At 37.7% G+C, this 62,741-nt stretch overlaps 2 protein-coding genes and 1 long non-coding RNA gene across 3 annotated transcripts; 2 read left to right on the forward strand and 1 right to left on the reverse strand.

Moving 5' to 3' along the window:
• Window positions 1–7,244: 7,244 nt before the first annotated feature.
• LOC130049358 (uncharacterized) lies at window positions 7,245–8,514 on the forward strand. The gene is made up of 2 exons (XM_056146810.1): window positions 7,245–7,254; window positions 7,399–8,514. The coding sequence occupies exons 1-2, from the start codon at window positions 7,245–7,247 to the stop codon at window positions 8,475–8,477; spliced, it is 1,089 nt and encodes a 362-aa protein (XP_056002785.1). The 3' UTR covers window positions 8,478–8,514.
• A 10,027-nt stretch (window positions 8,515–18,541) lies between these two features.
• On the reverse strand, window positions 18,542–54,476 carry LOC125667654 (uncharacterized). The gene is made up of 9 exons (XM_056147854.1): window positions 54,418–54,476; window positions 42,079–42,138; window positions 40,925–40,993; window positions 40,509–40,566; window positions 39,429–39,478; window positions 37,008–37,068; window positions 30,363–30,471; window positions 26,977–28,675; window positions 18,542–18,813 (listed from the first exon to the last, which is right to left on the reverse strand). Exons 8-9 carry the CDS (start codon window positions 28,640–28,642, stop codon window positions 18,557–18,559), a joined length of 1,923 nt encoding a protein of 640 aa, XP_056003829.1. The 5' UTR covers window positions 28,643–28,675; window positions 30,363–30,471; window positions 37,008–37,068; window positions 39,429–39,478; window positions 40,509–40,566; window positions 40,925–40,993; window positions 42,079–42,138; window positions 54,418–54,476; the 3' UTR covers window positions 18,542–18,556.
• On the forward strand, window positions 52,448–53,365 carry LOC130049823 (uncharacterized). Its single transcript, XR_008798167.1, has 3 exons — window positions 52,448–52,663; window positions 52,986–53,073; window positions 53,288–53,365. It is a non-coding gene; the product is annotated as an uncharacterized LOC130049823 (long non-coding RNA).
• Window positions 54,477–62,741: the final 8,265 nt, after the last annotated feature.

A 62,741-nucleotide genomic window follows, 5' to 3' on the forward strand; every position in this document is an offset into this window, starting at 1 on the left:
GGGAAGTTGACGATGGAGAAGCTGAAATCATCCCGTTTGTCATACAGTTGAGTTGTCAGTTTGCCGTTAATGTCTACTTTCAATAAAATATCTAAGTATGAAGCAGAAGTGGACGACTCTGTGGTGTCCTTTATTTCGAGCTCACAGGGATATATCAAATCGACATATGAATGAAAGCTATCATTGTTAATAGACAAAACGTCATCGATATAATTATATAAAAGTCGATTTGAAGGTCACAGCGAGAGATTGTTTCTTCTCACGTAGAAGTTTTTGAATAAATTCTGCTTCATACGAATATAAAAACAGGTCAGCTAACAAGGGAGCACAATTCGTGCCCATGGGAATTCCAACAGACTGTTGGAAGACCTGATCACCAAAGACCACGAAGATATTGTCAATGAGGAACTCTAGCATATTTTTTATTTCAACTTCAGAGTACTTGTGCGTGGAATCAGAGTGGTGTTCAACAAAGTAAGTTTTTGAATGACTGATCGCTAGATATGAGTATTTCCGTTTTCCGTTTTTTGTTGAAGAAGCAACTGTCTATGATGTCAAAAAGTCTAGTCTTTAATTTATCGTGAGGAATGGTCGTGTTTAGTGTTGAAAAGTCATAGGTTTTAATGCTATAGATTTGGGAAAAATTCTGTGATTTCAAGTTTACTAAAAGTTCTTTAGAATTTTTTAGAATCCACATTTGATTAACACCACTTCTGGCATATGTAGTCGCACAGTAAGTTTGAAGTTTCTCCTTCACAGCTGTTAACATTTTCGTGAGGAGCAAAGTTAGGGGCTTGGTAGAGCACTTACTGGATCCAGCAATGTATCTTTGTTTGTAAGGGTTTTTATGTAGTTTAGGAATCCAGTATAGGTACGGTAACTCATATTCATTCGACCCATTGACTGGAATATTAAATGTGTCTAAAACTGAAGCATGATTTTGAAGAATTTCATCTTTTGAAAGGGCAGTTGGAGTATAAGTAGGATTACCAAAAGTGGAATTAATGCCAAGTTCGTTTAAAATACAGTTGTAATAATGAGCCTTACAAACAAAAACAATATTGTTACTAGCTTTGTCAGCTGGAACCAAAACATATTCCTCATGTAACCTATCTAATTCTTTTATCACTTCTAGTTTACTAAACACAGAAGGATAGGTGGTGCATACTTTTGTTTTCATGTGTCTAATGCGGGATTCTAATATCCCTCTTATGCTTTTGACCCATTCTGAAATGTATCAAGTTCTTCTTTTTCATATTTAGCCCATCGTCTGGCATAATCTTCGACAGAACTCATAATAGAGATGAAGTTCTGTCGCCAATTAAAAGACTGAGGTTCTCTGTATTTGGGACCTTTAAGAATAATTGAGGTTCTCACCTCTTTCACATATGCAAGGTGAAGATAACGAACAGTGATCAATATGATAACTCCTACAAGCAATACAAAATAGATAGTTGAGCAAACACGGACCCCTGGACACACCAGAGGTGGGATCAGGTGCCTAGGAGGAGTAAGCATCCCCTGTATAATAGATGCACATTTACAGGTACACATATATAACGAAGGTAATTGAACAGAATGTACATGTGTATATATACATGTATAGAGATAAATATTGAGACACCGTCGTATCGAGGAGGGGTTGCCCCTCCATTTTGGGGGACGGGGATGGGGGGAGGTGATGTCGACCATTTCCTTGCTATTGGAACGTCTTGACCAGCCTGACGACACTTCAACTTTTATCAATCTTATAAAATATATAATATATATGTTGTGATGATGGTTACTAAAAGTTTATATATGTATTGACGTACGCCCCCTCCATGATTAGGAAAACTGGAGTATAACCGTAAAGGGATATAGACACTTCTCTCTCTCTCTCTTTCTCTCTCTCTCTCTCTCTCTCTCTCTCTCTCTCTCTCTCTCTCTCTCTCGTCAAGGTGTTCTGGATAGGCCTGGCCCGCACATTGTAAAACGAAAATATATGCATTATATTTATTAAATTCATTTCTTTAAAAAGGTCTGTTGTAGTTGCATATACTGTCTCTTGAAAGCAGACACGTAGCATCATTTATCGGCGGTGGGGGTGGGGGATGGGGGCGAAGGATAAGTTAGAAGTTAATTAGCAAATGTAAACAAACCTTTCTGCCTGATCTTCCAATTCTTAAATCGTCGGGGAGGGGGGGGGGGGTATCCTTCGCTACATGGGTTCAATTCATAATTTCAAGCCTATTTTTTTCTCATTCAATACCATTATCAAGAATAGGGAGGGGTTCAATTAATATATCCTTATTTGCATATGAAAATAAGTGCCAGGGAAAAGCAGCTAAATATACCACATTGTCTATACATGTACTTAAACAACTTCCCAGAGTCCGTTCTAGATTTAGACTGAATGTCGGTTCATACAATGACATGCCCACCGACTGAAGTATTTTTCATTTATAAAAGATGAACACTATATGGAGAGAGAGAGAGAGAGAGAGAGAGAGAGAGAGAGAGAGAGAGAGAGAGAGAGAGAGAACTACTCTTTGTTGATTATTTAGGGGAATGTAAAGACACAAACACGGACGCATTTTTGTGAGGTTTTTAAATACATTTGCTATATGGAATATACCATCTGAAGTTACATGTATAGTGCTTGACGTGTTTTGCGGTACCAAGAAAATGATATCCCATTCATGCAACATAAATTTGTATCGTTTAGTACATGTACATTTACCACACTTTATTCAATATATTTTGTAAATACCCACAGCAGGCAGACATATTTTATTCGTATGTACTGTAACATGTATATTGCATACACATGTAAGCAGACCTGTTAGATAGTCCTTGGTGTACATGTCATAACACGTAATTTTATCCGACTCAATCGACGTTTTTAATCGAAATGTTTATATTTATGACCCACCCACCCCCAAAAAAGGAAAAAAAAAGAAAGAAAAAAAAGAAAATTCAAGAGCCATTTTATTTTCCCTATTTCATTTGAATAGGAGGACATGGAACAGCACTTTCGAAAATATGATTGCGTTTTACTCAACAATTTTTGACAAATACACGCATTATTTTCCTCACTCTAATTAACACAAGATTCTTCCGTAAAATGTCTATGACCACGATAAAGTTACATGTAAATGAAAAATGTATTTTCCATAGCATGCCAGTTTTCAATAGTCATTGATCTCAATGAGTATTTTTATATAAAAAGTTAAAATTGTAACTTTTAGAAAAATATTCTAGAAGAATCAGGGTACGGTAAATCCTATAAGGTCGATGACGTCGTTCCGAAAAAGTGACCGTCGGAAGATAGCGTCAGAGTTAACAATGCAATATTCTAACGTTATTTTCTCAATATCAGCAACAAGTAAATGGTACATGTTATATATGAATGAAACGAGAAATGTATCACCTTTCTACCTGCAAAATATGATCGGTTTTTGAAGGGCGGCCAATTTTGGCCAATAACGTCCCTTGTTCTTTATTTCAATTTAATAATCATTTTATTGCTGTTATAAAATTTAGAAATTCATTTCAAAATTAAGGATTATCTCCCCCATGTATAATTTTTATCCTTAGAGGAATTTGACTCCACTTTTTTTTGGCACGCTGTTTTTGGCTATAATAGCTCTAAAACTTCATTGTTATTTCGGATTTCAAACATTTTGGTTGAGCATCACTGACGAGACATTATTTGTCGAAATGCGCATATGGTGCATCAAAATTGGTACCGTATAAGTTTTACTTTATTCCATTCGCTGGGTAACCATGGAAATGAGTGACTCTTGGTTTAACCCTTTTCTAATTCTAGAGACATTGCAAAAATCAGAAAATGTAATGTGTTTTGGCTCACTGCAAATCCAATGCATCGCAATTAAATAATTCTCATTTCATGATATTACAGAGATAAAGCGGAATTCATAACACATAAACAATCAGATTTTTAAGACATAGTATACAAATATGAAGATGTTAATCTGACGAATCTGCTATCTATGCACGGACATTTGTATAGTTGTACACGAAATGCTTCAATTGATAAAGCATTTGGTAGATGTGTAGGGAGATTTGCAGGGGATGTTACTGCTCCTAAGCACCTGATACCACTTCTGGTGTGTCCAGGGATCCATGTTTGTCTTATTCTACCTCTGGTATATCCAGGAGTCCGTGTTTGTTTTATCCCACCTCTGATATATCCAGGGGTCCGTATCTGTCTGATCCCACCTCTGGTATATCCAGGAGTAAGTGTTTGTCTGATCCCATATCTGGTATATTCAAGAATCTGTGTTTGTCTGATCCCACCTCTGGTATATTCAAGGATCTGTGTTTGTCTGATCCCACCTCTGGTATGTCCAGGGGTCCATGTTTATCTGATCCCACCTCTGGTGTATCCAGGGATCCGTATTTGTCTGATCCCGCCTTTGGTATATCCAGGGTCCGTGGTTGTCCAACTTCCTATTTTGTATTGCCTAAATGAGTCTTATAGGAGTTGTGGGATTGATCACTGTTCGTTACCTTCACCTTTGATATGAGTAGAACCTATATGGTTCTGATATATGTTTCTAATTTATGTTAAAAGGAAGTTTAGCTGCAAATGAAGACCAGTGGGATACAGGAAGTGTCGCCAATGTAAAACCTATACGGATTTGACTGCGGATAACTCCGTTTACCTGATCAGGATATGGGGCTCACAACAGGGGATGCTTACTCCTCCTAGGCACCTGATCCCACCTCTGGTGTGTCCAGGGGTCCGTGCTTGCCCAACTATCTATTTTGTATTGCTTGTAGGAGTTATGAGATTGATCACTGTTCGTTATCTTCACCTTGTACGGTACCAATTTTGATGCACCAGATGCGCATTTCGACAAATAATGTATCTTCAGTGATGCTCAACCGAAATGTTTGAAATCCGAAATAACAACGAAGTTTTAGAGCCAAAAACAGCGTGCCAAAAAAGTGGAGTCAAATTCGTCTAAGGATAAGAGCTATGTATGAGGGAGATAATCCTTAATTTTGAAATGAATTTCTAAATTTTATAACACCAATTATATATACATCCGTAATTTCAAGCTAATAACGAAGTACTTAGCAACTGGGCTGTAGAGACCCTTGGGGACTAACAGTCCACCAGCAGAAGCCTCGACCCAGGGGTTATAATGTAAAACTTGTACGGTGTCTCTTCAGTGATGTTTAACCGAAATGTTTGAAATCTGAAATAACAATGAAGTTTTATAGCTAGTATAGCCAAAAACAACGTGCCAAAAAGTTTAGTCAAATTCGTCTAAGGATAAGAGCTATGCACGAGGGAGATAATCCTTAATTTTGAAATGAATTTCTAAATTTTATAACACCAATTATATATACATCCGTAATTTCAAGCTAATAACGAAGTACTTAGCAACTGGGCTGTAGAGACCCTTGGGGACTAACAGTCCACCAGCAGAAGCCTCGACCCAGGGGTTATAATGTAAAACTTGTACGGTGTCTCTTCAGTGATGTTTAACCGAAATGTTTGAAATCTGAAATAACAATGAAGTTTTATAGCTAGTATAGCCAAAAACAACGTGCCAAAAAGTTTAGTCAAATTCGTCTAAGGATAAGAGCTATGCACGAGGGAGATAATCCTTAATTTTGAAATGAATTTCTAAATTTTATAACAGCAATTAAATATGCATCCGTATTTTCAAGCTAGTAACGAAGTACTTAGCTACTGGGCTGTAGATACCCTCGGGGACTAACAGTCCACCAGCAATGTGCTGTTAAAAATTCCAGATAACATAATACTGAACACATCTTATACTAGGATGGCATAACCCCATATAGGGTCACGTCCGCATGACCTTTTGTTAGGCCATTCAAATTCACCCTGTCAATGTTTAACAACGATGTTTTCCCGTGGACTCTTACGTCAATATTTACGTTATATACACGTTACAGATGGCTGAGCGTATAACAGAAGGTTGCATACCTGTCAAAACATGCGATTTAAACAACATATGCATTGTCTGCGGGTTTTATTTTATTCAAACGCTAAACAATCTGATGGAGCGGAAACAATCTAAAAATTCTTCGACAGGAAATGAAAGTTGACCAAAGAAAGAAAATAGCTGATCAGTTGTGGTTTAAACCTCGACATCGATGAAAGTATCGACAAATGGGGTGTGCCAGAAGTGTTTCGGGCTGGTGCAGAGAATTAAGGATTCATAAGAGTTGAATGACAGAGTGAAACAGTCAGCGAAAAAAGTAATAGAAAATTCCCTTTCTTGTGAACACCCTTAGTGATTTCTAAGAGAGTGATCCACAGTTCCTCTATGTCTCAGCCGGCTCAATAGGGACTACATTTTCTGCTACCCATAAATTGTGTACATCCTGTCAAAATATTATCATTTAATGACATTACTAATCTACAACTCAAACAACCTGTTACCAAAGCTGTAAGATCACTAGGAATAGCATTTGCAGAAAGCAGTAGCATGGATACCTCTGTAGTGTTAAATGGAGAAGGGGAGTTGGTATATGATTTTTCATTTGACCATGTTCACAATTTCCAGTTCAGTTTTACTATGTAGGTATTAATTATTGTGCCAACATCACATTTACTCCTTGATAATTGGATACAAAACAAAATCGTAGCAAAAAGAGCTTTAACATGTATCTTGTGTTTGAGAAAGTATGTATCCGAGTTGAAAAACTAACAACTCAACGTTATGCCTAGGAGGAATAAGCATCCTCTGTCTACCGGTCACACCCGCGTGATCCCTATACCCTGATCAGATATAATCGTAGCTTTCCTTATTTGTTTTCTTCTCAGTAAAATGGAAATTTTCTTCTGAATAGGACAAGATATCCTCTCGTTACTTTTTTCCTCTGAAATCTAAGAAATAGATCAGGATCAGTGTGGTAAATACTAGTTATCAGATAAAATGTGAATTCTGAGGAAAGGTATAACAGATCAGATAAAAGTAATCTTTGTTGCTTGTATGGGATTGATCACTGTTCGTTATCCTCACCTTGATAACTTATTCATAAGCAACATCAATGTATGTTGATAAATTACTGGTAAACAACATCAATGTATGTTGATAACTTACTGGTAAAACAACATCAATATGTGTCGATAACTTACTGGTAAACAACATCAACGTATGTTGATAACTTACTGGTAAAACAACATCAATATGTGTCGATAATTTATTGGTAAACAACATCAATATGTGTCGATAACTTATAGCTAAACAACATCAATGAGTGTCGGTAACTTACTGGTTAAACAACACCAATGTGTGCTGATAACTTACTGGTAAATAACATAGATATATGTCGATAACTTACTGGTAAAACAACATGAATCTATATCGATAACGTTAAATCAAATATAAGTTTGTTTCCCTCTTCCAGATAATCCTGGTATTTCATTTCACCAGAATGCCGATAGAAAAATAACTTTCCCTGACAAAAAGCGAAGATCAGCCAAGCTAGAGGTAGAATATCCAGCGGTCACGTATTGTCTTTGGTGGAAGCTGCGCATGAACGAGTACGTGACCTTCAGTGTTCTTCCACTCAAGTACAAAGAAGATGATCTGTCAACATATCACGTGGTACTTGGTGTCAGCCAATTAGGGCCAGCACAACTCCGAGGACGGGACCCGGAAAGTTTCAAGGCGGATTTCCGGGCACCTCTACCGTATCGTTGGAAAGTAATAAATCGATTTGACAAAGACGTGTGCTGTGGAGAACTCCGTGTTGAGGTGTACCCAAAGGGCCGGATTCATGCATTCCATTCAGGTGGATTTGAAACAGAAATGGATTTGGATCAGGAAATGAGATCTTCGCAATATCTAATTGTTCTTCGCTTGCTTCGAACAGAGGTTAGAATAAAAGACTTGGTGGTGGAGGAGACGCATTATGACTACGCGGTACAGTCCTTTCGGAAGGCCTCTAAGAGGTACAACACTGATGCACTTTGTGTAGACGTGATTGGCAATGATGCCCCTAGTAACGGTGATCAACAGAACAAACAGGATTTAAGGCGAATGAAGAGCAGAAGTTTTCCAATGGCGCTTCCAACGCAAATGGAGAGGGATGATAGAAGTTCTTTGACTCTTAATCAACCAGCCGAAAATTACTATGATGACATCGCATTAGGCAGTCCTCTGCACTCAAAGGACATCGACTTCCCAAACGTTACACCGCATATTAACGCAGTGTACTGTGACGTCATAGGAGATGGCGTTGCAGAGAGTAGCGAACTTAATGGAGAGACGACGTCAGGAAAAGCTGACTGTCATTACCACGAAGGAGATTTTGAGAAAAATGCAAATTCAAAGCAAACGAAAAAGAATAACAAATCACCTCACATGATTAAAAAACCTGTCTCAACGCTTTTGGGTAAAGTGCAAGGAATTAAGAATGTATTTGTGAAGAGAGCAGAACATCCGTATGATGAGATCGATGATGACGAAATAAAACAATCGTAAAACTAAGAACATTTTTGGAAATACGCTCATATCAGCTCTCTCCAATGACGAGGACGTCGTTGAAAACACGTATTGGGAAGTGAAAGAGATACCAAGAAGCGAGAAAGAAAACCAAGCGGAAGTAACATCATCCTCTGAAAAAAATGATATTGGATCTGTAAAATCAACCTCAAATTCTAGTGAAAGTGCTGTACCGTTCATAAAAGTATCTGGCATGGAGCAAATAACCGCCTCAGGAATTACTAGAATACGCGAGCAACTGGGGACATACCAAAAACAGGGAACTCAACAATTCACTGGTAAAAGTGAAAGTGAAACCAAACATAATAGTCATGATTCATCCATGGAAGAAGAGCATTCGGGAAACAAAGTAAATGTTAAGCTATTGATTCAAAAAATTGCGGGAAACGAAAATGAGGCTGCAAAAATCCACAGCTGTGCAATACGTGAGAAAAAGACAAGAGCCCCATTACTTCACACCAGTCCGTCAGCACCACTTCTCGTCATGAGATCAAAATCTGACGAGATTCTCGGACTTTCACGCTCTATCTCGGATAATCCTACTGTACTTCAAAACCAAATTGACGCTCAGTTACCAAAAAAAAAAAAAAAAAAAAAAAACACAGTGAGAGTACTTCAGATATACCGCATGCCAAGAAGGAATCGGGAGTGCTGAACGAAACTTTTGACTCAATAAATCTGTTGTAGGGAAGGAAAAAAAACAGAGAAGGAAAATAAAACAAAGGAAAATAAAAAGTGATCGAGCTCGAAGTTCAATTAATTCATTATACTTTGATGTCAGTGCCATATGAATGCAATATTACAAGTAACGTCTTTACTCCATGCTGTCAATGGATCTAGTTCCTGATTGAGATGATATGATGACATTATATTTACGATTCGATTGTTTGTTAATTCTCATCACAATTCTCATCACTATTATCTTTTCCTACTGTTGGTGTTTTATCAATAAATAGGTCTACTCTACAATTCTTCTTCCTTTAACAATCTCAACGTTCCATAGATATAAGAGGGGTTTCTAATGTGTCTTTCCTGCAGTGACACATAGCGGGTACATAGAATGGTTTCCTACCCCAGCACTGAAATTGGAACTCACGATTTACCTTCATCAAATCCCACCAAGTCTCAAATTCGAAACCCATTTCTTAAGAAGTGACAAGGATCAGAGATCATTATCAACTTCTTTCTGCTAAGTTAGCGCTGTTCTCAGAAATCAAGATCCCTGTGTCCTGACGCTCACCTGAATCCATTATACCATTCACTGTAGGAAAATGAATTCTTAACCCTAAGAGCCGTGTTTGGGATGTTCAGACATAGTCGGGTACACTTGTAGAATTACATATCCCACTGCACCGCCCGCTTGTAGAATCAGACTCAAGATAAGGGTATGGTCACATGCCTCAGTAAGTGTCTCAAATTTGTAGATACATTTATGTGCCATCAATGACGACTCAGGTGAACGTTCGGTATACCTCAAGATCATCAATTAAAATAGACTGACGTCAAAATTTCGATTACATATATCTTTTAAAGATTAATCTATCACATATTTTTTTAATGATAAAAAAAGTCAATTACAAACATATGCTGAAAATTTTAGCTATTGAAACGCATTTACCTCATGCATAGCTTTTATCCTTAGACGAATTTGACTCCACATTTGGGCACTCTGTTTTCCCCTAAAACAGCTCTTAGAAGTTTATTGTTTTACCTAAAATAGCTCTTAAAAGTTTATTGTTTTACCTAAAGTAGCTCTTAGGGGTCATCCATAATTGTCAACCATTTTCCAAAGTGTGCAAAAAGCACGCTGGGGGAGGGGGGTAAAAAAAATCGACAATTTTACCGTACTCTCTTTTTTCTCTTCCGGATTTATTTCGTATCCGCGGAGTTCGGTTTTATTTTATCGTAAAAAAACGACTAGATACAACAGAGACATCTTTATTTTTTCTTTAAAACAAAAATCTATTACGTACACAAGATTTGCGCATTTATAAAACATTATATCATTCATATATAACAAGAAATAGGGGTACCAATATTAAAAAACTCATTGTTTGAACTAAATTGCTCATAAACTTGATTGTCGATCTTCTTGTTGGGAATTTGAAAATGGTTGATGTACACTTTTTGAGAGGGGTGGGGGTCTCAAAAAGTGTGCTTTTTGCACACTTTGGAAAATGGTTGACAATTATGGATGACCCCTTACAAGTTTATTGTTAATTCGGATTTCAAACATGTCGGTTGAGCATCACTGAAGAGACATTATTTGTCGAAATGCGCATCTGGTGCATCAAAATTGGTACTGTATAAGTATTACATTTCATAGGTTAGCTGGATTCGAAATATAAGTTTAAGACTATTTTCAGTTTATGGTCTGACGGCCGGGTCTCTCTATTCATGGTCTGAATGTATCTTATACTAAATTGAGAGTATGTGGTAAAAAAGAAAGACCCTTGAAAGATCAGAGGACAAGGTACCAGGGAGGAATAAGCATCCCTTGATACCCGGTTACATCTGCTGTGATTCCTATCTTGATCAGGTAAACGGAGTAACCCTAGTCAAATTCAGTGTCTAAAGAACGCCTTAACAAAGTAAAACACATCAGACAACATTCGACTCAATGACTCCAGGTTGTATATGTAAATAAGATCATAAAATTGGTATGTCCAGAGGTCCGTGTTTGCTCAACTATCTATTTTGTATTGTTTGTAGGAGTTATGAGATTGATCACTCTTCGTTATCTTCACCGTTCACCTACCAAAGGATTTGCAAATAGAAGATTTCAAATGAGACTTGTAAGAATTGCAACATCCTTATACTTTTGATAGCCTTTTTCGGATTAAAAATTGATCATAGGCAGACCATGCCCGTGGCTATCAAGTTTTTATTGAAATGACTCTTGATTTACACTTCTAATACCGATCGTTGTGCGAAGAAAAAATCACTAGGTACGAATAAGCGTAGATTGAGTGCAGGGATCAAGAATTTTCTAGCAATGAATAAGCTTAGACTCGGTGCAGGGATCTAGTATGCGCTAGCTACATATGTATGAATAAGGTTAGAGTCAGTGCAGAGATCTAGCATCCAATACTGAATCAATCGATCACATTTAAAGAAGGCACGGGGGAGGGGGAAGCAGGCAATATAATATCGTGAAAGAAGTGAAATTCATTGCAGTCGTTGTCAAAACATTGTAAGTATATCTTAATGAAAAATACCCAGTGAATTAGTCAATGATTAAATGAAAAATCAATTTCGAGCAATTAAAAGTAATATTCGTATGAAAGGGTGATAATGAACAATGATCAATCTCATAACTCTTATAACGAGTACATTATTAAAAGTTGTGCAAACCCAGACCCCTAGATGTACCAGAAGTGAGGTCGGGTAACTAGCTAGGTGGTGTAAGCATCCTGTAGATCAGTCACTCCTTCTTTGAGTCCTATATAGCGATCAGGTAAAATGAGTAATCCGTGGTCAAATCGGTGTGTAAAGAATGGTCTAATAATTGGTATGATCTACCTTAGACAGCACTTGACCCAAGGATAGGTTGTATTGGCAAACTAGACCATCATAACAACCGTAGAATTTGAAAATGCTGACTTTAAACGAGACTGTTGTAACCTTTGTAACATCCACTTGTTTGTCAGTAGTCTGTGTCTAAGTCAGAAGAGTACCACAAATGGTACAACGTACGCACGTTAGACCTTGTGTGCAATATCTGTATCCATGCTGAGAAAAAATTCAGAAGGCTATTTGACCTATTTAAAGTAGGTGATGGTGCACCAATCAATTTGAATATGAACTGATTATTCATTTCTCCATGAGGGATGTTTTGACAAAATTTCAAGGCAATACTTGTATTTATAACGGAGAATGGGAGACAAATTCCACGAAAACATGGTTTTTCTACTTAGTGATATTACGACCATGACCTTGAGAAACAATAGGCATCCTCCGCCTGGCATAGGAATTATGTGTACCAAGTTTGATAGTCCTAGCCCAGTGCTTCAGTCTGTATCCTGCTTAAAAGGTTGTCCTACTAAGTGATACTATAACCTCGACCTTTGAACTTGAAGAATAAAAGTCATCCTCCACTTGCCAAGAGTAGGCTTCCCAAGTCTGACAGTCCTGGCTCCAAGAGTTCGATTTGCATTATGTCTAGAATATTGTCCTATCAACTGCTTTGATCTCTGATCTTGAAAAAAAAATAGACATCTTCCTCTGATCATGGTAAATGAATGGACGAGGTTGTAAGACCCTAGCTCCAATTGTTCGGTTTGTATTCTGCCTGAAATGTTTTCCTATTAGGTCATGTCCCCATCAAAGGGGAGAAAATCACAAAAAAATGCAAAAATAAGGTGGTGTTATTTACAAATCTTCTGATGACCCCTCATTTGAAAAAAACTTAAGAGCCCTTAACCGAAGAATGCTTTTTGCCAAATTTGGTTAAATTTGCTCAATGGTTCTGGAGAAGAAGTTGAAAATGTAAAAAGTTTACAGACAAACAAATGGTGAACAGGTGATTAGAACAAGAGACCCACGGGCCACATCGCTCATCTGAGTCACCTTGGCTCATATCTAAAGATGTTCCCTATATATTTGCATGTGAATCTTTGATCCCTATTCAGTATTGTGGTCCCAACCTACTCCTGGGGGCCAAGATTTTTTTTTCAAAATTGAATCTGGACTATGTCAGGAAGCTTTCATATGAATGTAAACGTTTCTGGCCCAATGATTTTTCAGAAGATTCGTAATGATTTTCCCTATATACTTGTATGTAAAAATTGATCCCCTATTGTCGCTCCATCCTACCCTCGGCGGCCATGACTTTTACAAACTTGAATCTGCACTATGTCATGAATATTTCATTGTAAATTTCGACTTTCCTGGCCCAGTAGTTTTTGAGAAGAATATTCTAAAATATTTTCGCAAAAGTTTGATCCCCCTTGTCGCCCCATCCTATCCCTGGGAGTCATGATTTGAACAAACATAAATCTGAAATATGTTAGAAAGCTTTCATGTAAATCTCAGCTTTTCTGGCTCAGTGGTTCTTGAGAAGATTTTTCCTATATATTTGTATGCAAAGCTTTGATCCCCTATTGTGGTCCCATTGAACCTCCGGGGGCCATGATTTGAACAAACGTGAATCTGCACTTTGTCAGGAAGCTTTCATGTAAATGTCAGCTTTTTTGGCCCAGTGTTTCTTGAGAAGAAGCTTTTTAAATGACCCCACCCTTTTTTTGCATTTTTGTGATTATCTCCCCTTTGAAAGAGACATGGCCCTTCATTTGAACGAACTTGAAAACCACCTAAGGATGCTTTTGGCCAAGTTTGGTTTAAATTGACCCAGTAGTTCTGGAGAAGAAGTAAAAAATGTAAAAAGTTTACAGACAGACGATGGACAACAGGCGATTAGAAAAGCTTACTTGAGCTTTCAGCTCAGGTGAGCTAAAAACTCACTTAAGCTTTAAGCATAAAATATAAAATACCTGTCTGCCTTTTCAAAATTGGAAATTTTTGGTATGATAAACAAGTTATCAATTTCTTTTGGCCTTTTGTAAAATAAACATTTGGCTTTATTACCCCAAACTCTATCACTGTAAATCTGTTGTAGAACTATATAAATGTAAATCTCAGATTTTCTGGCCCAGTGGTTCTTGAGAAGCTTTTTGAATGACTCCACCCCTTTTTTGCATTTTTGTGATTGTCTCCCCTTTGAGACATGGCCCTTCATTTCAACAAATTTGAAAACCCTTCACCCAAGGATACTTTTGGCCAAGTTTGGTTGAAATTCACCCAGTAGTTCTGGAGAAGAAGTCGAAAATGTAAAAAGTTTACAGACAGACGACGGACAACAGACGATCAGAATAGCTCTTTTGAGCTTTCAGCTTACATGAGCTAAGAACTTGCTTGAGCTTTAAGCTCAGATGGGCTCATGAAATATAAAATACTAGTCTGCTTTATCAAAATTGAAAATTTTTGGCATGAGAAACTAGTTATTAATTTGTTTTTCCGTAAAATAAACATGTGGCTTCATTACCCCAAACGCTATCATTGTAAATCTGTTGTAGAACTATATAAAGAGCATAGAACAATATCTTTACTTGAAAGATTTTATGGTCATTATTATAAAGTATTCTTAACGGAAAAGTATGGTTGGGTTTATGATACTTTCCGGTCAAGATGTCTTTACAAAATAACAACCACATCTAACACTTAAAGCATTTGTTAAAGACTCTTTACAATGATATATACCGGGTTTGATAGCAGAGACGCATTATGTTTCTGCCAACAGTGACAAAATAACTTCAAACAAGACTGATTTTTTACGTGAAAATATTATATTCTGGTGTAACATTCTTTAAACAATGCAATGTCAATAACAGATATACATGAAACTGGAGATCTAAGTTTATCAAACCTTCTGATGTAAACATTGAACTAAATCTAGTAATATACAAAATTCCTGATACAATCATCAAACTAAATCTAGTAATATTCAAAACTCCTGATGCAATCTTCAAACTAAATGTAGTAATATTCAAAACATCGGTTTACAAACATCAAACTACACATAAAACTTAATAAACAAAATTTCAGATACAATCATTAAACCAAATGAAGTAATATACAAAATTCCGATACAAATATATATTTTTTTCATGATAAGCATGTTACATGCATAAAACTGTCTATACAAATTCTGTTTTCACAACACGTGTATTGCACACTGGGGTCAATGTTTTCCTTGTTCTCATCAACAGACACCAAAGACATTACGCCGGTTTCGAGATACGTCCGAGTTATTTCCCTTTGGAGAACTCTCGTACTTACTAAGGTGCAAAACAACTTGTTTACACGCAGGAGTGGGACAAATAAGTGAATCTGCTCAGTAAGTTTATCATACGCAGTTTCATCACCCAATTTCGACTGATACACAAACTAAGTAAATGATAAGTATTCAAGAAGTAATTAAATACTTAGAATTCTTATTATATCACGTTATTGTGTTGCTCCTAGCTATCATATCCAGGACAATGCTTGGAAATATAACATTGTATCTATGTTTCCACTTTTAGTAAAACATTTCTTTTGACAGTATTTTACATTTCCAACATCAAGTATCTAATAAGAACTCGGTTTTTATACATTTTATCGTCTTTCTCACTGACTGTGGTACCACTCTGTCCCACCTAAGGATTCAAAGTTCCACTAAATACACCTCCTACACAGGAGAGCTCTAATCTCGAAACTGGCGTATTACGTTTGTGAAATCTGATTCATGTCCTCAAGAGGATTCACTCAACTTAAAATTAAATTCCAAACAGAAAGCTGCTGCCTGCCTGAACTATATTGCAATGTCAAAGTCCAAAGCTTTTGTCTTTTCAGTTACTGATAGATTGCTTTATTTTAAGGTTTATCAGGGATTCTATTTGGGAACACAAGTGAAGAGTGGAAGATGATGTGGTGATGAGATATCAGTGGCCTGTTAACGTCAATGTATCATGTGGAGAGTGGAAGATGATGGGACGAGGTGTTGGTGGCCTGTTAACATCAATGTCTCAGGTGGAGCGTGGAAGATGATGTGGTGACGAGGTGTTGGTGGCCTGTTAACATAAATGTCTCAGGTGGAGGGTGGAAGATGATGTGGTGACGAGGTGTTGGTGGCCTGTTAACATAAATGTCTCAGGTGGAGGGTGGAAGATGATGTGGTGACGAGGTGTTGGTGGCCTGTTAACATCAATGTCTCAGGTGGAGGGTGGAAGATGATGTGATGACGAAGTGTTGATGGCCTGTTAACATCAATGTCTCAGGTGGAGGGTGGAATATGATGTGGTGATGAGGTGTTGGTGCCCTGTTTAGTCACAGTAATCCCCCCTTCGTGATGACATCTACAAAACATGGACAAATTACCATATATCTGTTTTGATTAAAGAAAAAACATCCTCTCCAAAACAAGATGCCCATGGCCCACATTGCTAATCTGAGTCATCTTTGCCCCTATCTAAAGATTTTTCCAATATTTATCATGAAAAATGTTGGTCCCAAGTGTGGCTAAACATAGCCGGGGGGAGGGGGGGGGGCATGATTACAAATCTAATATCTGCACTAGGTCAGGAAGCGTTCATGTAAATTTCAGGTCTTCTAGCCCAGTGGTTCTTAATATTTTCAGATATTTTCCCTACATATTTGTATGTTAAACTTTAACCCCCTATTGTGGTCCCATCCTACCCCCGGGGGCCATGATTTTAACAAACTTTAATCTGGATTATGTCAGAAAGTTTCGATTTAAATGTAAAGTTCTTTGGATCACTGGTTTTTGAGAAGATTGATTGATTGAATATTGTTTAACGACCCTCTCGAGAATATTTCAGTCATATGGAGACGTCACCACTGCCGGTGAAGGGCCGCAAAATTTAAGCCTATGCTCTGCGCTTATGGCCATGATTTCAACAAACTTGAATCTGCACAATGTCAGGATGCTTTCATGTAAATCCCTTCTTCCTACTTCCCTGGGCCAATGGGTCTTGAGAAGAAAATTTTGAAAGATTTTCCCTATACATTTGTAGGTAAAACTTTGATCCCCTATTGTGGCTCTATCCTACTCCTGGGGGCCATGATTTTTATAAACGTGGTTCTGCACTATGTCAGGATGATTTCATGAAAATTTCAGATCACCTGACCCAGTAGTTCAATACTTTTTTCCATGGTCCATCCTATTTTTGCATTTTTGTAATTATCTCCTCTTTGAAGGGGACATGGACTCTTATTTAAAGAAACTTGAAAGACTTTCATCCAAGGATGCTTTATCCCAAGTTTGGTTGAAATTGGCCCAGTGGTTCTGGAGAGGTTGAAAATGTAAATAGAGTATGCTGACACCTACACCATTGACAGACAGCGGACAAATTTTGATCAGGAAAGCTCACGAGCCTTCGGCTAAGGTGAGCTAAATGAACATGTTAAGGAAAAGTTAATTATGAAAAATTTTAAATGAGATAGGCAATTCTAGTTTTAGGTTCTGACTATTTCAATTTGAAAATTACTAGATCTCAGTGAAAGCAAATTATGCTTGAATTTCAGGGCCAGAAATGGCACTTATTGGACCTAGTCCTTTCCTTCAGACAGATCTGTATTATCTTAACGTAGTTCCACACTCCTGTGACGTCATACGATTTTGCAAAGTCAATAATTTAATGACTGGAACATAAATTTTGTTGGAGTCTTTTTCAATAGTTATTTTAAAAAATCTTGTTAGCCATAAAATATTTCAAAAGTCTTAGTTATATTTGAATAGTCAATTATGCGTTTCAAAATATTGAATCCAAGGACAATAACTCTGTTTTCATTAAATTATTTATCAAGTCCATTATGCAATAGATTTCCTATATTTTTCACAAACATTTTACCAAGGTGATAAGGAATTATTATCTGTGTCTTTTCATGAAATTACATAAAATTTTAATCCATGAGTGGTTTTGAATAGCTCAGTTGTATGGTGCCAGACTTAGGGTTTTTATGGGGATATACATACTCTGGAAGCTATAGATTTGAAATTATTAAGGAAAGGTATGGATTTTTTTTCATAAATAACTATAACAGATGTACATTTACTAATATAACCAGAAAAAATGATATGTAAACCATGCTATAAGGAAATTGTGTCCATATTTGTTTGTTTTTTAACATTTTGGAGAGTAAGGCTAATTCAATAATTTTACACTTATTATACTAAAACTTGATGAACATAGTGAAAATGACATGTGTTTTAGTTCTTGACATGTTTCCTGATAAATAAATGCAATTAAAAAATGTTGTTGTTGTTTTTATTTTAAAATAACAACAGATAACTGTTTCCAATGAATTTCATAAAAATCTACATAGGGTACATTACTTCAGTAGTGTCTGTAATGAAAATAAATCTGGAAATCATTAACTAATTTGCCTTTTCTCATTACTCTGAATGTTAATCTATTGATTCCAAACAAAAAAATGCTACCTAAACCCCAAAAATCCAGGACTAAGGACCCACCTTAATGTAATTACCCAGACATTTCTTATTCATCTTCATTCTTGCTGGTCTCCTCTAAATTCTGATCATCGTTTTCCTCTACACCATTATCTTCACTAGTTTGTGATTCAGCAGTATCCTCGTCATCAGGATCAGATTCCTCGCTGCTATCCTCAGACTTCAAATCCTCGCTGTTTTCTTCAGACTCGGACTCTCCACTGATTTCCAGCTCTGATCCCGATTCCTGAACCTCCTCAAAACTTTCAGAAGCTTCCGTGATCTGCTCATCTCTGTCTGGATTAACTGAAGTTTTAATTAAGATCAGATATAGACATTGAAGCATTTTGTCTAGTGTATGGAGGAGTTTGAAGCAAGTGAATTCTCTAGAAGTGGGCCCAGTCTACCACACATAATAACATAAGTTCTAAATACTCGTGACATTAATTGTAAGTGATATACATTATGTGATTTTAAAGATGAGAGACCCATGGACCATATTGCTTGTCTCATCTTTTATGTTTCCCACCTGAAGTATATCAAACATTGTAAATAAATACTGGTCTTATACACAAGAGTATTTCATTCAAATAAAATCAGCATTACAGGTGTGTCATTCAGAATTGAGTCTTAGTTTTCTCAGCACTTGATATTGACTTCCGTTTCTTATACCAGTGGATGACCGGTCACAGTTGCTCAATATATCCCCAAATCTTTGATTCCGGAGGCATAAAAAGTACGATAGACTGTATTTTCAAAGACAAGATACTTTATCAGTCACCTTAGTCATGTTAGTATTACTTAAAAGTATCACTACTGACTAGGCCTTATAGGACTACATAATCTAGAAAAAATCCAAGCTCAGTTCTATTATTAGGGCTACGTAAAATATGTTGTCTTAAAACTTAAAATTTGAATGACCCCCAAAAGTGCTTATGCTGATGAAATACAATACATAATATAATATGTAAGATTATTACAATGTGACTAATTAGGGCCTGTCCTAGACTGAAAACCCAGGAGTTGGTTGTGAAACAATGTTGTTGATAAAGACAATATACATATAAAACTTACACTGTACCAATTTTGATGCACCAGATGCGCATTTCCAAAAATATTGTCTTTTCAGTGATGCTCAACCGAAATGTTTGAAATCCGAAATAACAATGAAGTTTTAGAGCTATTATAGGAAAAACAGTATGCCAAAAAAAGTGGAGTCAAATTCGTCCAAGGATCAGAGCTATGCGTGAGGGAGATAATCCTCAATTTTGAAATGAATTTCTAAATTTTATAACAGCAATTAAATATTGATCCGTATTTTCAAGCTAGTAATGAAAAACTTTGCTACTGGGCTACATGTATGAGGACTACCTATCTGTTTCTGGTGTTGGTGGCCTGTTAACATCACTGGGCTACATGTATGAGGACTACCTATCTGTTTCTGGTGTTGGTGGCCTGTTAACATCACTGGGCTACATGTATGAGGACTACCTATCTGTTTCTGGTGTTGGTGGCCTGTTAACATCACTGGGCTACATGTATGAGGACTACCTATCTGTTTCTGGTGTTGGTGGCCTGTTAACATCACTGGGCTACATGTATGAGGACTACCTATCTGTTTCTGGTGTTGGTGGCCTGTTAACATCACTGGGCTACATGTATGAGGACTACCTATCTGTTTCTGGTGTTGGTGGCCTGTTAACATCACTGGGCTACATGTATGAGGACTACCTATCTGTTTCTGGTGTTGGTGGCCTGTTAACATCACTGGGCTACATGTATGAGGACTACCTATCTGTTTCTGGTGTTGGTGGCCTGTTAACATCACTGGGCTACATGTATGAGGACTACCTATCTGTTTCTGGTGTTGGTGGCCTGTTAATATCACTGGGCTACATGTATGAGGACTACCTATCTGTTTCTGGTGTTGGTGGCCTGTTAACATCACTGGGCTACATGTATGAGGACTACCTATCTGTTTCTGGTGTTGGTGGCCTGTTAACATCACTGGGCTACATGTATGAGGACTACCTATCTGTTTCTGGTGTTGGTGGTCTGTTAACATCACTGGGCTACATGTATGAGGACTACCTATCTGTTTCTGGTGTTGGTGGTCTGTTAACATCACTGGGCTACATGTATGAGGACTACCTATCTGTTTCTGGTGTTGGTGGCCTGTTAACATCACTGGGCTACATGTATGAGGACTACCTATCTGTTTCTGGTGTTGGTGGTCTGTTAACATCACTGGGCTACATGTATGAGGACTACCTATCTGTTTCTGGTGTTGGTGGCCTGTTAACATCACTGGGCTACATGTATGAGGACTACCTATCTGTTTCTGGTGTTGGTGGTCTGTTAACATCACTGGGCTACATGTATGAGGACTACCTATCTGTTTCTGGTGTTGGTGGCCTGTTAACATCACTGGGCTACATGTATGAGGACTACCTATCTGTTTCTGGTGTTGGTGGCCTGTTAACATCACTGGGCTACATGTATGAGAACTACCTATCTGTTTCTGGTGTTGGTGGCCTGTTAACATCACTGGGCTACATGTATGAGGACTACCTATCTGTTTCTGGTGTTGGTGGCCTGTTAACATCACTGGGCTACATGTATGAGAACTACCTATCTGTTTCTGGTGTTGGTGGCCTGTTAACATCACTGGGCTACATGTATGAGGACTACCTATCTGTTTCTGGTGTTGGTGGCCTGTTAACATCACTGGGCTACATGTATGAGAACTACCTATCTGTTTCTGGTGTTGGTGGCCTGTTAACATCACTGGGCTACATGTATGAGAACTACCTATCTGTTTCTGGTGTTGGTGGCCTGTTAACATCACTGGGCTACATGTATGAGGACTACCTATCTGTTTCTGGTGTTGGTGGTCTGTTAACATCACTGGGCTACATGTATGAGGACTACCTATCTGTTTCTGGTGTTGGTGGTCTGTTAACATCACTGGGCTACATGTATGAGGACTACCTATTTGTTTCTGGTGTTGGTGGTCTGTTAACATCACTGGGCTACATGTATGAGGACTACCTATCTGTTTCTGGTGTTGGTGGCCTGTTAACATCACTGGGCTACATGTATGAGGACTACCTATCTGTTTCTGGTGTTGGTGGTCTGTTAACATCACTGGGCTACATGTATGAGGACTACCTATCTGTTTCTGGTGTTGGTGGCCTGTTAACATCACTGGGCTACATGTATGAGGACTACCTATCTGTTTCTGGTGTTGGTGGCCTGTTAACATCACTGGGCTACATGTATGAGGACTACCTATCTGTTTCTGGTGTTGGTGGCCTGTTAACATCACTGGGCTACATGTATGAGGACTACCTATCTGTTTCTGGTGTTGGTGGCCTGTTAACATCACTGGGCTACATGTATGAGGACTACCTATCTGTTTCTGGTGTTGGTGGCCTGTTAACATCACTGGGCTACATGTATGAGGACTACCTATTTGTTTCTGGTGTTGGTGGTCTGTTAACATCACTGGGCTACATGTATGAGGACTACCTATCTGTTTCTGGTGTTGGTGGCCTGTTAACATCACTGGGCTACATGTATGAGGACTACCTATCTGTTTCTGGTGTTGGTGGTCTGTTAACATCACTGGGCTACATGTATGAGGACTACCTATCTGTTTCTGGTGTTGGTGGCCTGTTAACATCACTGGGCTACATGTATGAGGACTACCTATCTGTTTCTGGTGTTGGTGGCCTGTTAACATCACTGGGCTACATGTATGAGGACTACCTATCTGTTTCGTTTCAGTTTAATATCAATAGCAGCAAAGATTTTTTTTCTAGATGTTTTACACATATACGCTATATACATCAAGTTTAGCACCATCATGGAGTCAGAACCTCTACTCCAGGGATAATAAAATTTACAATTTCATTAGATGCCGTCCTGTTCTACATCATTATGCATTTAGTTTACCTTGCAAATGTGCAGTTGTTGAGAAGAGTTTTGCATGTGGGTCAATATGTGGTAGTTTCTTAAATTTTATTTAACCCCTATGGTTCTAGGAGTGCAGAGTCCCTAAATTTACAATACATGTCCCCTGGTCCCAAAGATGCTTAAGCTAAACATGACAAGCGATGTTTGTAAAACATATATGCAACTAATGGTGTTAAAATTAACAAGAGGCCCATGGGCCGCATCACTCACCTGTATAACGTTGGCTCATATTTAAAGATTTTTCCAAAATATTCGCATGTAAAACTTTGATCCCTATTGTGGCCCAACCTACTACCAGGGGCCATACTTTTTTTTCAAAATTGAATTTGGACTATGTCAAGAAGCTTTCGTGTAAATGTAAACTTTTCTGGCATACTGACTTTTCATCAGAAGATTTTTAATGATTTTTCCTATATATTTGTATGTAAAACTTTGACCCATTATTGTGGCCCCATCCTATCCTCGGGGGACATAATTTTAACAAACCTCCATCTGCACTATGTCAGGCAGCTTTCATGTAAATTTGAACTTTTCTGGCTCTGTAGTTTTTGAGAAGATTTTAAAAGATTTTCCCCATATGTTTGTATGTAAAATTTTGATCCCCTATTGTGGCCCAATCCTATCCTTGGAGGCCATAATTTTGAGAAACTTCAATCTGCACTATGTAAATAATTTTTGTGTAAATTTCAGCATCCTGGGCCAGAAGTTTTCGAGAAGATTTTAAAAGATTTTCCAGATATATTTGTATGTAAAACTTTGATCCGCTATCGTGGCCCCATCCTATCCTAAGGGACCATGATTTTAACAAACTGCAATCTGCACTATGTTAGGAAGATTTGCTGTAAATTTCCACTTTCTCCGCCCAATAGTTTTTGAGAAGATTTTTAAAGAGTTTCCCTAAATATTTGTATGTAAAACTTTGATCCCATATTGTGGCCCCATATATTACGTCCTGGGCCATGATTTTAAGAAACTTGGATCTGCATTATGTCAGGAAGCTTTCGTGTAAATCTTAGCTTTTCTAGCCCAGTGGTTCTTGAGAAGAAGATTTTTAAATGACCCCACCCTATTTTTGCATTTTTGTGATTATCTCCCCTTTGAAAAAGACATGGCCCTTCATTTGAATAAACTTGAAAGCCCCTCATCCAAGGATCCTTTTGGTTCTCGAGAAGAAGTCGAAAATGTAAAAAGTTTACAGAGAGACGGACGGACATACATACAACAGGTGATCAGAAAACCTTACTTGAGGTTTCAGCTTAAAAGTGGTGACATGTATCATTTCATTAATAGTAGTATTACCAATTTAAAATATTGAACAGACAATATCTTCATATGTCAGGAATGGATTTACAATGTGACCTAAAATTAAAGGGGGTCATCTACTCCTTATTTTATACCAGAGTACCAAGTTTGGTGTCAATCAAGCAAATAATTATCAAAATATAGAAGACAATATATTACTATGTCCAGTTTAACCCTTGACCTTTGACCATGTGACCTCAAAATCAATAGGGGTAATCTTCTCCTAAATATGTACCAGTGTACCAAGCAGTGTTTCCCCCAAGAACCGGCCGCCGGCCAAATTGACCGTTTCAAATGATTTTCTGGCCGGTTCAAATATAAAAAAATCAAAAAATAATATGTTGTTAATTTCAGTGATGTTGATTTACACGATCGATCTTTGCAAAGAATGTATGCGGTAGCAATTGGTTGGCTATAAATATCTTTCATATTTCTTCCTTGTTTATGTTTTTATCGAGAGCTTTTTGAAACGGCGATTTTGATTGGACGATATTTTAAACTCTCACCTTGCGCGTGAGAAGCACATGGCAGTGAAAAATAATGAAGCGTCGAACGAATACATTACATGATTTCTTCCAGTCAAAACATCGGAAAGGTGTGTATTTAACACCACTGTGACTAACTTAGGTGTGTATTTAACACTACTGTGACTAACTTGTCTGAGGTAAAAATGTTCAACCCTTTGGTATATATTTAAAAATGTAGGTTAAAAAGTGGCATATGAACAAGGGTCATTTTGCCCCCTGAAATGCCTCAGAATGCAGGATTTTGCGTCTAATTTTCCCAAATTTCATGGGGAGAATCCCCCCATACCCCCCCCCCCCCCCCCCCCCCTGGCCTGTTACAATTCTAAATGGGCCTGTTCAAATGAAATGAATGGAAAACACTGACCAAGATTGATGTCTGTCAAGCAAAAGGTTCTCAAGATATTGGGTACAGTATATTCCTAAGTCCAGTTTGGTCCTTGAGATTTGAATATATAATGGCCTCAAAATCAACAGGGGTCATCTTCTCCTGAAAGATGTATCAGTGTACACAGTTTGATACATGTCGAGCAAAGGGTTCTCACAATATTGAGCACACAGAACATTCCTATGTCCAGTTTGACCCTTGACCTTTGAATGTGACCTCAAAATTAATAGGGGTCATCTACTCCTGAAGATGTACCAGTGTACCAAGTTTTATGTCTGTCAAGCAGATGGTTCTCATTATATTGAGTGGATAGTATATTCCTATGTCCAGTTTGACCCTTGACCTTTGACCATGTAACCTCAAAATCAGTAGCAGTCATCTACTTTTTGGGATGTACAAGTGTACTAAGTTTGATGTCTGTCAAGCAAAGGATTTTCAAAATATTGAGCGGAGAGTATATTTCTATGTCCATGGTAGAATTGACCCTTTACCTTTCGACCTAAAAAACAGTAAGGGTCCATTTCTGCTTATAATCAAATTACATATGAAATATCATTATGATCAAATGAATGGTTCTCAAGATATTGAGTATATCGACCAACAGGTGCAAAACAATATGCCTCTCTACTTTGAAGGGGGGGGGGGGCATATAAGAATAATTGAAATGGTAGAATTTTATCATAAACTAAAAATTAAAATGTTCAAATTTTAACATTTTTAACATATAGTGGCTGACAATGCATACTCACTAATTGTAATAGGTCAACTGAGCTAACTTAAACAAATTCCAATAAATCTCAAAAATACAATATAAACAATCAGTAGTACTTCATTAATTTCATTTAATAAACATGGGGTGTCGATCTCTTAATCATGTTAATGAAATAATTCCATTCTAACTACATTTGTATTTGTTTCTACCTAGTTTACATGACTCAACTCAGAGTGTTATCAGAACTTGAATTTTAAAAAGAAAGTAGATCAACATTCATCATTTATTTAGTTTCAAGAGGGTGGGGTGTTAATTGTTTTGTTTTTGTCAGACCTTGACTTTTGATACAGACCCTTAAGTTCATGATAGCTATTCCACACAGAGACTGGTGTAATGCACATACTCAGTGTCAAACCAGTACACAATGTAGATTTTGTCCACACCTGCTACAGAAACATACAACATCACACCATCACAGAAACATACAACATTCCACAAACCAAAGCTGTGTCAATATCACTGATATTTACAAAGTAGGATAGTTAAGTAGAAGAAATAGATTATAAACATGTCAAGATTTAAACTGGCAATGATCAATGTTCTACAAATCTCAACAAGATAATAATTGTAACAGAATGCTGTTAATAAAATCTCCCCATTGAACACCTATTGAATCCCAACCCAAAATAATAAAACCATTTCTCCTCATCTAATCATTGCCCTCATTGTAATTAAAATTAATCATTTAATATAATTATAACCCACATCATTAAACCTACACACTAACCTTAATTATCACCCACATTTTAATAAAAACAACTCCTCCTCTAATTATAGCCCAGGTTGTAATTAAAATTAATTACTAGTTCTAGTTAAATCCAACATTGTAATCAAAATTAAATATTACCTCTAATCATAACCCACATTGCAATAGAAACATAACTCCTCTTCTAATTATAACCCATGTTGTAATTAAAATCAATTACTAGTTCTAGTTAAATCCGACATTGTATTCAACATTAAATATTACCTCTAATCATAACCTAATTTGCAAATAAAACAGAACTCCTCCAAGCATAACCCAATTTGTAATTTAAATCAATTCCTAGCTCTAATTATAACTCAAATTGTAATTAGAATTAATCCCTAGTTCTAATTATAGCCCACAATGCAATCAGAATAAATCGCTAGCTCTAATTATAACACACATTGTACATGCTGTAATGAAAACTAAACATTACCTATAATTATAACCAACTTGTAATGAAAACTTAACTCCTCCCCTAGATATAACCCATATTGTAATTAAAATTAATCACTAGTTCTAATTATTATGATTATAACCCACCTCGTAATTCAAACTAATCAACACCTCTAATTATAGCCACACTAATTAAAATTAGATATGACCTCTAATCATAACCTACACTGTACATTTTTTAAAACATCACTATCATAACAATGTCATAGCATAACAATAATTTATAATGGATTCCTGTGTAGAATTTGATGTTATTTATACTGACTGATATAGTACAATAAACTACAGTACTACTAGTACTTACCAGTCAGAGAGTACCTCCTCTGTAGATATCTATATACAGACACTGTGTTGGTTTTGACTGATCCGACCCAGAGAAGGTGAGTTTTATCATCATAGTTCAGGCTCCATGGTCTGTTTCTCCCGTGTTGTGGTGTCAGTAACAGAGACAGGAAGTGACCGTCCTTGTCAATCATCTGTACTGTGTTGGTGTTAACATCACACACCAGGATGTGTGACAGCGCGTCTGTACAGATTCCTACTGGATTTAGTGATGATCCTGATGGAGGTCCTGTGTAGGAGAATCGATGTCTCCCCCCGCACTCTGTCACCACTACAGCACCACGATTATATGTAATCCAGTCAGACACAATAATATCACTGTTAGTGTTCTCTGTGATATAGAGAGGATCACTATACAGCGTGTGACGTTTGTTGTCGTGTTGTATGGTCAGGATGTGTTGACCACTACTGTTGTACCGGGTTACCTTGCCTGTTTTATAGTTCCACATCCCGACCATCAGATCTCCAGTGGACGGGGAGCAGTACACACACCGTGGTTCCCATGGTGATGTATACTCTATCTGTGTGGTGACTGTTTGATTGTTCACAGACAGTTTGTTGATGTTATCATCACTGTCTATATAAATCAGTTCACCAGAACTGTTCACTGTGTGTACTCCTCCTGTAAACAATGATGTTGTTATATCTGCCACACGGTGTATAGTGTCTCCTGTTGTGTCTGTCAAGATGAGAGTGTTAAAATCAGAGACCCAGACCTTGTCTGAGATCACGCGAGATATGTGTAACACACCACTAACACCTGTCACACAGACAGACGTGTGTAATACAGGTGTGGACATCAGTTTCACACACTCGTCTATTCCTACTTGTCGTTTTCCTGTTGTCATTTGGATTTCTGGGATTCCCCTCAATAACTGACTGACATCCTCCATGTTGAATCCCTCAGTCTGGGACAGCAGCAGGTGTTGTGGAAGATTAGGGGTGTCCTTTATCTGGGGGACACGACTGGTCTTTATAAACAAGAGGAATTGTACCGCTCTGTTTGCTGATTGTTCATATTTGTCTTCATAGTTCTGTATGTGGGTGAGGTGTCTGTTCATTTTTCTCTTCTGTTGTTGTATTCTATCAATCAATAAACCTCGGTATCTTGTTTTAACATCACATACCGCAGTGTCAATCAGATCCTTCAGTCTCTGGGCTTTTGTTGACATCTGTGATTGACGGTGACAGATTTGTGGGGGACAAGTTTGGATATCAGTTTGGATTCCTGCCAGGAGAACACGACAGTTATAGAGAGTCTCACTTCTGATGTTGTCAATGATTTCTCGGTGTTGTTGTCGCTTTGTTTGATAGGCTGTTCTAATGTCCAGTATTTGGTGTTTTCGGTGCTCTAAACATCGGAAACAGACAGAAAGTTCACACGACTGACAGAACATTTCATAGAACCTGTCTGGATGTCTGACACAGATCTCTTGTCTGGGGATGTAGTTAAACCTCTCACGGTAAATCACAACATCATGGTGTTTGGTATGTAGATCAATGACATGTTTCTCTTTACACTGTAAACACAGATCACGTTTACATGTGTTACAGTAAAAATCAGTGTCCCCCTGACATTGAGAACATTGTCGTACTTTTAGCTGAGTGCTGAGTCCTAGTGTGTCCATGATGTGGAGGGTCTGGGTCTTTAGGAACACAATCTACAATAATTAAACTGACATGTAAATATCAACCTATTCACAATATACATTTATTTCACACATTCAAGTGATCTACATATTTCACACACTGATTGCAATTGACCTGTTTTTGACATGTACATTTCTTGAATGCTAAGGCCAAAAATATAAATGGTTGTGTTTCCACTAATATTCAGTCAAAATTAGAGTAACTTGGTAGGAAATGAATTATATTTGTTAAACTTAAATCCAAGACAAGAAGATGTTCTGAATTCTGATCACAATTTCCATTCAATTAGCAGATCTATTGACATACTGAAAACAAGGGGCTCATTTTTCATTATAGATACAGCTGTTGAATATGCTTTGATATTATCAAATCATAAACTTTATTATTACCAGGGTCATCTCACTTTTTTTTTTTTTACAATAATTTTTTGGAGAACATGTCAAAAAACTTCTAGGGTAGGGGTATAATTTAGAGTTGGTTGTATTAGTGGAAACAAAGCAATGATTACTTTCGGCCTAATCAAACACATGTACTTCCATGCTCATGGTCCACAACGCTCACCTGAGTCACCTTGCTGATACAGAGATGTGACTGATCAGCTTAGAACACTGATAGTGGGACAACAATGATCAAGACCTGTCCCTAGACAACTGTATACACTAAATGTCTTAAGATGATTGTATAATCTGTAAAATGATTTCATTTGTTACTAGTACTTTGTTGTTATTATAGATATCTGATCTACAGTCGGGCCTAATAATTCATATGTCTGAAGTAGCAAGACTCTTGTTGACCTTTGACCTAGAGATATAATATCTATGTGTTTTTCCTATTCTGAATATCTAAGCTAAATTCTAATACTCAGCAGCAGTGTAAAACATGATGTGTTCTTAATACACAAATGTCCCTGTAAGTATTAATAATGACGGAAGGCTTTACATGTTACATTTAACATTACATGACTGATTGGGACCCGGCCATGAGTCAGAACCCCGTACATCCCCTTTTGCTTTTTCTAAATTTGCATTTAGTTTTTATACAGCATCAGCAAAATTAAACGCAATCTCATAATCGACATACAGTATGGAACCAAAACCCATATCCCTGAGATCATGGAATTTACAATTTGGGTAAAGGGCTCCTGTTAAATACTTTAATATTTAGTTTCAATGTTGTATCAGTAACCTTAAGATGTGCTATTTAAATGCCTTACACATAAACATTATATGCCAAGTAGAGCCCCAACCTGGAGACAAAAACTTTACTCAAGAAATGTACAATTTTGGTACAGGCCTTCCTGCTTTACATTACTATGCATTTAGATTTCATTACAGTTGTGCATTTGCAGAGGAGAAAATTTGTCAAAATTTGTCAATTTCTATCAGTTTTAATTTGAAAAGAATTGGAATGGAATTTATTCATAAATTAAAAACTACGCAATTGCTAACGCACGGCGATGGCTGCAGATCTTCAACAGTAGGTCACCCGAGTGACTCAGGTGACTTAAAAATGTCCTTTGGACAACAGCAGTTTAGTTTGATCTTTGAACAATATGTTGCCTACACATTCAGACAACACATCATATTCCATTCTTGAATCAAACAAAACAGATGTTGTTCTCGGACCCAGTCAATAAATGTATAATTGTAAGTCTTCTTGACTGTTAAGAAATCTGCATGTACAACATAATATACAAACCTATACAGTAACTTGTTGATGGTCCAATCCTCCGTCAAAACAGGAAGTCAGATTTTGATTAATGTTGAGTCCCCCTACTTAAGGATACTCTGTGTGGTCAAAACTGATGCTGAAGGAGGAAATATGAAAAAGTTACAAGGAGTGAAACACTGAGAAGTTAAATACAGCATTGTATTTTTTTTTTTTTACAAGAAGAACAAGTTAAATGTGTTTGACAGACAAGCTTTGAATAAAATATTTTCATATGAATTTTGAACTCAAGGAGTAGAAAAAACTGAATTAAATCATAGAATTATTTTCCCCCACAAGAACAACAAGTTTAATGTGTTTTTGAAACTCTATGCCCCCAAGTATGGCTACGTTCAATATTTGCTAATTTGACTGTGATCTTCATTAATGACCTTGACCTTAATCATACACATCAACTTTCCTGGTTTCATTGTGAAATTTACAGTTTTTGAAGTGTATCTCTAAATTATCGATACGTAGATAAAATCTCAACATGCACAGTTTCTTCACATCTTTTAATGTTAGACGCAATGACCATTATATAAATAACTGATATGTTTCATTTCACTGACAGTAAGAGTATGGATAGGATAAGTAATGACCCGGTGTACATTGACTCGGGTAGATTAACACAGATAGGATAAGTAATGACCCGGTGTACATTGACTCAGGTAGATTAACACAGATAGGATTAGTAATGACCCGGTGTACATTGACTCAGGTAGATTAACACAGATTATTTAAATTTGATTGATCCTCATGTGATATCATGGGTTTTTGCAAAATCTTTATCAAATTAAACTTTGCACAAAAATTGGTAAACTGTTGATACTGAAAAAGTGATATTTTCCATAGATAAACAATAATTTATAATCTAAAACAAGAAGCCCATGGGCCACATCGCTCACCCGAGTCACCTTGGCTCATATTTAAAGCTTTTTCCTATATATTCACATATAAAATTTAAATCCCTAATGAGGCCCCAACCTACTCCCGGGGGCCATGAATTTTACAAACGTGAATCTGCATTATGTCAGGAAGCTTTCATGTAAATGTAAACTTTTATGGCCCAGTGATTCTGCAGAAGAATTCCCCTATATACTTGTATGTAAAACTTTGATCCCCGGAGACCATGAATTTTACAAACTTGAATTTGCACTATGTCAGGAAGCTTTCATGTAAATGTAAACTTCTTTGTCCTATTAGTTCTTAAGAAGTATTTTTAAAACGATATTTTTCCTATATATTTGTATACAAATCTTTTAAACCTATTGTGGCCCCATCCTACCGCTGGGTGGGGGGTGGGGTGGGGGGCATGATTTTAACAAACATAATTCTGCATTATGTCAGGAAGCTTTCAGGTAAATTTCCACTTTTCTGGCCCAGTAGTTCTTGAGAAGAATTTTTTTTAAAGATTTCCCTTTATATTTATGTGTAAAACTTTGATCCCCTATTGTGGCCCCATCCAACCCCCAGGGACCATGGTTTTGTTAACCTTGAATCTGCACTATGTCAGGAAGCTTTCACATCAATCTCAGCTTTTCTGGCCAAATGGTTATTGAGAAAATCTTTAAAGATTTTCCCTATATATTTGTATCCAAAATTTTGATACCCCATTGTGGTCCCATCCTACCCCCGGGGAGCCATCAATTTAACAAACCTGAATCTGCACTATGTCGGGAAGATGTCATGTAAATCTGTACTTTTCTATCCTAGTGGTTCTGGAGAAGATTTTCAAAAAATTTGTATGTAAAACTTTGATCCCCTATTATGGCCCCATCCTACCACCAGTAGCCATGATTCTATCAAACTTTAATCTGTACTATGTCATGAAGCTTTCATGTAAATTGCAGCTCTTCTGGCCCCGTGGTATTTGAGAAGAAGATTTTTAAGTGACCCCCATCCTATTTTTGCATTTATGTGATTATCTCCGATTTGAATTGGGCGAGACCCTTCATTTGACCAAAGTTGAAAGCCCTTCAACCAAGGATACTTTTGGCCAAGTTTGGTAATACAGTAATTGGTGCTGTGGTTCTGGAGAAGAAGTGGAAAATGTAAAACTTTTACAAACAGACGGACAAACAGACAATGGACTACAGGCGATCAGATTAATTGATTGAATATTGTTTAACGTTCCTCTCGAAAATATTTCATTCATATGGAGATGTCACCACTGCTGGTGAAGGGCTGCAAAATTGTAGGCCTATGCTCGGCGCTTATGGTCTTTGAGCAGGGAGGGATCTTTATTGTGTCACATTTGCTGTGACACGAGACCTTAGTTTTTGTGGTCTTATCCGAAGGGCCACCCTATTTAGTCACCTCTTACGACAAGCAAGGGGGTGCCAAGGACGTATTCTAACTTGGGTCACCACGGGATTCAGGTGATCAGAAAAGCTCACTTGGTAATCAGAAAAACTCACTTGAGCTTTGATCTCATGCGAGCTAAAACTGTTGTCAAGGGCAGTAACTCCTATCCTGGTATTTCTTTTACTGCATGCCTATTATACAAGGTTTCCCCAATATCCACAATTCATTTATACATATTTATTAATTAGCAGTTTGTTTTTTTAAACTGTTGACATTTAAAATTTGTCATTTTCACAAGTTTTTATCTATTTTGATTATTCTGTATCACAAAAAAGTGTGATTTTCTTGTGTTAACATATATTTCTGTTTTAGTATATCTGACATCTTTAAAACGGTGGCAGCATGAACATTTTCTTTGGTTATTAAATAAATTTGAATACATGTATATTGAGTGGAAATAAATACATTTTTTCCTACTTTCAACCATTAATATTAATAAGTCACATGAGGATCGACCCTCGTTAACATTTGTATTCTTTTGTTATTTTTTTATAGCAGTCTGACCAGCTGATTGGTAAAACAAGAAGCCCATGGACCACATCTCTCACCTGAGTCACCTTGGCCCTACCGCTGTTCAGGTGTTGGAATTTTTAAAAGATATTTTAATCAATGTTTATTCCGATGAAATTTTTTTGACCCCCCCCTCCCTATCTATAGTATCTATATACTAAAGTATGAAAGCCCTAGCTTAAATAGTTCAAGAAATATTTCTAAAGATTTTTCCATCTACAGAGCTGCCAACATTATGAAATGGAAAATAATAAGGCGGGGGTCAGGGGGCAGCTTGGGCTCCCTTCTGCTGGAGATCTTTTATGAATAAATATGTAACCTGAGCAATTTTAGGCATACTTCAAATCCAAATTTAATGAATTTAGACTGTATACTAATTGTTATGCATTTTACAAATGCAAAAGATTAAATACATCTTTTATTGATTTTACTTTCTAAAACTTGACGTGTAAAAAATAGTGTTACATTATTATATTATGTAATTTTACAGTTACTGTGTCAGTTATTCTGGCAAGTGTTTCAATGTCATTTTCCCCGCTGTGAGAAATGTTGAAGTTTATCAAACAGATTGTACACTTATCATACAAACTCCTCCTTTCTGACTTTGAAACAAATAGATGTTTACAGAGTACTTGCATATTTTTCTTCGAATTTTTGGCTCTTCTTTGGGGGAGTATTGTTGTTATTTCCATCAACACATGTCTTATGTTTAGTAGCAGCTGCCATATTGTTTATTTCAAAGCATTAAAATGATCGAGATTCTGTATATATATATATATATATATATAGACTATGCAAACAAATGTAGTAACGACTATGGCTAGTTTATTATAAAAGTAAAAACCAATGACAGACAGCTCTAAAACTTTCGAAATGTGAAATAGGCGAAAATCGGAAGATATATAGTGAAATCGCAAGACGAATTTTCGATCCTAAAATTGTAAGCCTTACACCAAAATCGTGAGGGTTGGCAGCTCTGTATCTAACAGCATGTAAAACTTTGATGCCCTATTTTGGCCTCACCCTACCCCTGGAGCCTATGAATTGCACAAACTTGGACCTACTCCATGTAAAGAAGCTGTCATGTAAATTTCCACTTTTCTGGCCCTAGGGATTTTGAAAAGAAGCTTTTTAAAGAGTGTCCCTTTTTCACTCGTACATAAAACTTTGATCCCCTATCGTGCCCCCCCCCCCTCCCCAAAAAATTGAATCTACCATGTCTGAAAGCTTTCATGCAAGGTGAAGATAACGAACAGTGATCAATCTCATAACTCCTACAAGCAATACAAATTAGATAGTTGGGCAAACACGGACCCCTGGACACACCAGAGGTGGGATCAGGTGCCTAGGAGGAGTAAGCATCCCCTGTTGACCGGTCACACCCGCCGTGAGCCCCATATCCTGATCAGGTAAACGGAGTTATCCGCAGTCAAAATCAGTGTGCCAAGAACGGCTTAACAATCGGTATGAAACACGTCAGACAGCATTTGACCCAATGCGAGGTTGTATTGACGAACTAGATCGTTATAACGACCATAGAATTTGCGAAATGCTGACTTCATGTAAATTTGAATTTTGTTCCATTAATCCTTAAGAAATAAGGAAAAGATCAGAAGATTTTTAAAGATTTTCCCCAAATATTCGCATGTAAAACTTTGACCCTATTGTGGCCCCAACCTATACCCGGGTGCGGTGGAGTGGTAGGGGAGGACATGATTTTCACAAACTTAAAGGACACATCTCGTGTTTTTAAACTTTTTAATTTTTTCAGCAAAATTAATTCATTTCATGCCTAAAACTACTTAACATGTGTTTTAAAAGAAACAGTTTGCGTAGTTTTCGAGTTTGATTGCGATGAAATTCAAATCTTGCGATATGCATATTTTCTTCGATATTTTACGCGCCATTATCTGTGACGTCATATGCGACCTCGAGCGAGAAGATTTGAAAACATTTGTTAGCCATTTCATAAACAGATTAGATTTAATTGACAAACAAACAATTATCACATTAACGGCTTGTAAATAACACTGCATTGGGGTGTTGTGTGCCGTTTAAGGGTGTACTTGCTGTCAGTAGAGATGATTTGGACTGTGTTTTTTTCAATTTTCGAAGGAAGGTATGAGAGACAAGACGTGAATATTTTTTGTCGGCATAACGACTTTGCCATAAAAAAAAACCCAGTAGAATTTGTCCCTATACTTTTTCAAACAAGCTCTTGGACAAAGACGTATATAAACTGCGAGAAAATGGTTCTATCGAAGCTTCGCACTGTTACATATAGGCCTACCGCATATGCTTTCCGTTCTGCTCTCAAATTCAATACACACTCGCACCAACTGACCTTCACCTTGTAACACCATATAGGCAGAACTTTGCTAGCAGTGTCTACCAACTGGTAGTTTTAAAAAAGAAATTTAAAGATAAAAGATAATAGAACTTTCAATTATAAATAATAAAATATGATATTTCCCAACTTTGAATTGAATTATAATGCTTTCATTTTTTTTTTTTTTAAAGGAACGCGTACGTGTTTACAACAACAGCACGCCGCGCTCCCACTTCCTAAGTAACAATGTGTAGATAACAAAAAATAATGATTAATAAAATTGAGCTTGAATAATATAATTTAAAAGTATTGTGATTTTCACAATAACTTTGAACATTTTTATTATATATTTTTTCCCGAAATGCACCCGTGACGGTAGGCCTAGTTGTCAATGCTACATGTACGTAATCGTATTATAATTTAGGCCTATCTAACTTCTCCAAAAATAAATTTAATAATAATTGCTCTGTTTATTTTAGAAAAGCAACAACGCTAATTACAGTTGTTTACAGAAATGGCATTACCAAATAGTGTTTAGACAGTGATCCCATGTAAACATTATTTACTCGCAAATTTATGCAGATTTCATACTCGCTTTCCTCGCTACATTTGGGTCGCTATTTGTATGCACTGGTGGCTAAAAGATATAAGACTCGGGAAATTTGTCAACATCGAAATAAATGTTATCCATGGTAAATAAATTAGGCCCCTAAAACCCGAGTTTTTAAAAATATCTAACACTACTATTACAACAAGTTGATCGACGAAGGTCGCATATGACGTCACTGTACCACGTGACTACCTATCTAATTAACTAGGCTTTTTGAAATCGGGGCTTAGATTTCAGTCCATATTGTGGCTAATTATCGCAATACTTCAGTGAACGAACTATTACAATTAATTTCTATAAGCATAAGGAAGACAAAATGCATATAATTCTGTATACTTTGAAAACACGAGATGTGTCCTTTAAATCTAAATGAAGTCAGAAAGCAGCAATATCAATTTGAACTTTCCTGGCTCAGTGGATCTTGAGAAGGAAATTTTTAAATAACACCACCCTATTTTGCATTTTTTAAGGTTACACATGGCCCTTCATTTGAATAAACTTAAATCCCCTTCATCCATGAATGATTTGTACCAAGTTTTATTGAAATTGGTCCAGTGGTTCTGGAAAAGAAGATGAAAATGGGAAAAGTTTACGGGCAGACCGACCGACAATAAGTGATCAGAATAGCTCAGGTGAGCTAAAAACAAGTTCACTTACTCAATTATTTATCAAAGTGAAAATGATGTAATCTACTGCATAATCCGTTATTTCAAGGTAACAATGAGTTGCAGACAGACAGACAGACCAAAAACGGTTTCATTGACATCAAAATACACAGACACAATTCTGTGTAGATGTATGTGTATATAGGAACCATTACCTTTTTAACATCACCTTTCTTTCCTCAGTAATGCAGGACCTCATGGGAGTCCAGTGTGAACCTGAAAACATCAAGTGGTAACATTTATTTGAATATCACCATGGTGATCAATTCACTTTGATCTGAAACATTTTCTTAGAAAACAAAACCTTGACCAACCCCACTGCTAATCATGTACTCCATTGAAATTCAAACTTCAACTTAACAAGAGGCCCATGGGCATTAACAGTAACCTGAGTATCATACATGTATATAGGAAAGTGTTGTCTGTTGATGAGTGATTCTTTTAAACACGAAGAACCAAATGAGCTTCAGATTTTGTAATCAATTATTGCATATATCTGTTTGTATGCAATTTTTGTCACAAGTATGATTTTTTATTCTCTTCTTATTACAAAGTTGTCCACTAGATACATAGTGGGAGGGACGGACAGAAGATAGATGTGTAGACAGACAGACACGGTGATTCTTACATCTAAACCTAATCTACAGGGGCTAATTCTGAACTTCATTTGTTTGTTATATATTCAGAGGTAAAAAATAGATTTTCAAAAATACGTGTTGTTTTCACTACAATTGTTTGCTTTTTAGGTCTTATTGTACAAGAACTTTATGGAAGAAGTGAGAGGAGTTGAAATAAAATAACGTACACAAGTTAACTAAAATTAAGAGTATCATGTGGTATCATTAAAAATAACCTATTTGAGTTATCAACAGTACCACACGGTATTTGATAAAGAACAGGAGCAAAGAGAGGTAACTCATAGTAACAAAAAGATAACTTGCATGCATTATTTTTTTACCTTCTAATAACGTGTTTGCATTATGGCCATGACTGTTTGTCAAATACTCTTGAGAAGTAAGAGTTACTGCTTTTTCAGATATGACCTTAAAAATGGAGGTTCCATGTCAAGACAGACATCGACATGTTAAACAAGAGGTACTCTGAGCATGTTAAATAACACTCACTGTCACAGTCCTGAGCACTAAGTATAGGTCTAGACATGTTAAAGAACCCTCACTGCCACAGTCCTGAGCACTAAGTATAGGTCTAGACATGTTAAAGAACCCTCACTGCCACAGTCCTGAGCACTAAGTATAGGTCTAAATTTGTGGTCCTTCATTTACTGCTGATGATGACTTAGTATGAATGAGAATTTCTTTAAGCAATGTAAAGCAAACAAACAAAACAGCATCACTATCTGACAAGTTTGATTGTTTGATCCTTTAAATGAAATAATGCACCACAGGGGTGCAGGAGTCCTGAAATTTACAATGTCTGCCCCCCTTGTCCCAATAATGCTTCATACAAAATTTGAAATTTTTGAGAGATGACACACGACGATACACGGAGAACAATAGCAATAGGTCACCCGAGTGACTCAGGTGACCTAAAATAGCCAATATTATCAAGTTGTGAATAGACATTGATATCCTCCTTTAAACACTCCATGTCATTCATATCCAGAGTTACCAGTACAGGTAAATTATTAAATTTGAGACAAAAAATTCCCAATTTACTTGCTGAAAAATAGACCGCTGACATCGTAATATTTACTTAGTCTGAAACGTTGTACAAGTTAACTAAAATGTCCACTTCCGGTATTAAAGCGAAAGTACAGATCATGGCAGAGCGCGTGTTTTGTAGAACTACGACGATTCTAAAATGAGCCTTTGATGATTCCTTATGTCTCACAAGAGCAAATATTAACGTTTGTAAAGAGATGATTACTTCTTGATTTGTTCTCTTTTTTCTTTTCTTTTAGCTAAAATCATTTGCCGATACATTGGTAGAAAATTCCCAATTTGTTCGATTTTGACGCTATTTTTCCCAATTGAATGGGTACCGGTACCAGTACCAGTGGGTAGAAAAAAATCGCTGCATTGATATCCTCCTTTAAACACTCCATGTCATTCATATCCAGAGTTAAGGCCAATTCAACTTAATTGATAGATTATCATCCCCGCCCGCCCCTCTAAAATTGGCTTGCCCCGATTTTTTTAATTTTGCAAAACTTGCGATTTCCTGAAAATTTTCATGTCCAAATCAGGTATTTACACTTCTTCTTTACATTTTTGGTATAGCAACGTGAAAAGCAACATGAAGAATATGGTTTCTTGCATTCTTACAGGCGTAAATCTTGAAGAAGTTTGGTATCTTATTGTGTTTTGAATTAAGCTTAACCTGGAATTCGTCTGTGAAATAAGCATAGATTGATATCCATCTGGCATTAAATGAAGCACTTCTGTTGACAAAAACTTGTTTGTCATTAATATTTTTCTCAGAAAATAAAAATTAAAGAATTAAATCCTCCCCCCCCCCTACTTTTTGGTGACCCTGGATGATAATCTACTAATTAAGTTGAATTGGCCTAAATATACAGGTAAATTATCCATGTAATAAAGAAACTCTTATAATACCACTCTGCTTTTATCTTCCTTTTCTCTTTCACACAGCTGTCCTGAGGATTCTGTTAAAAGTAATCTAAGTTGTTAATAAGTTCATGATTCTATTATAAATTGAACAATTATAGCTTCAGATAAATTTGAATTATTGTGAGTATACATACAATGTTTGTTTGAGTCAATGTGGAGCGCTATACAATGAAATCTTCTAATGCCAAGAGACATGACTCTACCAAAATATTTTTACTTGACCCAAATACAAACTTGACCTGTGTAATTTTGTGATATATTGATATACTGACCATTAATTCAAAATGTCCACATACAACTGAGACAAGCAAAGACTGAAGAGTCTAACAAGAGAGGTAGTGACTGAGACAACCAAAGACTGAAGAGTCGAACAAGAGTCTAACAAGAGAGGTAGTGACTGTTTGTTCACCACACATCCACAATTAGAGGTAAATTGGGTATGACCTTAAAGCGGAGGTCATGGTAGGCATTAGCATGATATAGAACCCTCACTACTATGACCTTAAAACGGAGGTCATGGTAGGCGTTAGCACGATAAAGAACCCTCACTACTATGACCTTAAATTGATGAGGTTTCAATAAGAGAAAACCATTCTTGAATAAGACAGAAAATAATGTATGATCTTCAATATCTTATCTTATTTTCATTATTTCCAACTTATTTAACCTCTTTAAGAAGATAGGAAGTATTGAACAAATTTCCATTAACAGCCCCCCCCCCCCCAACATGTGGCAAGATTGGAAAAGATCACATAGAATTTCTAACTGATATTGGCCTTGTGATAAGTAAACAATTGAATTAGAAGTTGTGAATAGTTTACAGAAGACAGGTATGACAAACTTTAATCAAGAAAACTCGGATGTAAGTTCAGACCTAAGTACACTGATATCATAAAACTCAGCTGTGAGTTTAAACATATTGAACCTGTTCTGAGATCACAAAACTCAGCTGTTAGTTTAAACAAGTTAAACCTGTTCTGAGATCACAAAACTCAGCTGTGAGTTTAAACATGTTAAACCTGTTCTGGGTTCATAATATTTTGATATCAATGTTACAACTGTTACCAGTGCCTGTTTTCTGTTCTTCGGTCTTTGTGATGCTGATATATTTAGCTGTTATCACCTGTGGAAACAAAAAATACACAGTTCATCACATACTAGTATGTGATACAGTTACTGTATTGAAACGTATTCAACAGAAAGAGTTACAATGCAAGAACAGTCTTTGAAAAGTCTCAGGAGTCTAGTGCCCGGGGCCTGGTAAAGTTAGGAGAACGGATGCGAAACTTGCAAGTTCACAAGCCAAGACAGAAATTTACTTTCATTATACTTTTTTCTGTGATGTTTCTATTTTTGTTTGATACAATCAATTCAAACGAACGATGGATACACCTGCCTGAAGTGCATGTGTTAAAACAATGTAAAGACTGCAATGGTTGACTGGGAAGAAAACAAGAGGCCTGTGAGCCACAATCACTCACCCGAGTTACCTTGGCTCTGCTCTTGTTCAGCTGTTCTTTGTTTTTCTTGCCCAAAATGTTACAACATAACTGAAATACAAGGTTAAAAGGTCAACAACCATGGTATGAAATGTACGGTCTTGTCATCATGACTAATCATGGATTTACTGTTGTTGAGAAGAATATTTTCCTATATATATTATCATCCAAAACTTTGATCCCTATTGTGAACACACACTATCCACAGGGTTCTGGATTTGGGGGTACTGATTTCATCACATTTGAATCTACACTACCTGGGTGTCCTTGCATACATCAACATGGCAGTACTATTCAGAGCTCTCTTGTCCTTGAGAAAATTGATTGATTGTATCTTGCTTAACGTCTCGCTCGAGAATTTTTCACTCATATGGAGAAGTCACCAAGACCGGTGAAGGGCTTCAAATTTAAGCCTATGCTCTGCGCTTATGGCCATTGAGCAGTGAGGGTTATTTAGCGCGCCACACCTACTGTGACACGGGACATCCGTTTATAAGGTCATATCTGAGGATCCGTCACATTCACACCTAATGTTTGGCGATGAAAGTATCGCTACCCATTTTAACGACTTGGGTCTGTCGCGGCCGGGATTCGAACCCTGGCCTACCGAATGCGGGGCGAATGCTCTAACCTCTCGGCCACTGCAGCGGTACTCTTTGAGAAGGTTTTCAAAGCTGTTTGCTATATACGTCAGGAAGCCTTTTTGTAAGTTTCAACTTTTCTGGCCCAACGGTTCTTGAGAAAATTTTCAAATGACTCCATCCTATTTTTCCATTTTCTTGATTATCTCCATTTTGAAGGGATCATGACTGGCCCTTTGAACAACTTGATTCCCCTAAGGGCCTTCCTCAAAGGATCATTTGTACCAAGTTTAATTCATACTGTCACAGCGGTTCTGGAGAAATCGAATAGGTGAAAACTGTGGATACGGACGAACAGACAGACAGTGCACAAAAAGTGATCAGAATATCTCACTTGAGTTTCCAGCTCAGGTGAGCTAAAAATGTGATACATTTACAGATACAGTTTGCTGATGACAAATCATAAAAACTCACTTGAGTTATCAGTTCTGGTGACCTCTAAATTGTTCTAGAATCATGATGTCTAAGAATTAATGATACAGCTGTTTATACTACCACATGTCAATCCTTTCTTCTCCCTTTATGATGCCCTGCACTACATCTAAGTATTGTTACCTGTAGAACAAACAAGAAATGATATAGAGAATTCATTGTCACCCGTAGAACAAACAAGAAATGATATAGAGAATTCATTGTCACCTGTAGAAAAACAAGATATGATATCAGGGCTTTCAACAAATTTAAAAGTAGGAGGCTGAAATGAAAAAGTAGAAGGCGATCCAATGCGACCGGCGCAGCCGTATCGCACGCCCTTACGGCCGGGGGTCTGCTCAAGGCCCCCAGAAGCTCTTGGGTAAATGACGCAAAATCCTGCATTCTGGCGGTTTCCTGGCACTTAAATGCAGCTTTGAAATTGTCATTTTTTTGCCTGAAATTTTTACTTTTGCCATGAGTTTATTGTTTCATATGTGAAATATTCTGTTCATGCAAAGACTTAAAAAATTCAACATTGCAAAGACTTAAAAAATTCAACATTGCAAAGTACTAATTTTGATGCAAAATGAAAAATAAAGTGCATCAAGATAACTACATGTAATTATTTTTTGCAATGCTGTATCAATTAATTTTTAAGTGTCTTTGCTTGAACAGAAACTTTCACTTTTATTTCTACATTTGTACTGAAAGTTTATAAGACTGAATTGTTTTGTAAGAAAGTTTCTACATGCAGAAAGTATTGTTGAAATGAACTAAACTGCATGTTTAATGCACAAAAACTTGATCATTAAAACAAGTGAAGTTTAATAAAATGGACTCAGTTTGACTTTGTGACATTCTTATTTTATATTTTTATTTAATACCACGTGGGCATTTGCAAATTAAAAAGAATCGCAAGTCTGAAATCTTTCCTGATTAAATTCTGTTTTCGCTTTAAAATTGTTGATTGATATTATACAAAACACATACTCGTGTCACTTTCACTTCTGGCCTTTTTAAAGCCGAAACTGAACAGGGTATTTGTTCTCTTCATTCCGTCAACATCATTGATTTTTACGTTCAGGACTTGTTATTTTTCGGAACTTCTCGTCTGTGTTGTCACGAATTGGTAAATCCGAGGCTTTCCGACTATTGCAATTGACGTATTATTTTCTACACCAACAGACGACCAATCAGGTGTCGGTATTTACCTGAACTAAATTTAGCGCAAGTAAACACGTTTTTACATCCTGGTTGATACGGCTGTGATTTCTGAGTCTACTAAAGTTTGGAAGATGTTTAAAGTTTTATAAAAGTTTTTTTCATTGGACATACATTTTTGTCACTAAAGTAACCGGCACCTAATGTTACTATAGGCGGCGGAAATCCGCCGGCTACCGGCTACTTTTGAAAGCCCTGTGATATAGAGAATTCATTGTCACCTGTAGAAAAAACAAGAAATGATATAAAAGAAAATGTAAAAAGTTTATAGATAAACGGACAGACAAAAGGCAATCAGAAAATCTCACTTTCAAGAGCTTTCAGCTCAGTTGAGCTAAAAACAAAACATGATAGAAAGAATTCATCGTCACCTGTAGAAAAACAAGAAATAATATAAAAGAAAATGTAAAAAGTTTATAGATAAACGGACAGACAACAGGTAATCAGAAAATCTCACTTTCAAGAGCTTTCAGCTCAGTTGAGCTAAAAACAAAACATGATAGAAAGAATTCATCGTCACCTGTAGAAAAACAAGCACTCTGAGAGTATTGCATGACAATACATAGTCCCCTACCGGTTGCAAAAATTACTGTACCACAAAAATATTCAAAGTTCATTATGTAGGTTGAATGGTAAAAGGGAAAATTGGGGAACCAGGATAGGAATGGTTGGAAATCAACTATTATTTGAGTAGAGACTAGATCAGGAAAAGACAAATTTATATTTAGGTTGAGGTCTTTAACCAAGTCAATAAACTGTGACATGTAGGTGATCATCAATAATTTAGCTACAGTGTAGAACTTGTATCTAGTTCTAGATTCAGATGAAATTCAAACTTGATATGTAACTTGACAAAGCAATGTACCAAAATATCAAATGAATATCTGCAAGCACAAACAAAAAAGGTCGTAAAACTGATAATGCATGCTATTTTTCTAAGTCCAAGGGCCATAACTTTAGAAGTGAAAAATCAACGGACCGGGACTATATCTAAACTTGATCTGTAACTTGTTAAGGCAAAGCAATGTACCAAATATATAATAATAGATAATAAATATGTTCAAGAACAGAGAAAAAAGTACGAGAAACTGGATAGACGGATGGAGCGCAAACCTAAAGTCCTCTTCGACTTCGTGGGTAGGGGACTAAAAAAATCGCTAAAATGCATCAGAGATGCGTATGGCCGAGTTGCAGTTTGGAAAATTATGCACGCTTGCATTCACAAAGTAAAAGCATGCACGTATTTAATATAGTTTATCAGGGTTCGAAATTAACTCATGTCCGTAAGTCCGAGACTAGTAAAAAACGTGTCGGACTAGTGAACCCTCTATAGCACTAGTCCATACGGACTAGTGAAAATCCGGAAATCAATCTTGAATTGGTAAAGATTTTTAGCAATATTTGTCTAAGTCTCTTACATGTTTGAACTTATGGTTGATTACCTGCATGGTCAAGTGTTTGCATGACTAAGACAGTCTGATCTTCCAAACACATGGAGTGCGTTCGAGACCGCCGTTCTTCGAACGTGCACAAATTGTCAAATTCCTGCCGATTCCGAACACCGAGTACACATCATGAGAACGTGTTCTAGGTGCAAAAATTGCAAATAGTGTGGTCTGAGAACATGCACGTTTATGCTCACATGTTCTCGTCATTCGCAACTCTAACACAGTAGTTCATAACACTATACTATAGCTCATGACTTGGTCAATCGAGTGAATTTTATTGACTTTATTGATAAAATTTCGAACTCCTGTGACTCTAAGATCTGAGCACCAAAACAACAGGAACTTCGATCTCGAACGCACTTATGGACGTTTATAAAATGATTAACTTGGAGGTTAATATTGTATGCTTCTGAAGATTTTGAATGTGAAATAAAATATGGTGGTCTCTTTTTCTTCTGTAGGTGTCAGAAACTGAATTATTTGCAACTGTGATGTGTTTGGTTTCATTAAAATGAAGATCATTTTATGATATACTGGACGGACTAGTGAAATGCTTTGTGGACTAGTGAACATCAATAGTGACTAGTCCGTATGGACTAGTGCTTGAAAAAGTTAATTTCGAACCCTGTTTATAAGTATGAAACTTTGAATGGCTGCAATAGGTATTTTGTGTGATAATGACCTTGACCTTTGGATTTCAAAAGCAACATGAACATTGAATGTCATCAGGATTTGAAGTCTGATAAACATGCACCAGCAAGTACACGTACAAAAGTTAAGGCAAGCTCAAATCTACAGTATATAGTGAAAAAGAGACCTTGACCTTTGACCTTTTGACTTTGAAATAAATAAGAACCTTTCTCTTTTGGATGTGATCAAAATATGCAAGTGTGACAAAGACGTACTAAGTAGTATGAAAATTAGAGACCGGACAAACTCAAATCTATCACATTTAGTGACAGAGTGACCTTGACATTTGACCTTTCGACCTTAAAATAAATAGGAACCTTCTTCTTTTGGATGTGATCATGTTCTGTAAGTTTCGCAAAGATACATCAAAAAGTATGAAAGTTAGAGACCGGACAAGCTAATTGTGGATGCCGCCCATCCAAGCACGACTGGACGCCCATCCTTTGCCAATTTAAAAGCCGAGATTTGCTACGTAACTTGGCTAACAAGAGGTACTGTGAGGAATACTCACTAAGAATACCCCCTGCTTAACCCAATCACCCAAAGGATGTTGTTAATAGGTATAAATTACTTTTTTCCAGAGTGTAAAAAAGAAAGGGCATGATAAAGCCCTTGACCTCTAACCCTAAAATCGATAAGGAACATCTTCGTCCCATGGGTAGTCCATTTTGTATGATATGGTGACTGTAGGTGGAAAGGATAATTTTGAGCCCGAAAACTATATTGCTGCTTTGATGTCGAGTGTACTTGACCTTTGATCCCAAATTCGATAGGGAACATCTTTGTCCCATGGGTAGTCCATATGTATGATATGGTGACTGTAGGTAGAAAGGATAATGCTTTAGAGCCCAAAAACTATTGCCTCTACAGACGGACGGACAACCCAATTCCAGTTCAACCCCAAACCCCCTCCAAAAATATATAGAGAATTTACTGCTAATTTAAACTGCCCCATTGTTGTTCTGACATACCAATATAGAGAAATATGATTTGGATTTGTTAAAAACAAATGTCTCCCCTGATCCCCTAACTGAAAGTGCTCCAAATTACACTCCTCCAATTATTGAGGAAAAAGATGAAGGAAAAATTCAGCATCGATGTATATAGGGGTATTAACTTCAAATTTCTAATGATTTAATTCTAATTAATTTAATATTTGGGGTAAAAAAAATAAAGTAAATTTATTATATTTAGGCCAATTCAACTTAATTAGTAGATTATCATCCAGGGTCAGCAAAAAGTATGGGGCGGGTGGGAGGATTTTTTTTTTAATTTTTATTTTCTGAGAAAAATATGAAAGACAAATGAAGTTTTTTTCTCCAACATCATTAATGGCAGATGGATATCAATCAATGCTATTTTCATACACTAATTCCAGGTTAAGCTTTAATTTAAGGATATAACAGAAATATGCCTAACTTCTTGAAGATTTACGTCTGTAAGAACGCGAGAAATTAAGAAAACCATATAAATCTATTTTCACCACGTGACTTTTCACGTTCTTATACTGGAAATGTAAAAAAGAAGTGTAAATACCGGAGTCGGACATGAAAATATTCCGAAAATTGCAAGTTTCGCAAAATAAAAAAATTCAGGGCGGGCCAATTTTTGAGGGGCGGGCAGGGATGATAATCTATCAATTAAGTTGAATTGACCTTATGCCATAAATTTGAAATGAATAAAATTTGATTATTTTTCGATTAATCAATCGAAAAGGTGCATCCGATTAATCCGATCATCAATTAAATTCTTTTCCCCGATTGCCCATCACTACCACCAATAGAGATGAACACATCATTCAAACCCTGGACAGGGAACATGTGAAAAGGAATCAACAGCTAGTAAGGCCAAAATAAAAATAGTGTTTGTTTCCCCTCACCTGACCGAGTCTTAGAAAATTTCTGGTTCGTTTTGTGTAAAGATCAGTATTTTATAATGACAAGAATTTTCTATATCCTTGTTGGTTTCAATCTTTAAGAAAGGGTATACGAATAGAAGTGGTCTGTTAGATCAAGATTGAGAAACGTCTACATGATAGACGAGGAAACTCAGGGACGTCCAAGTGTGTTGTCTACATGATAGACGGGGAGACTCAGGAACGTCCAGGTGTGTTGTCTACATGATAGACGAGGAGACTCAGGGACGTCCAGGTGTGTTGTCTACATGATAGACGAGGAGACTCAGGGACGTTCAGGTGTGTTGTCTACATGATAGACGGGGAGACTCGGGGACGTTCAGGTGTGTTGTCTACATGATAGACGGGGAAACTCAGGGACGTTCAGGTGTGCACGTTGTGTCTTTAGTAGGGGAAAGTGTTGATATTTCAGACGGGTGGATATTTTCGACAACCAATAAGAATCATTATGTCTACCTACATGTTCTCAGTTTAAACTTATTTCCAAATTTGACATAGGCCTATTTACAAACTGGAAAACACCTTTAGAATGATATGGGCATGTGTAACTCAGCTCTGATTGGCTGATTTAAATACATGACCTTGTAAAATAAGTCAGCATCTATTTTGTTTGATCGACAAACTCAAATCCTGTTGAAACATTTTCAATCTGGTAAAAGTTGGATCTACCGATATCAGTCTGGACGAAAAACGCTAGACCGATGCCCCATTTCTAGTAAAATTTCTGTCGGGCTAGTAGATTTTTTGCTGCACTAGCCCGATCGGAATAGTATAAATCTTTTTTTTAAAAATGCATGTATATATATATAATTATATATATACAGGACTCAGCGATTTTTTTCCTTATATAACTGGTACCGATAAACGGTACCATTCCCAATGCCAAAAACTGTTGATTTTTCCCAATTTTGAGACTAAAAATTCCCAACTTACTTTCCGAAAAATAGACCGCTGACATCGTAATTTACTTAGTCTGAAACGATATACAAGTTAACTAAAATGTTCACTTCTGGTATTAAATCGAAAGTACAGATCATGGCAGTGCGCATGTTTTGTAGAGCTACAGCGATTCTAAAACAATCCATCAGCAAATATTACCGTAAAAAGTTTATAAAGAGATGAATAGTTCTTGTTTTGTTCTCTTTTTATACGCTCGTCTTAAGACGGGACATATTATGGTATGGCGTTCATGTCCGTCCGTCTGTCTGTCTGTCCGTCCGTCTGTTAGCTTTTTCGTGTCCGACCCGTAACTTAAATACTACAAGGCCTAGAATCATCAAACTTTGTCTGTAGATACATCTTGGGTAGAAGGTGTGTCGCACATTAAAACCAGGTCACTGTGACTTTTCATTAAGAAGATATGGTCATATATGGCAAAAACTTGTCCGGCTCATAACTTGAAAACTATTAGACCTAGAATCACCAAAATTGGTCAACTAATGCATCTTAGGTAGAAGGTGTGTCGCATCCTACTTTAAGGTCATTGTGACATTTAATTAAGTTGATATAAAAAAAAAATGCTTTAATGGGTAGAATCTATACTGTTAACAATATGTGACGGGCGTATCATGTGCCGTGGCGGTGCACTTTATTTTATTTTCTTTTAGTTAAAATCATTTGCTGAAAAATTAGTAGAAAATTCCCAATTTGTTCGATTTTGACGCTATTTTTCCCAATCGAATGGGTACCGGTACCAGTACCAGTGGGTAGAAAAAAATCGCTGGGACTTTATCAAAAATCAGTAAACACCTCGTATAATAACATTATTTGATTGGCTGACTTTGCTAATTGCCAGTTTATCGAGTCCAAACTATTTCGTACCGGGGAATTTCATCTTTAATGTCAAACTCTAATACGCTGAAAAGGAATACGAAATGTCTCAGGTAAGAAAGCAGGGTTTGACATTTACCTTTTTGAGCACGAGACCAGTCGGGCTACTTCAAATGAATTTTACTAGACCTGACCTTACATCCACTAGCCCTGACCAACTGTACAGAAAAAAGTGATAGTTTCTCCATATTTAATTACTTACTTCTAATGACAAACGTTAAGTTTGAACTAATCCTTATTTGGTTGTCTCAAAAACATCAGTCTCGTCAATCAATTTGATATGCTTTAATTTTCAAACACATTTTCTGTTTCGTTAAATTCTACTCGGCACGGGAATTCTTTAGTCCATTTAGAATAAAATGATCTCAACCGGTTTTTTTTTTAAATTTCTATTTCATAAGCCCTGCTTTGTTTCTTCCCAACCTTTTCTTTCTTGGGACATCTTTCCTTGAGGACGAGACGTCGTATTTGAATATAAAGACATCCCCGCACATATGTCAACATTGAAAAATGGCTCTTTACGACGTAATTTATTAATTTGATAAACACTTTCTTATATTTAATTCAAATAAACGTTTTTTTTTAAAAATGAATTCAATTTATATCTAGTTATCCGAAACATAACTTTACACTCATCATCGAGCAGATGTCGTAAAACATCACTTCCGATCGCGACTTATGTATTAGAAATAGAACAGGGCTTTCAAAAGTAGCCGGTAGCCGGCGGATTTCCGCCGCCTATAGTAACATTAGGTGCCGGCTACTTTAGTGACAAAAATGTATGTCCAATGAAAAAACTTTTATAAAACTTTAAACATCTTCCAAACTTTAGTAGACTCAGAAATCGCAGCCGTATCAACCAGGATGTAAAAACGTGTTTACTTGCGCTAAATTTAGTTCAGGCACCTGATTGGTCGTCTGTTGCTGTAGAAAATAATACGTTAATTGCAATAGTCGGAAAGCCTCGGATTTACCAATTCGTGACAACACAGACGAGAAGTTCCGAAAGATAACTACAAGTCCTGAACGTAAAAACCAATGATGTTGACGGAATGAACAGAACAAATACCCTGTTCAGTTTCGGCTTTAAAAAGGCCAGAAGTAAAAGTGACACGAGTATGTGATTTGTATAATATCAATCAACAATTTTAAAGCGGAAACAGCATTTAATCAGGAAAGATTTCAGACTTGCGATTCTTTTTAATTTGCAATTATGCCCACGTGGTATTAAATAAAAACGAAAGTAGAATTTTTCAGCACAAATTTGCTATGTTACCAACAAATCTGTAGCTGTTAACTTGAATTTGTGGAAAAATAAAATTATAGGTCATTTAAATGTTACTTATTAATTTGTAATAAAGATTGTTTGGGTTTTATTTAAAAAAAATATTGGGGTGAGCAAAAGCAGGTCCCAATGGGTTTCATGTAGTTCATTTCAACAATACTTTCTGCATGTAGAAACTTTCTTACAAAACATTTCAGTCTTATAAACTTTCAGTAAAAATGTAGAAATAAAAGTGAAAGTTTCTGTTCAAGCAAAGACACTTAAAAATTAATTGATACAGCATTGCAAAAAATAATTACATGTTAAGTTATCTTGATGCACTTTATTTTTCATTTTGCATCAAAATTAGTACTTTGCAATGTTGAATTTTTGAAGTCTTTCCATGAACAGAAAATTTCACATATGAAACAATAAATTCATGGCAAAAGTAAAAATTTCAGGCAAAAAAAAATGACAATTTCAAAGCTGCATTTAAGTGCCAGGAAACCGCCAGAATGCAGGATTTTGTGTCATTTACCCCAGAACTTCTGGGGGCCTTGAGCGGCCCCTAGACCCCCGGCCGTAAGGGCGCCGAGCATAGCTCCGCGTGCGATACGGCTGTGCCGTTCGCATTGGATCGCCTTCTACATTTTCATTTCAGCCTCCTACTTTTAAATTTGTTGAAAGCCCTGTAGAAATAAAGATTATGTCATCACGCGGTTCAAAATTGCTCACAAACTCTTTACAATCTTATTGTTTTAAAGTTTCTTGTTTATTTTTTCAACACGACCAGTCGGACTAGTAAATCGACATTTTACCCGACCGGACCCATCATTCAGTAGACTCGGTCAGTCGGACGTGCCTTAGTGTCAAACCCTGGAAAGAGAAAGGTCCGGGTACGCATCGTATGTCACCTACACAGGTCGCTCTTCCGCTGTTGACGAGTGGGAAAAACGAAGTGTGGAAGAAAGATACGAGTCAAAAAGAAAGCGTGGATTTGTTCAATCATGGACCTTGAACCGTCCATAGCTAAAATTTGACGATGAAAAAAAAAATACAATGTTGTGTAAGTATTGTGAAAAATGTAGAATGATGAGGAGGAGACTGAAAATGAATTGCTTGAATCTGAAATTGACAGAAATTTAATATTATATGAAGGCGAGTATGACTGAAGTTTTTTATTTGTTTTTGTTTTTATTCTTACTATGCGGAAACATTTTTTTTTTTGAAAGTTAAATTTGCTTTAATAAACTGTTTTGATTTTGGACTAGTGATTTTTTTTCGGGCTGGTAAATTTTACATTCAACTAGCCCGACCGGACTAGTAGCTTGGAAAGATTTTGACCTAGACTGCGATATGAAATCATAAACAAAATCAAAATCACTACCACATATGAATTGACATAATGTGCAAAAATGACGCCTGGGGGGTTTGAGACCCAGGAGGGAGGGGATTTTTTTTTTTGCTTTGATAACTTATAACATGGCCATTGGCATTGTTTATGTGGATTCAAGCTTTTGATGCATACTGGAAATTACATGCACGAACTATTTTACAAAACCAAATCCTGAAATCGGGTGAAAGGTATGACCCGCTGGGTCATAAAAAGTAATGGGGTTACTGGTAGAAAAATCTTTTTCTGGTGTAACCCGCCTTAATCGGGTTAGTTGACAACTTAAAAATGAAGGTGCCGCGTCATGACAGGCGTTGGTACAATAAAGAACCCTTACTGCTAGGACCCTGAGTGCTCAAGACTCCAAGTTACAAAGCGAACGCTCCACCACAGAGCTACCGCGACCGGTATAAAGTATAAACTGACGACTACGACCCTGAGCGCTAAGCATAGAACACTCCACCAGAGCTACCGCGACCGGTATAAAGCATAAACTGACGGCTATGACCCTGAGCGCTAAGCATATGTAAGGGGAGAACATTTTTTTTATATAAAAAAAAAATAAGTTGTATCAGATGGGATTCGAACCGGGTGCCGAGAGAAGGTCGCGTGCGATGGACGGTATGCATTAACCTCTGCGCCATTGAGACTCTGCAACTACGTAGATATTTTTGGTATTCTGTGTCTGATTATTATTGTAAAATTAATTATAATTGACTTTGAAGAGTATTATATTCTATTAATTTTGGGTAAAAGTATCTCTTGTTGAGTTAAAATAATTTCGTGTAATATTTTTCACACTTATGAAGACGGTCAGTGATTGGTCAGTGTGTGTAATAATAGAACCTGCTATTGGCGGTATTTTTGCACGAGATACAGAACAACAAAGACGTGTCTGATGTTGTGTAAGTTTTTGGTGATATATTTGTCATTTTCAAGTACACAATAATTTGTCAGTGAATATTTTGAGTGCATAGATTCACTATATCGTGTGCAAGGTATTGTAGGAGATTCTTTGCTAAACAATGCTGTTAGGAAGCAGAATTCAATATTTAGCATTTGCTTTAATCAGACATATAGAATTGAGAACTAGTTTGTAGCTTAATGTTTTCTATTTATACTTAATGGGAGAATATAATTGAGTTTTACATACATGTACTTCGGTGACACAACGGTGTTTGAGTTATGTGTGTTTCAGTATATTTACAGTGTTTATTTTATTAATAGGTCTAAATGTAGGTGATCAGTGTATTACGTTGACCTTGACCTGTCGTGGTGGCCATTTTTTGGGCCGGATATTGCGTGCCTTGTTTAGGTTTGTGAACTTTGCGTATTTGCAACCTTTTTTTTTAATTTGCAATTGCTATTTGTTCATGTTGCTAATTATGCATGTTTATAATACATGTACTACATATGAATCCTTGCAAAGGAAATATGTTTGTATATATGATTGAGGTCAAGCAAATCTTGTACATTGGTTAAGTCACTAGCACAAATTATAATGTGTTTTTATTTATTTATATTTATAGGAGCACTGTCATTGATTCATTCATTGATTCATCATTGATTGATCACATTACACTACAACTGTGAATAAAAGGTGAAAAGAACTTGTGTGTTACAAATGGCGTCGTGGACAGGATTCACTTCGATTTAGTGTTCGTGTGACAGTGTGCAATACTCGACGAGTCATGGAACAGCTCATCCAAGGCCTCGTTGACAAAGTTAAGGCTTTAGAAGCCAGGGAGACACAGGAACATCAGGCAAATCTGGATATGAAGAAGGAGTTGCACCAACTTCAGAAAAAAATGTTCTCCCCTTACACATAGAACACTCCACCAGAGCTACCGCGACCGGTATAAAGTATAAACTGACGGCTATGACCCTGAGCGCTAAGCATAGAACACTCCACCAGAGCTACCGCGACCGGTATAAAGCATACACTGATGGCTACGACCCTGAGCGCTAAGCATAGAACGCTCCACCACAGAGCTACTGCGACCGGTATAAAGCATAAACTGACGGCTATGACCCTGAGCGCTAAGCATAGGTCTAAATTTGTGGTACTTCACCTACAGCTGGTAACATCACAACATGGGTGAAAATTCTGGACAGGACGTAAAACAATCATCAGTATGCACGAGATGACCTTGGGAAGCAATGATGAACAGAGTATTTGGTAAATAAATATTGTTTGAATTGAACCTGATCAAAACTCTGAACATCACATGATATGTGTAGGTGTCACAGGTGCTTGTTTCAGAAACGTCTCGTGTTATAGTATAGTGTGCCAGGTTCAAATGAAACAAGTGACTGTCGTAGCTGTTCTCGCTGAAACGGTATCAAGATCGAAATATGAAGAAAAGGAAGTCAGTTTTTCATACGTTTTACCCAGCACATGTCACAATATAAAGGCAGGGGAAGAGTAAAAAAAATCTCGGATTAACTTTTTTTTTTATGGTAGCGCGCACTTGTTTGCGGCCGCCATTTTGGAAAATCATAAACTCATACTTTTGCTATGGCGCTTTAAGCCTGCGTGTCCTACCCCCGGACAAATCTCGACACCAATAACAGAATATAAACTTTATAACTATCCTCCTGACAAGTACACTGACTACCGTATACTGAATTATAATAAAACACGCCGTACTAGCCTTACCTTCTTATCCGGTTACCCGCCGAAATGTCCGTTGCTATGCACCCGAACTACCCTCGGACACTATCGTTATGCCCTATGATAAAGTCCGCTGGAGGTAAGATTTAATACATCCCGAATCCGATCTCAATTTGTCGCACAAAATACCCCATAATTGTATAGTACCGTTTAAGTATTTCACAAGATGATTTTGGTGCAAAACATGAAATAAGTCCCTAAAATTTTAGATCTTCTAAGCTATTCAAAATATACATTGATGGGATATTTTATTTGAAAATGAAAACAAAATTAAGAAACAATTTTCATTTTATTTATTGATTCACCAAACATATGTTGGCATACAATCACGTTACACAATATGAGATATATAAAGACAATAAACTAAATACTAACAGTTCATTTACATATATGTAAATATAAGTATATATATTTGACATGTACCTGTGATATTTATGTATACAATTTAGTATTGCATATTACATATATGTATACGTAATTATATAGCACGTTACCTTTGGTGCGCAATTCAAAAAATTCATGTAAAAATTATTTTGACTTGGATACTCACTTTGAGATACAATCATTTAGATAGATCCGCCACTGTATTTTCAACTATCAAAATTACAATGGCGGATCCAAAGGGTTGTTCTGGGAGTTGGAACACCCCCCCCCCCCTCCCCTTTTCAGAAATGTTTGCTTAACTTGAAAAAGTGGGAAAATAGCGCATTTTGAGGGAGGACCCCAGTGGTGGATTATAGGGTGGTGGGGGGGGGGGGTCAGAACACCCCCCCCCCCCCCCCGCTCTTCGTGTTTTTCTTTTCTTCTTCTTTTGTTTTGATAACTATATGACTGATTGAATGATATTAGGCTATCTAACGTCCCGCTCGAGAATATTTCATTCATATGGAGACGTCACCATTGTCGGGGAAAGGCTGCAAAATTTAGGCTTACGCTCGGCGCTTACGGCCTTTGAGCAGGGAGGGATCTTAATTTTCGTGCCCCGCCTGCAGTGAGACGGAACCTCGGTTTTTGCGGTCTCATCATAAAGACTGCCCCATTTAGTCGCCTCTTACGACAAGCAAGCTGTACGGAGAACCTATTCTAACCCAGATATAAATATAAGGAAGCAACACGAATTTAAATATAAAATGCATTAACAATGTTTTTACAATTTTCCAGGTGGAGGCCACCGGGACCCCCCTGATAGGAGGGGGTAAAACCTCCATACCCCATCCCCCCTTCGGGCCTCAACCCCTCCTACAGAAAAGTCTAGATCCGCCACTGGACCCCCTTTGAAAATTGAAAATTAATGGTAGAACACTCCCCTTAAAAAATTAATTAGATAAATATTAGATAGATATCTGATTATATTATTTTTCATGATTGCGATGAAAATGTTTTGAATACGTTATTAAAACATTTTTTTAAAAAAATTGAAACGTTTTTAAATGATTTATCATATATTCTCAATAGCCTATATGTTTTGTCATACTCCAAATAAACCATAGAAATGTTTTATCATACTCTCAATAACCAAAAAAAATGTTTACCATACTCCCAATAAACCATAAAAACGTTTTATCATACTCCCAATAACCATAAAAAATGTTTACCATACTCCCAATAAACCATAAAAATGTTTTATCATACTCCAAATAAACCATAAAAATGTTTTATTATACTCCAAATAAACCATAAAAATGTTTTATCATACTCCCAATAAACCATAAAAATGTTTTATCATACTCCCAATAACCATAAAAATGTTTTATCATACTCCCAATAAACCATAAAAATGTTGTATCATACTCCCAATAAACCATAAAAATGTTTTATCATACTCCCAATAAATAATGAAGAAAATGTTTTGTCATACTCCCAATAAACCATAAAAATATTTTATCATACTCCGAATAAACAATAGAAATGAATTGAAAAGGGTTCGTGTTAGATGGGACAACATGCATATCGAGGAAGTTCAGAGAAAAAAATATGGATGTCACCCTACAAACTGTGGCAGGTGTGGACATGTTACAGGACATCCACGTGACAAGGGTCCCTACAAACTGTGGCAGGTGTGGACATGTTACAGGACGTCCACGTGACAAGGGTCCCTACAAACTGTGGCAGGTGTGGACATGTTACAGGACGTCCACGTGACAAGGGTCCCTACAAACTGTGGCAGGTGTGGACATGTTACAGGACGTCAACGTGACAAGGGTCCCTACAAACTGTGACAGGTGTGGACATGTTAAAGCATGTCACAAAGCAAACATAGCTGAAGTAGAATGAAGCTCCAGTGAATGAAGTGGACAGGGGTTCCAGTGACGGAAGTGAATGACGTGGACACGAGTTCCAGTGCCGGAAGTGAATGAAGTGAACATGAGTTCCAGTGACGGAAATGAATGAAGTGAACAGGAGTTCCAGTGACGGAAGTGAATGAAGTGGACATGACTTCCAGTGACGGAAGTGAATGAAGTGAATGACTTGGACACAAGTTCCAGTGACGGAAGTGAATGAAGTGGACAGGAGTTTCAGTGACGGAAGTGAATGAAGTGGACAGGAGTTTCAGTGACGGAAGTGAATGAAGTGAATGACTTGGACACAAGTTCCAGTGACGGAAGTGAATGAAGTGGACAGGAGTTCCAGTGACGGAAATGAATGAAGTGAACAGGAGTTCCAGTGACGGAAGTGAATGAAGTGAATGACTTGGACACAAGTTCCAGTGACGGAAGTGAATGAAGTGGACAGGAGTTCCAGTGACGGAAATGAATGAAGTGAACAGGAGTTCCAGTGACGGAAGTGAATGAAGTGAATGACTTGGACACAAGTTCCAGTGACGGAAGTGAATGAAGTGGACAGGAGTTTCAGTGACGGAAGTGAATGAAGTGGACAGGAGTTTCAGTGATGGAAGTGAATGAAGTGGACAGGAGTTCCAGTGACAACAGCAGTGAATGAAGTGAACAGTATTTACAGTGACGGAAGTGAATGAAGTGGGCAGGAGTGCCAGTGATGGAAGTGAACAATAGTTCCAGTGACGGAAGTGAATGAAGTCGACACGACTTCCAGTGAGGAAAGTGATTGACGTGGACATGAGTTTCAGTGACGGAAGTGAATGACGTGGACATGAGTTCCAGTGACGGAAGTGAAGGAAGTGGACACGAGTTCCAGTGATGGAAGTGAATGACGTGGACACAAGTTCCAGTGACGGAAGTGCATGACGTGGACATCTAATTTAAATTGTTTGTGTAGCGAGTATGCGAGCGGAGGTAACATCTAATTCTAATTAGATTGAGTGAGAGAAGTAAATGAAGTAAACAGGAGTTTCAGTGACGGAAGTGTATAAAGTGGAGATGAGTTCCAGTGACGGAAGTGAATGACGTGGACACGAGTTCCAGTGACGGAAGTGAATGAAGTGGACAGGAATTTCAGTGACGGAAGTGAATGAAGTGGATATGAGTTCCATTGACGGAAGTGAATAACGTAGACAGAAGTTCCAGTGACGGAAGTGAATGAAGTGGACAGGAGTTTCAGTGACGGAAGTGAATGACATGGACACAAGTTTCAGTGACGGAAGTGAATGAAGTGGACACGAGTTCCAGTGACGGAAGTGAATAACGTAGACGAGTTCCAGTGATGGAAGTGAATGAAGTGAACAATAGTTCCAGTGACGGAAGTGAATGAAGTCGACACGATTTCCAGTGACGAAAGTGAATGACGTGGACATGAGTTTCAGTGACGGAAGTGAATGACGTGGACATGAGTTCCAGTGACGGAAGTGAAGGAAGTGGACACGAGTTCCAGTGATGGAAGTGAATGACGTGGACACAAGTTCCAGTGATGGAAGTGAATGAAGTGAATGACGTGGACAGGAGTTCCAGTGATGGAAGTGAATGACGTGGACAGGAGTTCCAGTGACGGAAGTGAATGACGTGGACAGGAGTTCCAGTGACGGAAGTGAATGACGTGGACAATCTAATTTAAATTGTTTGTGTAGCGAGTATGCGAGCGGAGGCAACATCTAATTTTAATTAGATTGAGTGAGGGAAGTAAATGAAGTAAACAGGAGTTTCAGTGACGGAAGTGAATAAAGTGGAGATGAGTTCCAGTGGCGGAAGTGAATGACGTGGACAGGAGTCCCAGTAACGAAAGTCAATGACGTGGAAATGAGTTCCAGTGATGGAAGTGAATGACGTGGACAAGAGTACCTAAAACGGAAGTGAATGAAGTGGACAGGAGTTCCAGTGACGGAAGTGTATGACGTGGACAGGAATTCCAGTGACGGAAGTGAATGAAGTGGACAGAAGTTCCAGTGACCGAAGTGAATGAAGTGGACAGGAGTTCCAGTGACAGAAATGAATGTAGTGGACACGAGTTCCAGTGACCGAAGTGAATGAAGTGGACAGCAGTTCCAGTGATGAAAGTGAATGACGTGGACAGGAGTTCCAGTGACGGAAGTGAATGAAGTGGGCAGGAGTTCCAGTGACAGCAGTGAATGAAGTGAACAGTATTTCCAGTGACGGAAAAGAATGAAGTGAACAGTAGTTCCAGTGATGGAAGTGAATGAAGTGGACACGAGTTCCAGTGACGGAAGTGAATGATGTGGACAGAAGTTCCAATGACGAAAGTGAATGAAGTGGGCAGGAGTTCCAATGACAGCAGTGAATGAAGTGAACAGTAGTTCCAGTGATGGAAGTGAATGAAGTGGACACGAATTCCAGTGACGAAAGTGAATAATGTAGAGACGAGTTCCAGTGACGGAAATGAATGAAGTGGGCAGGAGTTCCAGTGACAGCAGTGAATGAAGTGGACAGGAGTGTCACTGACGGAAGTGAATAAAGTGGACAGGAGTTCCAGTGAGGAAAGTGAATGAAGTGAACAGTAGTTCCAGTGACGGAAATAAATGAAGTGGAAAGGAGTTCCAGTGAGTGAAGTGAATGACGTGGACAGGAGTTCCAGTGACGGAAGTAAATGACTGGATACGAGTTCCAGTGACGGAAGTGAATGACGTGAAAAGTATTTCCAGTGAGGGAAGTGAATGAAGTAAACACGAGTTCCACTGACGGAAGTGAATGAAGTGGACAGGAGTTCCAGTGACAACAGCAGTTTAATGAAGTGAACAGTATTTACAGTGACGGAAGTGAATGAAGTGGACAGGAGTTCAAGTGATGGAAGTGAATGACGTGGACACGAGTTCCACTGATGGAAGTGAATGAAGTAAACAGGAGTTCCAGTGACAAAAGTGAATGAAGTGGGCAGTAGTGCCAGTGATGGAAGTGAACAATAGTCAACACGACTTCCAGTGACGAAAGTTAATGACGTGGACATGAGTTTCAGTGACGGAAGAGAATGAAGTGGACAGGAATTTCAGTGACGGAAGTGAATGAAGTGGATACGAGTTCCATTGACGGAAGTGAATAACGTAGACAGAAGTTCCAGTGACGGAAGTGAATGAAGTGGACAGGAGTTTCAGTGACGAAAGTGAATGACATGGACACAAGTTTCAGTGACGGAAGTGAATGAAGTGGACACGAGTTCCAGTGACGGAAGTGAATAACGTAGATGAGTTCCAGTGATGGAAGTGAATGAAGTGGACAGGAGTTCCAGTGATGGAAGTGAATGACGTGGACAGGAGATCAAGTGACGGAAGTGAAGGACGTCAACAGGAGTTCCAGCGACGGAATGAAATGGACAGAAGTTCCAGTGATTGAAGTGAATGACATGGACATGAGTTACAGTAACGGAAGTGAATGAATTAGACAGCAGTTCCAGTGACGGAAGTGAATGAAGTGGGAAGGAGTTTCAGTGACGGAAGTGAATAAAGTGGAGATGAGTTCAAGTGACGGAAGTGAATGAAGTGGACACGAGTTCTGGTGACGGAAGTGAATTAAGTGGATACGAGTTCCAGTGAGGGAAGTTAATGACTTGTAAAGGAGTTCCAGTCACAGAAGTAAATGAAGTGTACAGGAGTTCCAGTGATGGAAGTGAATGACTTGGACAGGAGTTCCAGTGGCGGAAGTGAATGACGTGGACACGAGTTCCAGTGACTAAAGCGAATGACTTGGACAGGAGTTCCAGTGAGGGAAATGAATGACGTGGACAGGAGTTCCAGTGACGGAATGAAATGGACAGAGGTTCCAGTGACGGAAGTGAATAACATGGACATGAGTTCCAGTGAGGGAAGTGAATGAAGTGGACAGGAGTTTCAGTGACGGAAGTGAATGAAGTGGACAGGAGTTTCAGTGACGGAAGTGAATGAAGTGGACACGAGTTTCAGTGACGGAAGTGAATGAAGTGGACATGAGTTCCAGTGATGGAAGTGAATGACGTGGATACGAGTTCCAGTGACGGAAGTGAATGAAGTGGACACGAGTTTCAGTGACGGAAGTGAATGCAGTACACAGGAGTTTCAGTGACGGAAATAAATGAAGTGAACAGTAGTTCCAGTGGTGGATGTAAATGACGTGGACACGAGTTCCAGTGATGGAAGTGAATGACGTGGACAGGAGATCCAGTGACGGAAGTGAAGGACGTGGACAGGAGTTCCAGCGACGGAATGAAATGGACAGAAGTTCCAGTGACGGAAGTGAATAAAATGGACATGAGTTCCAGTGAGGGAAGTGAATGAAGTGGACAGGAGTTTCAGTGATGGAAGTGAATGAAGTGGACACGAGTTTCAGTGATGGAAGTGAATGAAGTGGACACGAGTTCCAGTGACGGAAGTGAATGATGTGGACAGGAGTTCTAGTGATGGAAGTGAATGAAGTGGACATGAGTTCCAGTGACGGAAGTGAATAACGTAGACATGAGTTCCAGTGATGGAAGTGAATGACGTGGATACGAGTTCCAGTGACGAAAGTGAATGAAGTGGACAGGAGTTTCAGAGACGGAAGTGAATGAAGTGGACACAAGTTCGAGTTACGGAAGTGAATGATGTAGATAGGGAATTTTTGTGACGGAAGTGAATGAAGTGAACAGGAGTTCCAGTGACGGAAGTGAATGAAGTGGACAGGAATTCCAGTGACGGAAGTGAATGATGTGGACAGGACTTTTAGTGACGGAAGTGAATGTTCAAGCGACAGAAGTGAATGAAGTGAATAGGAGTTCCAGATACAGACGTGAATGACTGGACACGAGTTCCAGTGACGGAAGTGATGGAAGTGAACAGTATTTCCAGTGACGGAAGTGAATGAAGTGGACAGGAGTGTCAGTGATGGAAGTGAATGCAGTACACAGGAGTTTCAGTGACGGAAATAAATGAAGTGACGGAAGTGAATGAAGTGGACAGGAGTTCCAGTGATGGAAGTGAATGACTTGGACACAAGTTCCAGTGAGGGAAGTGAATGCAATACACAGGAGTTCCAGAGATGGAAGTGTATGACATGGACACAAGTTCCAGTGGCGGAAGTGAATGCAGTACACAGGAGTTTGAGTGACGGAAATAAATGAAGTGAACAGTAGTTCCAGTGGTGCATGTAAATGACGTGGACAGGGGTTCCAGTGACGGAAGTGAATGACGTGGACAGGAGTTCCAGTGACGGAAGTGAATGACGTGGACAGGAGTTCCAGTGATTGAAGTGAATGACATGGACATGAGTTACAGTAACGGAAATGAATGAATTAGACAACAGTTCCGTGACGGAATTGAATGAAGTGGGAAGGAGTTTCAGTGACGGAAGTGAATAAAGTGGAGATGAGTTCAAGTGGTGGAAATGAATGAAGTGGAGATGAGTTCCAGTGACGGAAGTGAATGAAATGGACACAAGTTCTGGTGACGGAAGTGAATTAAGTGGATACGAGTTCCAGTGAGGGAAGTTAATGACTTGTAAAGGAGTTCCAATCACAGAAGTAAATGAAGTGTACAGGAGTTCCAGTGATGGAAGTGAATGACGTGGACAGGAGTTCCAGTGACGGAATGAAATGGACAGAGGTTCCAGTGACGGAAGTGAATAACATGGACATGAGTTCCAGTGAGGGAAGTGAATAACATGGACAGGAGTTCCAGTGACGGAAGTGAATGAAGTGGACACAAGTTCCAGTGACGGAAGTGAATGATGTGGACAGGAGTTCCAGTGATGGAAGTGAATGAAGTAGACAGGAGTTCCAGTGATGGAAGTGAATGACATGGACACAAGTTCCAGTGAGGGAAGTGAATGCAGTACACAGGAGTTCCAGTGATGGAAGTGTATGACATGGACACAAGTTCCAGTGGCGGAAGTGAATGCAGTACACAGGAGTTTGAGTGACGGAAATAAATGAAGTGAACAGTAGTTCCAGTGGTGGATGTAAATGACGTGGACAGGGGTTCCAGTGACGGAAGTGAATGA

This window comes from Ostrea edulis, chromosome 8 (genome assembly GCF_947568905.1).
Source record: "Ostrea edulis chromosome 8, xbOstEdul1.1, whole genome shotgun sequence".
Lineage (NCBI taxonomy): Eukaryota > Metazoa > Mollusca > Bivalvia > Ostreida > Ostreidae > Ostrea > Ostrea edulis.

Bases quoted from the DNA above. Each gene is read 5' to 3' on its own strand.
- LOC125667654 (XM_056147854.1), bottom strand. From the start codon at position 28,642: ATGGACACACTAGGACTCAGCACTCAGCTAAAAGTACGACAATGTTCT. The intron at 18,814-26,976 runs GTAAGTACTAGT...TTAAAACTTCAG, and splicing joins GAGGAGGTACTCTCTGACTG to TTAATCCAGACAGAGATGAG.